This window comes from Panthera onca, chromosome E2, assembly GCF_046562875.1.
Source record: "Panthera onca isolate mPanOnc1 chromosome E2, mPanOnc1 haplotype 2, whole genome shotgun sequence".
In the NCBI taxonomy this organism is placed as follows: Eukaryota; Metazoa; Chordata; class Mammalia; order Carnivora; family Felidae; genus Panthera; species Panthera onca.
Genome location: NC_138353.1, coordinates 27,054,263 through 27,121,734, shown reverse-complemented (window position 1 = coordinate 27,121,734; position 67,472 = coordinate 27,054,263). Strand labels below are relative to the sequence as shown.

At 40.6% G+C, this 67,472-nt stretch overlaps 1 long non-coding RNA gene across 2 annotated transcripts; it reads left to right on the top strand.

Annotated features, from left to right (window-relative positions):
* The first annotated feature begins 18,427 nt into the window (after positions 1 to 18,427).
* On the top strand, positions 18,428 to 43,108 carry LOC132691359 (uncharacterized). 2 transcript variants are annotated; one of them, XR_009615709.1, is made up of 6 exons: positions 18,428 to 18,518; positions 21,824 to 21,980; positions 23,687 to 23,820; positions 26,095 to 26,225; positions 35,685 to 35,757; positions 42,742 to 43,108. It is a non-coding gene; the product is annotated as an uncharacterized LOC132691359 (long non-coding RNA). The 2 variants fall into 2 exon arrangements; XR_009615708.1 differs by lacking the exon at positions 26,095 to 26,225.
* The last annotated feature ends 24,364 nt before the right edge of the window (positions 43,109 to 67,472 follow it).

Genomic DNA, 67,472 nt, shown 5'->3' with positions numbered 1-67,472 from the left:
GCAGCATCAGGGGCAAAAATGGCAGCAATGTGAGTCTAAGCCTGTTGAAAAAAGACATATGTGCTCAGCCTGCATAATATCCACCTCAGAAATATCCAGGTAGCCTGAAGTTGCCAATCAAACATCTATGCAACAATACTTAGCTTACACTCACTGCATGCATGCACAGCCCCCTGTCTTCTGGATAGTTCCTACAGAGAAACCAAGGCAGGGGCCTGCCTTGCCCATGGCCCAGCTAAAGGGAGTATAGTGCAAAGAAGGATAAGAATTTAGGATGAGGGACTTGGCTGTCTATCTTGCTTGTTTTAAACTTAAAAAAGTATTTATTTATTTTGAGAGAGAGAGAGAGAGAGAGAGAAAGCAGGGGAGGGGCAGAAAGAGGGAGACAAAGAGAATCCCATGCAGGCTCCGTGCTGTCAGTGCAAAGCCCGATGTGGGGCTGAATGCACAAACTGTAAGATCATGACCTGAGCTGAAATCAAGAGTCGGACGTTTAACCAACTGAGCCACCCAGGCACCCCTGTCTTATTTGCTTTAATCCTCTCCCTCCCACACTGTTTGGACTCCTCATGGACCAAGTAAATTTTTGTGACCTTTGAGTTTCAGCCTCCTTTATAGAACAGAGTAAGGCGTGCTGGTTAAAGAAATAGCCTTTGAATAAAGCAGGGCTGGTTTTGAGGGCTGCCTTTGTCACTGTATTCATCAGTACTCTAGAAATCCAACTCAAACTACACTTAGTGCCACCTTCACCAAAGAATGTATTGGCTTCCAAACCGAAGAATTCCAAGGATGACTGAATTCAGGTGTCGCTGGTCCAGAGATTTGCCTCTTTTCACATCTGGATTCATTCCCAGGCCCCCAAATGGGGCAATTTGACTCCAGCAGCCCCAGGGGCTCACATCTGTCTATCTAGTTTCCCAGTTAGAAAGAGAGCCCCTTTTCTCCAGAACTCCAGAAAAAAATCCATAGCTGAAGAATATCAGACTGAATTAAGTCAGGTGCACTCTCAGATCCTGTCTCTTTAACCAGAGAATAAAATGAACTAATTGGTCAGGTATGGACCAAGGTTGGGGGTCGAGTAGGGGAGAGGCAGGCCTGTCCAGGGGCAGCTGGTACCAATGAAAGTGGAATGCATGTGGGGTGAACGAAACCAGTAGATGTCTACCACCACAGCCACCTCCTGGCTGTGTGACTGAGTAAGGGGCTTAATATCTCTGAGCTTTGGTTTCCTCATCTGTTAAAATGAGATAATCTATGGTATCTAACTCTGTTAGGATTAAGGAGGTAATACCTATGAAAGATTTAACAAGGTAAGGGTAGTAAAGAGTAGTTATTGCTCCCAAGACAAATTTTGCCCATGCACCCTGGCAAAATTCTTTAATTATATCACAAAGATATCTCTTCTTCTCTGGAGAGAGCACAAGCTCCTTGTGGCCTAACAATGCTTATTGCATTCAGATCATCTGGAGATCTTGTTAAAATGCAGATTCTACAGGTGTTGGCGAGGATATGGAGGGAAAGGAACACTTGTGCACTGTTGACGGGAATGCAGACTAGTGTAGCCACTGTGGAATACAGTATGGAGGTTCCTCAAAAAGTTACAAACAGAACTACCCTATAATCCAGTAGCTGCACTACTGAGTATTTACCTAAAGGATACAATAACACTAATTCAAAAGGATAGATGCACCCCTATGTTGATAGTAGCATTATTTACAATAGCCAAGATATGGAAGCAGCCCAAGTGTCCATCAATTGATGAATGAATAAAGGAGTGGTGTATATATATACAATGGAATATTATTCAGCCATAAAAAGAATGAAATCTTGCCATTTTCAACAATGTGGATGGAGCTATAAAGTATTGCGCTAAACAAAATAATTCAGAGAAAGATACATACCATGATTTCACTCACGTGGAATTTAAGAAACAAAACAAATGAGAAAAGGGAAAAAAGAGAGAGACTAAGCAAGAAGCAGCCTCTTAACTACAAAGAATGAACTGATGGTGAAATAGGTGATGAGGATTAAAGAGGGCACTTGTGATGAGCACTGGGTTATGTATGAAATTATTGAATCACTATATGGTACACCTGAAGCTAATATAACACTATAGGCTAATGAATTAAAATAAAAAGTTAAAAAAATACAGTTTCTGATTCTTAGAATCTGGCTTGGAGCTTAAGATTTTTAATTCTAATACACTTTTTAGAATTGACTTTTTAAAAAAAATGTTTATTTTTGAGAGAGAGACAGAGTGCAAGTAAGTGGGGGAGGGGCAGAGAGAGGAGAGACACAGACACTGAAGCAGGCTTCAGGCTCTGGCTGTCAGCACAGAGCCTGATATGGGGCTCAAACCCACAAACTGTGAGATCATGACCTGAGCAAAAGTTGGACACTCAATAGACTGAGCCACTCATGCACTCCTAGAATTGATTATTTTTGAAGAATTTTCCAATTTTAATAGTCTTTGCAAAATTCAGTGTGATGAGTTCACAGACCACACTTGAGTAGCAATGGCATAGGACCATGGATATCCCACAGTTATTTCCGAACACCAGTCCATAGATGTGTTGTATCAGAACCACCTGCGTTTTCTTTTTCTTTCTTTCTTTTTTTTTTGAAAGAATTTACTGATGGCTCACATAATGTAACAGAGAGGTAAATACAAGAGGCAGAGATTGCTTCAGGCATAATTTGGTAACTAGCACCTGGTCTCTGTATCCCTTCCTTTAACTTGGCTCCTTTCATTCCTCACAGTGACATTATACCTGCAGAAGCTCCAGTCCTTTCATTGTCTCTGTCCCAGAAGTCTTTGTAAAATTCTCAAGGTATCTCATTGGCTCTGAAGGGGTCCCATGCTAACCTCTAAATCAATTTCTGTGGAAAAGCAATGCAGGCTCCGATTGGTTGGGGCTAAATCTTATCCCCCTTGGGAAGTCAATGAGGCTTCATTGAACCTCCAGGATGAAGAGTATGTGTTGTGTATGTGTGCAGGAGGATTTCCAACTAAAATTGAAAGCTAGCAGAGAAAGTCAAGTCCCATCTAGCCTCAATCCTAACCCCAGGACTCTTATATCCAACTCTCCACTCACATAGCTAATAAGCATCTCGGATATGACATGTTCAAAGGGAGCCTCTGATCTTCTCTCACCAAAGTCTGCGCCTACCAATCTTTCTTATGCCAGTTAATGGCTACCCCAATCTTGTGGTAGCCCAGACCAGAAGTCCAGGCAGCACCCTTTACTCCCACTTCTCTCTTATACCCAACATTTAATCCATCAGCAAATCCTATAGCTCTACTCTCAAAATAATACAGCAGTCAGTTGATCCAGGCCACTAGCATCTTGTCCTTGGACAGCTGTAGTCACCTGGCTTGTTTTCCAGCTTATACTCTTGCTTCCTACGTCTATTCTCCCCACAACAGCCATAGTACGATCCTGTTAATATATGAGTCAGATCATGGCACTCTTCCAAATTGGTTCCCTGCTCATTTGGAATAGAATCTAAACTATTATCAGGGCCTATCATTATGTGCCCCCCACCCTACCCCACCCAACTACTTGTCTGACCTGAAGCCATTCACCTGGGAGCTTGTTAAAGTCCACCTGCTACTTCCTGCCCAAGAGATTCTGATCCAGTAGCTCTGGGCTGTGTCCAGGGGTTCTTTATTATCCCAAGTGCCATGTGCGATTCTAATGTGCCAGTCCAGCTTTGCAAGCAGTTGCTCCCAACACCTAGCCTGGGCTAAGGCATGAAAGGAGTGAACAAACATGTGCTGAATCAGCATCTCATCTTTCTTCTGTGTGTGGTCTTCAGGCTGAAGCAGAAGTGATTGCGGAGCAGGGTTACCTATAATTTCCATAATGAAATCCGATTATACATAGTTTGTTATTTCTCTGAGGAGATCGCTTGAGAAGTGTAATTAGCATCAGCTTGCTTTGCAGGAGAAAGTGTGTCCTGCCCGTGCTGGTGTTGGCTAACATGTTTGCCTCTCCATAGGATGTCTGGGAGGCTGTTTGGTGACCACATCCTTCACTTTCACTTAATGGTGACAGCCCATTGCAGCCCACAGTGTTTCTGCCTGGCATCTGCACTGATAATGAAGGCAGCTTCACCAGAGCCCTTGTACAATCTGTCCCTGCTGGAGAGCCTGACTGCCTGACTCGTGTCATTTTAATTTGGTCCTTCACACTGCCAAAGCCACCTTGCATGCTGTCCCTTCCTGCCTGTTGCCATTCTTGGGCCTGCCCATCTCCCGAGGTGTCAGCTCCCAGCTTCTTCCTTCTTCACCTCTACTTTCTGGGCTGTGCAGCCCTAGCCCTCTTGATCTGGTCTTGGGGGCCCCTGCCCACCTTCCCCCAGCAACTACAGGCTGTGATAGGCTCTGAGTTCCCTGCTGCCCCGTTTTTGTTAGGATGTCAACTTAATTTCCAAGTGTCAGAAAATCTGCATCAAAGGCCCAAGTCCATAATCTTCTCATTGGAGCCTCAACCTGGGGTTCTGGAAAGTGTCTATGGGGATACTTTGGTTGTAAGGAACAGAAATTGGCTATTTTAAGCAGAGGAGGAATTTATTAATATGCCTTATGGCAGCAAAGCCTGGAGAAATAGACTCAGGAAAAGCTGGGAAGAGGGACAGCCCTGAGGGGAGGGTTTTGGGAGTAGGATCTAATGGCAGAGCCTTCGGAAGCTCACCTCCAGGATGCAAGGGTGATAGTCATTTCCATTCCCGTGTCACTAGGCTCAACATTTAACATTCCCAGAGAGAGGATTACCCCACAAGCTCACCCCTCTATGCTGCACATCATGATTGTCCATCATACCAAGGATGTTAATAACGCAGCTGAGAAAGTTCCTTAGGATGAAGCATAGCTGAAGTGTGGGCTCCAGAGCCTGTGTTCATATCCCACCTCAGCCATGTTTCATGGTGTAGCTTTCAGCAACTTATTTATTAATTTTTGTCTGGGCCTCAGTTTTCTCATCCCCAAAATGGGCATAATAATAATACTTACTTCAAAAGATTCTGATGAGGCTTAATTAAATGAATATGTGTGAAACAGTAAAAATCGTGCCAGGCACACAGTAGATATTTAATCAACATTAGTTATCATTGGGAAGACCAAAATGAGGGGGTATGGCTGCATGGATGCTGGCAGTGCAGTGATTCAAATGCTCTCTCCATGGGATTTTTGCACATCCCTCTTCAACCTCTGGCTCAGATTTCCATGTGATTTATTACCCTCTCCTCCAGTGTGGGTGGTGCCTGGTCAGGAGGAGAGAATCCTCAGGACTTGGCCCATAAGTCCCATGAACACAGAAGGATAGGTCAGGACAACATATTGATCAGCAGCATAGGCTTTCGAGTCAACTTGACCTTGTTCAAATTCTGGCTCTGCTACAAGCAGCTGTGTGACCCAGGCTGGTTGTAGAGTGTCTCTGTGCTGTATAGAAATAAGGGTAATAAAAGCTTACTTCTTTGGGAGAGTCCATCCACTCAGGGTAAAAACAGTTATTCAGCCCCAACTAGGAGCCAGACACTGTTCCAGGTGCTGAGATTACAGCATGATCTAAATAGACACATCTCTGCCCTTGAGCAAATAGGCATATCTTATTCCAACTATCATACAGAGTTGCATAGTTACAAATGTTGGGTTGTGGAAGAAGTGCCTGCATAGGGAACTTTGAGCTATGAAAAGGTCTCATTTTGAGCTGAGATTTGAAGTGTGACTAGGAATGAGCTGGGCCAAGGTTGGGGGTGGGGCAGAGCTTAACATTCCAGGCAAAAGAAACAGCATGTGTGAAACCCCCAAGGTGGAAAACATCACAAGTCTGTGGGGGGATTGATAAAAGGCCAATGTTGTCCTAGGTCAGGGAGAGAAAGGGAGTCAGGCTTGCCTGGAAGGGGACACGAGTGGAGGCAGGCAATCCAGTGACAGACAGCCATCTGTGGCAGACATCTAGGCTTAGGGACAGAGATGGCTAGGACTATGGCAGTGACAGTGAGGTTGGAGAACAAGTCGATGGATCTGAGAGATATTTGGGAGTTAAATCTTTATGATTAGTGATGGATTAGGATATAGAGGTGAGGGAATGAGAGTGTCAAGGATGCTGTCTTTGATTTCTCTAATATTTCTGGATATGCTATAAGATGGCGGCATTGCCACTCCCAGAGATGAGAGCTAGATCTGGGGGCAGGAGGGGTTGTGAGGTCAGTGTGGGACATGATACATTTGACGTTCCTTTAAGACATCATATGTTTATGTCAAATAGACTGCTGAATATCAAGGTCTGGAGGCCAGAGGACAGGTCTAAGATGGAAGAATAAACTTGGCCCTCACGGGCATTAAAGTCAGTCAGGAGCCCTGAGAAGAGATGAATTGGCTGAGGGGAGACACAGAGACCATCTGGGGAAAGCTCTTAGAAAGTGTTGCCATGAGGGGCACCTGGGTGGCTAGGTCGGCTAAGCGTCCGAATCTTGATTTCAGCTCAGGTCATGATCTCATTGTTCGTGAGTTCCAGCCCACATCAAACTCTGTGCTGATAGTGTGGAGCCTGCTTGGGATTCTCTCTCCCTCCCTCTCTCTGCCCTTGCCCCACTCTCTCTCTCTCTCTCTCTCACAATAAATAAATAAACCTAAAAAAAGAAAGTTGTGCCATGTTTCAGACTTTAATGATTGTTGTGTGCATGTACATGCATGTGCATGAGTGTGCACATATATGCATACATGTGTGTGTAGTGTGTGTGCTCCTGTAGCCAAATCTCTCCTCTTGAGGCTGCTGCTGTGATTGGCTTTTGGTAGAGTGGATCTCACTTCATATTTGTTCCTGTTGTTACGTAAGGAAGGCCAAGATCCAGAAGGGGCCATGCTATGGTGGGGAGAGGAAAAGGAGACAGTGAGGTATGAAGGTGGTCTTACTAAGCTCCTCTCACCTACATCCACCACACACACAACTCAGACCTGACACTTTGATTGAACTTAAATACTTTCTTTCTAAAGGCTTCTCTGTAAGAATTATGAGCCCAGCTTCCCCCGACAACACCAGGGGGATGACAATATTGGCAATGGCATAAAAGCAGAGGAGAGAGGGAAGAGCAAAAGAGGAGCGTTTATCCTGAGCAGGGTCCTGGAGCACCAGCCACCTTCTGAGCAAGACAGAGAGAAACCAAGGGTTTTAAAAATAGAACCGCTTCACTGCTTCAGGCAGGGAAAACAACCCAGACTAAAGCCGACCTTCCTGATTCTAAGCAACTGATCCCCACTGAGGAAAAGAAGGCTCCTAAGCCCCAGAGAGGAGACAGAGGGCAGCCGGGCGAGAGGAAAGGGGCTGTAATTGGACTCTAGGCCTGAAGCTTTGTCCTGAAGTGGCCAATATGTTCTCTGCCTCTGAAGAGAGAGCAGGTCCATGGGGCACATGGGGCCCTTAATACAGACAGCAGTGTCTCCAGAGACAGGAAGGCAACTGGCAATAGGGCAGGCTGTTTCTGCAAGCACAGGTTACTGTCTATAAAACCATTCTCAGAAGGTACAATTCCCCTTCGAATGATGGCAGGGTTACAAAGTTAAGGATGACAGCATTGGTGCTCTGGGGAGGCTGAGGGGCTGGGGAGGAGGTAGGCATGGAGAATGTGGCCAGTGCCTTGGTAGGGAGAGAAGATGCCAAATCCCATGGGAGCTTGAAGGAAACAGAAGGCTTCAGAGAGACTGTGACTGTGTTTTGTTTTCACTAGACTTTATTTTTTTTAGAATAGTTTTAGGCTGATAAAAAAATTAAGAAGACAGTACAGAGAATTCTCCCATACCTTCTTACCCAGGTTCCCCTATTACTAACATCTTAATGTGAATATGATACGTTTGTCACAATTAATGAACCAATATTAATACATTATTATTAACTAAAGTCAATGCTTCGTTCAGATTTCTTTAGTTTCTACCTGATGTTTTTTTCTGTTCTGGGATTCCATCCAGAATGCTGCAGTATATTTAGTTGTCGTGTCTCCTAAGGCTCCTCTTAGCTGTCACAGTTTCTCAGAACTTCTCTTGTTTTTGATGACTTTGACGGTTTTGAGGAGTACTGGTCAACTATTTTGTAGAATGTCCTTTTATCAGAATTTTTAAAATATTTTTCTCATGATTAGAGTGGAGTTGTGGGTTTTTAGGAGGAAGACCACAACAGGGAGTGCCTTTTTAATTATATTATATCAAGTGTACCATCAACATGGTTTATCACTGTTGATACTGACCTTAGTCACCTGTCTGAGGTAGTGTTTGTTAGGCTTCTCCAAGGTAAAGTTAATCTCCTTCCCCTTTTCAGACTGCATTCTTCAGAAGGAACTCAGTATGTACAGCCCACGTTTAAAAAGTGGAGAGTTATTTTTCCTCTTCTTGAGAGCTGAGTATGTATCTATGTGAATTATTTTGAATTCTTCTGCAAGAGGGATTTGTCTCTTCTCCATCATTTACTTATTTATTCAATCATTTATATTGGTATGGGTTCATGGATATTTACTTTATAGTTGGGTTACAATCTAATACTGCTTCATTTTATTGCTTTTATCACTCCAGCTTTGGTCATTAGAAGCTCTTTCAGTTGGCTTCTGTCTCTTTGACATACCCACTTCGATATATATTTTTAACTTCCTCACTTTTTTTTGGCATTTGACACTCATCTTGGACATTTCCTACCCCAATTTCTTTAAGGAGCTCTGGTTCCCTTGTTGGAGAATGGTATTAGAAACCAAGATCTGGGCACCAGGTGTGCTCGTTGCTACTGGGGTGTCGTTGATTCTGGGCCTTTCAGCTAACAGAGCTAGAAAATGTATGTATGCATACTAACCCATGCATATACCATATTTGTAACTATTTCTATGGGTGACCATTTGTATCTACCTTAAACAAAGAATGGGTTCATAGGGATCTGTTATTCAGGTGGATCATTCTGGCCTTCTCCCTTTGCTTATATGTAAATTTCCACACTAACAGTGAGAACCTTAGCTCCTAACACCCAACATATACTTAGGTGTTTGATTCCAGTATATGTTCATAGTGGTGTCTGAATTATTAACCTACAGTATCCGTATAGGAAATGGCTTTATCAAGTAGAGCACAGGTCTTATGTGAAGTTCTTCTTGCCTTTGGTCTTACAGACACCACTCATTTCCGAAGTTACTTAGGTCCCTGCTCTTCTCTGAGGTTGTTCCATACATTTGTAATACATGTAGACTCTCTTGTCACAATCTATATTCCTTCCTGTGATTCCCCCAACCTCCTAATTTTTAAAATTGTATACATTAAAGTTTACTCTTTGTGCTGTTCCCTTTTATGAGTTTTAACAAATGCATAATGCCATGTATCCACTGTTAAAGTATCATACAGAATACTTCCACTGCTCTAAAAATTCCCTGTGTTTTATATATTCATCCCTTTCCTCTACCCTCCCCCAACCCCTGGGAAAACACTGACCTTTATACTGTCTCTATAGTTCTGTCTTTTATAGAATATTGTATAAGTGCAACAATATAGCAGGTAGCTTTCTCAACTGGCTTCTTTCACTTAGCAGTATGTATTTAAGGTTCCATGTCTTTTCATGCTTGACAGCTCATTTATTTCTATTGATGAATAATATTCCACTGTATGAATGTAGCAGTTTGTTTATTCATTCACCTATTGAAGAGCATCTTGGTTGCTTGTAGCTTTTGGAAATTATGAATAAAGATTCCATAAACATTGGCATGTGGGTTTTTGTGTGGACATACATTTTCAAATACTTAGGTATACCAAGTAGGACAATTGCTGGATCATATGGTAAGATCATGTTTGGTTTTGTCAGAAATTGCCAAGCTATCCTTCCAAAATGGCTGCACCGCTTTGCATTTCTACTAGCAATGGATGAGAGTTCCTGTTGCTCTGCATCATGATGAGCATTTGGTATTGTTAATTTTTGTGGAGTTTAACCATTCTAATAGTTTTGTAATGGTACCCCATTATTGTTTAATATATAATTCAGTAATGGCAAATGATGTTGATCAGTTTTTAATATGCTTATTGTCCATTTGTATGTTTTCTTTAGTGAGATATATGTTTAGATCATTTGCCTTTTTTAAAATTGGGCTATTCACTGCATTATTTTTGGGTTTGTAAGTTCTTTGTATATTTTGTATATTTTGGATGTCCTTTATTAGGTATGTGTTTTGAAAATATCTTCTTCTGATCCATGGCTTGTCTTTTTATTCTGCTCACAGTGTCTTCAGAAGAGAATAAGCTCTAAATTTTAATAAAGTCTAACATCAATTTTTTCTCACATGGGTTGTTCTTTGGGAGCTGTATTTAAAAACTTACCACCAAACCCATAGTCACTTAGGATTTCTCCCCATCAATTTTTAAAAGAAGTTTTACAGTTTTGCACTTTATATTTAGGTCTATGATCTATTTTTGGGTAGTTTTTGGAAAGGGTGCAAGGTCTCTATCTAGATCATATTTTCGCATCTGGGTGTCCAATTGTCCCAGGATTATTTGTTGAAAAGATGATTCTTTGTTGACTTGCCTTTGCTCCTTTGTCAAAGATTGATTTACTATATTTGTGTGGGTCTATTTTTGGGCTCTTTATTCTGTTCTACTAATCTATGTGTCCATTCTTTCAACAATACCACCTTGTCTTCATTATTTCAGCTTTATAGTAAGTCTTAAAGTTGGGTAGTGTCAGTTCTCCAACTTTGTTCTTCTTGTCAGTATTGTGTTGGCTGTTATGTGTCTTTTGCCTGTCCATATAGACTTTAGAAACATTTTGTCAATATCTACAAAATAGCTTGCTGAGATTGCATTGAATCTACAGATCAAGTTGGGAAGAATTAACATCTTAACAATACTGAGTGTTACAATCTATTTACATGGAATATTCCTTCGTGTATTTAGATTTTCTTGCTGTAATTAGTTTTGTAGTTTAATGCATATAAATACTATTCATATTTTTAGATGTATAGCTAAGTATATTTTTGAGTATTTTAAGTGGAATTGTGTTTTTAGAAATTTTTTTATTTTTATTTTTTTCATAATTTTTAATTTAATTTTTTAAAAATTTACATCCAAATTAGTTAGCATATAGTGCAACAATGATTTCAGGAGTAGATTCCTTAATGCTCCTTACCCATTTAGCCCATCCCCCCTCCCACAACCCCTCCAGTAACCCTCAGTTTGTTCTCCATATTTAAGAGTCTCTTATGTTTTGTCCCCCTCCCTGGTTTTATATTATTTTTGTTTCCCTTCCCTTATGTTCATCTGTTTTGTCTCTTAAAGTCCTCATATGAATGAAGTCAGATGATATTTGTCTTTCTCTGACTGATTAATTCAGGTAAAGGGTTAGTATCCAAAATCTATAAAGAACTTATCAAACTCAACACCCCAAAACCAAATAATCCAGTGAAGAAATGGGCAAAAGACATGAATAAACACTTCTCCAAAGAAGACATCCAGATGGCCAACTGACACATGAAAAAATGCTCAACATCACTCATTATCAGGGAAATACAAATCAAAGCCACAGTGAGATACCACCTTACACCTGTCAGAATGGCTAACATTAACAACTCAGGCAACAACAGATGTTGGCGAGGATGTGGAGAAAGAGGATCTCTTTTGCATTGCTAGTGGGAATGCAAGCTGGTGCAGCCACTCAGGAAAACAGTATGGAGGGTCCTCAAAAATTAAAAATAGAACTACCCTACAACCCAGCAATTGCACTACTAAGTATTTATCCAAGGGATACAGGTGTGCTGTTTCAAAGGGAAATATGCACCCCAAAGTTTATAGCCGCACTGTCAACAATAGCCAAAGTATGGAAAGAGCCCAAATGTCCATTGATGGATCAATGGATGAATGGATAAAGAAGATGTGATTATATCTTCTAAGCAGAATTGTGTTTTTAATTTTAAATTCCAATTGTTCATTGCTAGCATATAGAAAAGCAATTGATTTTTGAATATTAGTCTTGTAACCTGAAACTTTGCTCATGAGTTCCAAGAGTTTTTCTATTGATTCTTTGAAATTTCCTACATAAAAAATGATGTCATCTGCAAACAAAGACTGTCTTATTTCCTTTTTTCCAATCTGCAAAAATTTATTTCCTGTTCTTGTTTTATTTAATTAGCTAATACTTCCAACACAATGTTGAATAAGAGTGATGCAAAGATAATATAAAAACAGGAAGGGGGACAAAACATAAGAGACTCATAAATATGGAGAAAAAACAGAGGGTTACTGGAGGAGGTGGGGAATGGGGGATGGGCTAAATGAGTAGGGGGCACTAAGGAATCTACTCCTGAAATCATTGCTGCACTATATGTTAACTAATTTGGATGTAAATTTGAATAAATAAATGAATAAATAAATAAATAAATAAATAAATAAAGAGAGAGAGTGGTGAGAAGAATATCCTTGCCTTGTTCCCAATCTTAGGGGGAAAGCATCCAGTTCTTTTACCACTGTGTATAATTTCAGCTGTAGGAGTTTTGTAAATGTCCTTTATCAAATTGAGAAAGTTCTCCTCTATTCCTAGATGTTGAGAGTTTTTATCCTGAATGGGTAATGGATTTTTTCAAATGCCTTTTCTTGATCAATTGGCATGATCATATGATTTTTTTTCCTCTTTAACCTATTGATGTGGCTCATAGAGAGGCTTGGGGATTCTAAAAATGAGAGGGATTATTTTGATTGATTTTTGAATGTTGATCAAAGCTTGCATACCTGGAATAAATGCCATTTGATTGTGGTCCATAAGTTTTTAATACATTGTTGGATTCAGTTTGCTAATATTTTATTGAGAATATTTATATCTATGCTCATGAGAGATATTGGTCTGTGGTCTTTCTTGTAATGTCCTTGTAGGGTTTTCATATTAGAATAATGCTGTTCTCATGGAGTGAGCTAAGAAGTGTTTTTCCTCTCCTTTTGTTTTCTGGAAGAGATTGTAGAGAATTGAAATTACTTTTTTTTCCCTCAAACATTTGGTAGAATTCACCAGTGGAACTATTTGGGCCTGGTGCTTTCTTTTGGAAAGGTTATTAATTATTTATCAAATTTCTTTGTTAGATGCAGATTATCTATTTAGATGATCTATTTGTCCTTGGGTGAGTTTTGATAGCTTGTGTCTTTCAAGGAGTTGGTCCGTTTCATCTAAGTTATCAAATTTATGGGCATACCTTTTCTTCATGATTCTCCGTGATGTCCATGGAATCAGTAGTGATGGTCCCTTTTTATTTCTATTAGTAGTTTGTGTCTTCTCTCTTATTTCTTGGTAAGCCTGACTAGAGATTTATCAATTTGGTCAATCTTTTCAAAGAACCATATTTTGGTTTTGTTGATTTTTTTCTATTGTTTCTTTTTTATTTACTTCTAATCTAATTTGTTATTTTTATGCTGCTTTCTTTGGTCTTAAATTGCTTTCTTTCTATAGTTTCCTAATGTGGAAGCTTAGATTATTGATTTTAGATATTTCTTCTTTTCTAATATATTCTACAATTTATTAAACTATAATGTTTTAAATTTCTCTCTAAATACTACTTTTGCTGCATTTCACACATTTTGATAAGTTGTATTTATACTTTAATTTAATTCAAAATGTATTTGAATTTCTCCTGAGACTAGTTTAGCCTATGTGTTATTTAGATGTGTGTTACTTCATGTCCAAATATTTTGGGATTTTTAAATTATCTGTTATTGACTTATAGCTTAATTTTATTGTTGTCTGAGGACATATTTTGTTTGATTTCTTTTTTCTTTGAAGTATAGTTGGCACACAATGTTACGTTAGTTTCAGGTGTACAATAGAATGATTCAATAAGTCTATATGTTATGCTTTGCTCACCACAAGTGTAGCCACCGTCTGTCACTATACAACACTATTTCAATACCAATGACTATATTCTCAATGCTGTACCTTTCATCCCTGTGACTTATTCTTTCCATAACTGGAAACCTGTACCTCTTGCTCCCCTTTACTCATTTTGTCCAATCCCCTACCACCCTCCCCTCTGGCAACTACCAGCTTGTTTTCTGTATTTATGGGTCTGTGTCTGATTTTTGTTTGTTTTCTTCTTTAGATTCCAGTGTAAGTGAAATCATATCGTATTTGTCTTTCTCTGGCTAATTAGCTCACTTAGCATAATATCTTTAGGTCCATCCATATTGTTGTAAGTGGCAAGATCTCATCTTTTTCATGTCTTAGGAATATTCCAGTGTGTGTGTGTGTTGTGTGTGTGACATCTTTATCTACTCTTCTATCAATGGACACTGAGGTGGCTTCCATTTCTTGACTATTATAAGTAATGCTGCAATAAACATAGGGGTGCATATATCTTTCTGACTTAGTGTTTTCATTTTCTTTGTGTAGATACCCAGTAGTAGAATTACTGGATCATTATGGTAGCTTTATTTCTAATTTTTTTGAGGAACATTCTATTTTGCTTGATTTCTATTTTTAAAGTTTGTTAAGGAGTGTTTTATGGCCCAGAATATGGTGTATTTGGTGAATATTACATGTGAACCTGAGAAGAATGTATAGTCTGCTGTTGGATAAAGTTCTACAAATGTCAATTAGATCAAGTTCCTTGATAACACTGTCTGGTCAACTATATCCTTACTGAGTTTCTGCCAATGTGATCTATCAATTACTGAAGAGCATTGTCAAAGTCTTCACCTATTAGAGTGAATATATCTATTTCCCTTTGGAGTTTTATCCATTTTAGCATCATGTATTTTGATGCTCTGTTGTTAGGTGCATAACATTAAAGATCATATCATTTGGGAGAAATAACCCCCTTATAATTACATAATCCCCTTATTTATCTCTGGTAATTTTTCTTGTTCTGGATTGTGCATTATCTTTTCTTTTGATGAGTGTTAGTGTGGTATATCTCTTTTTAACCCTTTTACTACTAACCCATCTATGTCTTTATATTTAGAGTGAGTTTTGGGGACATCTGGTGGCTCAGTCGGTTAACTGTCTAACTTCGGCTCAGGTTATGATCTCACAGTTTGTGAGTTCAAGCCCCATGTGGGGCTCTGTTCTGACAGCTCAGAGCCTGGATCCTGCTTCAGATTCTGTGTCTCCCTCTCTCTATGTCCTTCCCCTGCTCATGCTCTGTCTCTTTGTCTCTCATAAATAAACATTAAAAAAATTTTTAGAGTGAATTTTTTTTAGACAACATATAGTCAGATCTTGTTTTTTAATTCACTCTGACACTCCTGTTGTTTAATTGGTATACTTACACCATTCACACTTTAAATATTTGATACCAATCTATCTTGTGTGTAACTGTTTTCTATTCATTGTACTTGTCTTCCCTCCCCTCTCTTTTCCTGACTTCTCTAGTTTTTTTTAAAGCTTATTTATTTACTTTGAGAGAGAGAGAGAGCTGGGAAGGGGCAGAGAGGGAGAGAGAGAGAGAGAGAGAGAGAGAGAGAATCTCAGGCAGGCTCCACACTGCCAGTGCAGAGATGCAGGGCTCGAACTCATGAACCATGAGATGGTGACCTGAGCCAAAATCTAGAGTGGGGCGCTTAACTGACTGAGCCATCCAGGTACACCTGCCTTCTCTAGTTTTGAGAATTTTTTATGATTTTATTTTCTCATCTTTTTTGCATATCAATTATACTTTTATTTTTTTTATTTTTTGCATATTTATTTATTTTTGAGAGATAAGAATGAGCAGGAAGACAGAGAGACAGGGAGACACAGAATCTGAAGCAGGCTTGAGGCTCTCAGCTCTCAGCACAGAGCCTGATGAGGCAATCGAACCCACAAATCATGAGATCATGACCTGAGCTGAAGTTGGCCTATTAACCAACTGACACACCCAGCTACCCAGCCACCCCAGTTATCCTTCTTTTAAAAATTTTTAGTGGTTTCCTTAGAGTTTGCAATATACATTTACAATTGATCTACTTTTATTTTTTAAATTTTATTTATTTATTTATTTATCTATTTATTTATTTATTCATTTATTTATTTTAAATATGAAATTTATTGTCAAATTGGTTTCCATACAACACCCAGTGCTCATCCCAACAGGTGCCCTCCTCAATACCCATCACCCACCCTCCCCTCCCTCCCACCCCCCATCAACCCTCTTTGTTCTCAGTTTTTAAGAGTCTCTTATGTTTTGGCTCCCTCTCTCTCTAACCTCTTTTTCTTTTTCCTTCCCCTCCCCCACACCATTGTGACTTTTGACAACATGGGGCTTAAGGGTGTCAATCCCCCATGACTTGAAAATCTGTAACTTTTGATTCTCCCAAAACTCAACTACAACAGTCAAACATTCTGTATGTTATATGGATTATATACTGTATTCTTATAATAAACTAAGCTAGGAAAAGAAAATGTTATTAAGAAAATCATAAGGAAGATGAGAATGGATAAAGAAGATGTAAGATATATCTTGTCATTTGCAATGATGTGGATGGAGCTAGTCTGTCTTATGCTAAGTGAAATAAGCCAGTCAGAGAAAGACATATACCATATAATTTCACTCATATATGGAATTTAAGAAACAAAATAGATGAACATAGGGGAAGGGAAAAAAAAAGAGGGAGTCAAACCATAAGAGACTTTTAATGATAGAGAATTTTGGGGTTTGATGGAGGGAGGTGGGTGGAGGATGAGCTAGATGGGTGATGAGTATTAAGGAGAACACTTGTGACGAACACTGGGTGTTACATGTAAGTGATGAATCACTAGACAAATCTCCTGAAACTAGTATCACATTACATGTTAAGTAACTAGAATTTAAATAAAAAATTGAAAAAAAGAAAGAAAATCATAAGGAAGAGAAAATGCACTTACAGTACTGTACTGTATTTGTTGGAAAAAAAACCACATCTAAATAGACCCTTACAGTTGAAAACCATGTTGTTCAAGGGTCAACTGTACACCACTTCCCAGGTAGTGCAGTTACCTTTTGGCAGAATATTCCAACTTCTGCCCACTAATCACTTATAAAAGTGCCATTATTGATTTTATTTACCCAAATGCTATAAACATACACTACATTGTTGGTATTATTTCCAAAACATTTATTCATTAGGTCAATTAAGAATATGAAAAATAAAAGATTTTATCTTTATTCATTCTCCAGTGCTTCTCCTGTTATCATGTGGATCTGAGTTTCTAATCTATATTATTTTCCTGCTTTCCTGAATAAATTTTTTTAATACTTTTTGCAGAGCAGATGTGCTGGTGATGAATTTTCTCAGTTTTTGTTTGTCTGAGAAAGTCTTCATTTCCACTACCTTTTAGGGGATGATTTCACTGGATACAGAATTCTAAGTTGGTGAGATTTTTTTTTCCCCAACATAGTAAACATTTTACTCCACTCTTTTGTTGCCTGCATGGTTTCTGATGAGAAGTCCACTGTAATTCTTATTCTTGCTTCTCTGTAAGTAAGATGTTTATTCCTTTTTGGTTTCTTTCAGGATTCTGTGTTTGGTGTTCTGAAGGTTGAATATGATACTCAGAGGCATAGAGTTTTTGAGTATTTATCATGCTTATTGTGCCCCTGAGCTTGCCAGATTATACTTTGATGCCTATCATTAATTTTGGAAAGTTCTCAGCCATTTTTACTTTAAGCATTTTTCTGCTCTATTCTCTCTTTTTGCACCTTCTAGTATTCAAATTACATGTATGTTATATTTTTTGAAATTGTCCCACAGTTCTTGGATATTCTGTTAGATGGATTTTTATTTTTTTTCATTCTTTTTTTCCCTTTTTATATTATAGTTTGGGAAGTTTCTATTGACATATCTTCAGGTTCACTCATTTTTTTCCTCATCTGTGGCCAATCTACTGATCAGCCCATCAAAGGCATTCTTCACTGGTTTCTAGCATCCCCTCTTGATTCTTTCTTAGAGTTCCCATCTTACTATTTATATTACACACTTGTTCTTGCATGTTGTTTACTTTTTCCATTAGAGAGCTTAACATATTAATTATAGTCATTTTAAATTTCCAATCTAATGACTCCCAAATCTGTGTCACATCTGAGTCTGGTAAGGATGCTAGCTTTGTCTCTTCAGACTGTATTTTTCCTTTCATGATGTCTTGTAATCTTTTGAAAGCCAGACATGATATGTTAGGTAATAGGAACTGAGGTATATGGGCTTTTACTGTGAAGTTCTATCTCAGTCTATCTAGGTGTTGGTTTTTGTTTAATGTTTGCATAAGTGTCATGGGCTTCAGATTCTTCTAGTGTCCTTGTTTCTGTCTTTCCTGTTGTCTATGGTTTTTCCAAAAATCTTCTTAAGTGGAATCTGGGACTTGCATCTATTTCAGCTAAAATTCACTATTATTACATCAGAAACCTGTTATTGTGGTGTAAGGTGTGGAGCAGGTGTAGGCATTCTATAATTTTATGATGCAATCCCAGTGTTTTAGTTTCCCTAGGCTGTGACCTTCACAAGAGTTTCTTACTTTTCTTTCTCTCTCCCTTTCTTTAGATGAGATAGGGAGTCTAGAGGGGGCTGCTGTTGGGTAAGTGACTTTCTGCCTATTTGAGATAAGGCTCTGGTAAAATTCTTTTAACTGGAGAATAAGCCTTTGTTATGGAGAATGCACTGGGCATATTTCAAAATGTTACTCCCCCCCCCCCCAGTCAGAAATATGAGGGATTTGTCCTGGCTGTTCACCATGGGGATCTGGTGGGGTTTCTGGAGTTAAAACCCATGAAAGTGTGAGGATAAATGTAAGACTGTGGCCCCCATGATTTTCTCACTCTCAAGCTAGTCCACATTCATCCACATTCATCCTCCAGAAATTCACCAAAATTTGCATTTATTTGTAATATTGAATTAAGACTCCAGTAGCTTCTGCTCCAAGTAAGCTGATTTTGGCTGTGTTTTTCTGTAGTTAACTGTCTCTCCACATTTCAGGACATCAGTTTGCCCTATAATCCCAAATCTCTAATGGGTTCAAAAAATATATTGATTTTTCAGTTTGTTTAGCATTTTTCTTGTTGTAAGGATGGGAAAGATGACATCTAAGCTCCTTATATGGCATAACTAAGACCAGAGATCCAACAGGTGACTTTTCATATGCACCCTGAAGGACTATTTCCCCAATAGTCAAGGTGATTGGTTACATGCAACTGAGAGCACATGGACTCATCCAGATTTGTCTTCTTTGGGCAATGCCTCTACCTTTCCTCCTTTTATTAACACCAGAAATTTACCTACAAAAGGAAGTCATGTCAGAATGTACATTGATTGTGTTTTGACCACCCAACCATCCATTCACTCTGTCTTTTGTAACAGCCCTCATTTCTCAGTTAAAGGTGTATCTTTTCCCTCCCCTTCCTCCAGCAGTAATATGTGTGCTTTGGGAAAAGCCGATTCCTCTACTTCCTCCAGGCATGTGACTCTTAACTGGCTGATCAGAGTCATAAGTTTCCTGGGACATAGTGATTTGTTCCTGTGATCCCCCTGGAGCCGATGGGATATGAAAGGAAATATATTGTTGTAGCTATGAGCAGGCATTATGGGATCAAAAGGGAGGAGCTTCATGACAATCACACTAACATAGAGGAAGATAGATGTGAGCAAACAGGAAAACCTTGTCCTAATGATATTGTTAAAGCTTTTTCTTCCAGCTGTGCCTGAGAATGCTTAGGTTTATAAACTTTTCACTTACAGGATCTTTTGGTTACATGATTTCCTTTTTTTTGCTTAAGCCATGTGGGTTGGGTTTACTTTTGTTGCCGACCAAAGTCTTAAGTGATATAGAAATCTACAGTCAATCAACTATATTAATACTAGAGAATAATGCCTTACCTAAAGAGATGACCTTTTCATCTTTTATGAGGATTTCAGACCTCATAAGGGGAGATACAATTCAAGTTCTGCCAAATACATGCTCACACCCAGGGTGACTGTTCCCTATTTTGTGGTACTGGAGTGAGTAGTTGTTTGCTGAAGTATCATATGTTGGGATTCTTTTCATCTCTTTGTTAATTTGCTCTTTACGCAGAGTTTACTGGGCAGTTTCCCCAGGATTCTATTCATTCCTGCATGGGATTTTGAGACAGCTGAGGTATTTCCTTGAAGATGAGTCTGCCTTTCCCTATCATTTTATATCCTTAGCCTCTTCAGACACAGATCTCCATTTAATGTGAGGTTAAGCTTACTCCTTCAGCTTTTCCTTTGAGGGAGTCAACCAGAACCATAACAAAACACCATACACTGGTGGCTTAACAACAGAGCTTTATTTGCTCCCAGTTCTGGAGGCTGGATATCCAAGATCAAGTGTTGGTGGGTTTGGTATCTCCTGTAGCCTCTCTCCTTGGCTTGCAGATGATCACCTTCTCACTCTACCCTCCTGTGGTCTTCCCTGTGTGCATACATCTCTAGCGTCTCTCCTCTTATAAGGACGTCACTCGTACTGGATTAGAGCCCTACATTTATGACCTCATTTAGCTTTAATTAGCTCTCTAAAGGCCCTGTCTCCAAACATAATCACTTTGGGGGTTAAGGCTTTGATATATGAATTTTGAGGGGACACAATTCCGTCCATGACACCACTTTTTAGCCATTCTCAGTGATTTCTCTTCATTCTGAATGGATTATAGTAGTCTTAGTCAAATAATGATCAAGAGAAGTTCTAATGTTGAAAATGCTATTAAGCAAATAGGTTAAGCATCATCTTTTTCTGCATTGAGCCAGCAGGACTTCATCTCATGGCCTACAGGGCAAATGGAAGTAGGAGATTGGCCTTTGATGGGACAGTTTGTCCTCATTGATCTTCTTCTTTTCTTTCAAGACCATCCACTCCTGTTTTCCTGTGACCATTTAATATCCCCCATCCAGGGTTCCTGCCCCCAGAAAATGCCCCCATGTCCTCAACTGATGCACACCTGTCACTTGAGCCTGCCCTTAACTATTTCTCCCTGGGAAAAGTGATCCTGTAAATTAGTCCACACAGAAAGGCTGGTGATGGATAACTGCTTAGGGAACTACCTCTCCCAGGGGCTCATATCAGGAGCCAAATGAACAAAACCCCAGTGGTGGAGTTGGAAGCATTGTAGAGAAGCTGGTCCAAGATCTTTTCATTGTCCTTCTTATTATACCAAGAAAGGTCACTCTTACTCACAGATTCTGGAAGGGGTAGCCACAGGACAGGTAGAGACAGCTGAATAAAAGGTCACCAATAAAGGCATAGGTTTTAATTTGGACATTGGCCCTGATGTGCTCTAAAATTTTGGGAAACCCTTTTTCCCTTTCCCAGCCTCAACTTCTCCACCTTCACAATGGAAAAAAAAAATCCTGTCTGGCTCAACTCTCTCAGGACACCAAGAATGAATGCCATAACAGACAGAAAAGTGTTTTAGATGGAAAATGCCATAAAATAAATTCAAGGTGTTATTATTTTAAGGTGCAAAATCAGAACTTATAAAACGAGGCATAAAAATGTCTTGGTAGATATATTTTCATTCTGGAGAAAATTAATGGCTACATCTTGGGCTTGAATTTTCTATAGAACCAGTCCCAGAATATTGGACATGGAAACACTCTTAGCGATATTTAGTTTCTCTTCTTCAGATGAAGAGTCTAAAGCCTAGAGAGGGAAGGGACTTGCTCAGGGTCACATAGCAGGTTAGGGACACATTTGGGAGTGGGAACCTGTAGTTGTGACACCTTTCCTTGGTTTTATTCTTCATTTTCATGGGGAGGGCAGAGAGTGGCAGGGCTAAAACATATGAGCCATCTCTGGACAATACGTGAGAGTTTTAAGGCCTATTTCAGCATCTAAGTGTATTGTCTCTAATGGAGATCTCTGACTTCCAGGCCCAGTGGATGCTCAAGATGAAATTCCTGCCATAATTGCTGACTTCAGCTCCTCAGAGCTATAGACTGGCTTGACCCGGAAACTCTACTGTGGGTCACATCTTCTCCACTGGTCTGGCTCCTGTACAGTGTGGCTTGGTCTGGTTTGAGTGCAGAGGTAATTGCAATATATTGAGGTTTGGTATTGTAATAAAAATAGGGGCCATTACAGCTAGCATTTATGTCATTAGTATTTAGTGGTGGTGTGTTGCAGCTTTTTTAGTGCTCATAAAACTGTCGCTGCTTGCAGATATGTCACGGCGCTGATATAAATTTAAAGGGTTGGAAATCCATAAGTCATAAAAACTAGATAGTAAATAGCAACAGAACAGGGTGGACAAGAACTGTTGCATTAGGCATGCAAATGCTTATGGATTTGCATGTCTAGTGCTTGCATTAGCATAATGAGAAGCACATTTACATTACAGATGGACTTGATTAACTAGGCCCTTGTAAATAAAGTCCACTCAGACTAAATAGAGGATGTTTGGGCTCCAGAGAAGAGATGGTTATAGGAGCCAAAGGGCAAGCAGAGCCATTTCTTGCCCTCTTCTCTTCTGGCATTGACCATTGAAAAGTTTTCAGAATCACTGATAATGCCCAGATGGGAATGCTTTTGTACTTATTTGATGTAATAATAACAGCAAACATGCACTGAGTGCTTACTATGTATTGGCCACTATTTAAACATTTTATGCATAGTAGCTCACTTAATCCTCATAATAACCCTATGATTATAATAATACCCATTTTGCAGATGAAGAAGCTGAGATACAGAAAAGATAAGGGAATTTATCAGAGTCCAACTATTAGTAAGTGGCAGAACAAGGATACAAACCCAGGCAGTCTAGCTCAAAGCCTGTCTCTTAACCACTACACTAGCTGCCTCGTATCCACTGAATTCATACAGGTATGCAGCTAATGCTATTGAAACATCTGTTACATACCAGACTCCAGGATACTGCTAAAGATAACAGCAATAAGATAAATGCTTGCTATCTTCCTAAAAAGTTCATGTAGTCTGGAGAAATTTAGAAGAAAGCAAAAATTCTGACATTGTGCTCAAGGAGCTCATAGAAGGACACAGCCTCCAGGAAAGGTGGGTCAAAAAAGGCTGCAGAGAGGATACCTCTTGGACTGAGACTTGAAGTATGTGTAGGAGTCCAAAAGGTGAGGAGTGGAGGATTAGAGCACTTGCTTAGGGAACGGCAAGCGCGGAGCCACGGAAGTGGGCATATTCTCAGACCCTAAGTCAGTTCACATGAGAATGTAGGGAACATATGAACACAAGCCAAAAAAAGAAAAAAAAAAAGCAGGGACTGGTCATGAGGACTTATGGGACATGATAAAACTTGGAGGGTCAATCAATCATCTGGGCCTATAGTGCTCTCCAAGTAGAAACCTGGCTCCAGGTTAGGCACTAGGATTTACAATTCAAATACGAACTCCCTATTTGGCTCCCCAATTCATGAAGTAAACCTTATTCCAAAGTCCTGTGTCTTTTCCATCATGTCATGGATTCATAAACTCACAGAGTTTGTTAGGACAACATGGCCATTCAGACCAGACTTTTCATGGTACATGAATCTTGCCACAAGCTCTTCATTTGCTTGTGAACATTTGCTTCATTTGCTTCTACCTGAACAGTTCCATCTGCAGTTGGACAGGTGAGGAATTTGAACCGGCTTATTTTGGGTAGCCCAGTTAAGTGAGAAGTCCAAGGGAGTACCTAATATTTTAGAGTGTTATCTATTAAAATTTAACTGTTCTATGAGCTCTTCTTATGGTAACAGCTCCTAAAAGTAAATATACTATTCATTCCAGGTACATTTGAATGGAAGCCTCCCATAAATGATTTTTATGATGGCAGCCAACTTGAGGAATTTTTGAGAGCTGAGAATGTTCTTTGAGTCATTCTGGGGAATCGTGATGGGATGCATTCTATTTTGTACCTCCAGGTAACGTGCAAAGTAGATTATTTTAGACTGAGTTTTCCAGTGGTCATTTTCTCCATGACCTGAAACCTTTTATTTGTCTTGATGGTGACTCTAGGGCCTTCATGAGCAGGTGGGAATTGTCATCTTGAAGTAGGCCATAGGTGTCCTGTGAGGATGCTGGTCACGGGTCTGTAACCTGTAAGTGAGGGGCAGAAAGAAGGCATGTGGGAACAGGAAGCCATGAGTGTTTTAGAATCAACAAAACCTCATGGAGAAATGTGGCAGAAATGCTCTAGGCAGAACCTCCTCAAAGGAGCAGTAGAGGCTATGTTGGAGATTCCATAGCATCATGACTCTCCCCAGTCATCTTTCACCCCTGCCCCTGACTCTGGTGAACTCTGGTGAACTCTGGCTAATGCCCATCTAGGTTTCCTCTTCTTCCAGCGAATCTGATCAGGCTGAAGTTACTCTTAGCTCGTTCTACTTTTGGTTGGCCAGGAGCTCCTCAGAAATTCCTTTTCATAGCTGGTGGGAAATCTGGGGTTGGGGCCCACAGGTCTAAGAAAGAGTGCTCTTGCTTACTTTCTGACCAGGAGAGCCTGGTATTCACTTCCATGGGTTCTCAGGGCTGGCAAATTTCTGAAAGCTGGACCTTCCTAGAGTCTGTGGGACAGTCTCCTCTGACCTGCCTCCGTCCTCCACTCTGAGTCCCTAGCACACCTACAAAGTTGGGTCTATGTAGTGTTGACTGAACTAGAACTGAGGGCTGAAGGCATGGTTTCCTAGGTTCTCTTTTCCTTAAAGTTGCTGGACACGTGGTCCAGTTCATGGATATACTCTTTGTGACAGTATAACCATGTGCCAAGTGACATTGTACCAGTATAGATACATATATCAATATTTTTCCTCTTGTGGGTGTATTTACATCAGTACATGTCTCTATGTGTACGTACATATATTATTCTGTGTGAGTGTATATATGTGCATGTTTATATGTATATTTCTCTCTGCAGATGTGTGTATAGGTGCTTATGTCTATGAACATGTATATGTGTACTTACACAAACCTGTGTGTACAGGTGCATCTGTGTATGTATACATCTGAAAATGCTAAAGAGTGTTAGACAGGTGCTTGGGGGCAAAGCTAAGAGATGACACTGTAATTTCTTCCCTGGAATTTTAGAGCCTCTAAGGACAAAATCCCCCTAGAGGAGGCAGCAGCCTGAGTTGCCAGCTGGGCTGTAAATCCCTTTTATGTTGCCCAAGGCCATTGTCTGAGGCACTATTCTTGGCCTGACACTCTAAGAGATGACAGGATCTCTAAGAAAGTATGGTAAGAACTAAGGGGGCTATTATCCACAGAACAGGGGAATAAAGTTTCCTCTCTCTGAACCTCCCATCCTCACTCACCATGAAATAGAAACACAGGGGCAGAGGGAAAATAATCGCAAACCTCACTGAGCCAAATTTTACATATATGGACTCATTTGACTCATGATGGCTCTATGAGGGCTATTGGTCCCAATTTCCAGATGAAGACATGAAAGCACAGTGAGTTTAAGAAACTCATCAGGATTGGATGTCAAGGCAATATGGCTCCAAATGTACAGGATGGCTTTTATACACCAAGTTCTGGGATGAACACAGAGCTGAGATTACTTGTTACCAGTGACCAGAGACCATTCTTGGCCAAAAGGACAACATAGTGAAGTTTTTATTTGTTTGAAATTCTTCCCTTCCTTCTTCATTCTTCTCTTTGCTTTGAAATGTCCACACCTTATGCTTCAATAGCCAGAGCTTCTCACTGAAGTGCCATGCTAGAACCTGTTCTCCTAGAGCCACCTCATTCCCCAATTGCTTGACTTCAGCAAGATTGCCTGTCTTGGCAGTCACACTCTCACTGACCTGCTCTCTGCTTTTCAAAGTGTTTCCATATTGAGCAAACTAATCAGTGCTAAGGTGATTATGGCTACTAATGAAATTAAATGTCTTACTTCCCCCAGACAGAATGCACTGAAATGTGCTGAAAGTGCATTTCAAGTTCGTGAAATCCAATGTCCTTTCTTAGGCTCAGAGAAGCGACCTACCTAAGGGAACAACAGCTAGTAAGATTATGTCTTGGCCTTGAATTCAATTATTCTAGTTTTAAACCCAACACTTCTTTCACTTTACCAAATTCAGGGTTTACAGTTAATCCCAAGGAAATGTGGTGATGGTGGTGCTGCAGGCACTGAGATTAGTCAGTGATGGAGATGGTCTGGTTATAATATAGGTCTCTATCTCCATTCACTATAGGTGAATAAGCTGGCTTTCTCAAGGTGTTGAAATGGGACACTTCCATGACAACTTGCTTACACCTCTCCTGGGTACTTCTCTAAGATCATGAAAATCTCAACCTGAAATGTGACCTTTTGCACAAATTCAAGGTGATAACCAGTGTCAGTCATCCAAGCATCAACATTCTTTCAAGAATAAGATACAGGAAAAGAGGATAAAGAATAACTTTTATTGTGATATTTGGTCTAAATATTGGTACAGGACTCCTGTCTGGAAAAGTCAAGCGAGAGGGCAAGTCTGATAGAGAGAACATAAACAGCAGATAAGATTTCTATTGTATACAGGATATAACTATTATATATGATTATTGTGGCAGTTCCCACCTGCCACTGTGAAGCTCTTTAGTAGCTATCCTTGTAATGTTTTATGTAAACATGGGTGTCCAAATCACCTGGTTATAGTATCCTTGATTCATTTTCTGGGTGGAGCATCTCAAAATTCATGGCAGAAGTGTCAAGAATCTACAAATCCCAATCTCTTGGGGAGAGGAAGCTGGGGGCATCTCCCAATGGTGGGTTCTCTGCTTCTCCTGAACTAAGGGCCCAGGGTCCCTACCAGGGTTTAAGGGACTCAAGGATACCAGATATCCCACTGTACAATTGGCTTTAATTGGAGAGGGTTTTCCCCTCTCCAAGAAACTCATGAGCTGCTTAAAATGACTTTCCAAATGTGTGTTGAGGCTGGATTTACGTCTGGGTTGCTGCATATTAAATGCTGATTATTAAAAACATTTGCATGGTGCTTTAACAACGATAGATTATGTATCTGTTACCTAAGTCTCAGTGAAAGCTTTATTAATTCATTATTATTTTATCAACATACAATAAACTGTTCTATTAAATCTAAACTAGACAGATATTTGGGGAGGGATCATCTAAAAGGACCTCAGCTGAGACTATCCCCAGGGAAGGACTTAATGAAGTTTCAAACAGTTAATAACCCTCAGTTCATAAATAAACCATGGGTATTTAAAGACCTGCAAAATACTGAAATAAGATGTTGAGACTCAACAAAGGAGATATGAGAGAGCACCCTTGGAATTCCCCTTCCTTAAAACTCACAGATATAGCCTCTACCTCTTGACAATATTTATTGGGCGCCTGGGAATATTTGGCACCCCTGAGGATGTTCAGATTAACTCTGCTCTTGGTCCCAAATTTACTAAGAAAATGGGCAGAGGCAGCTTTGAAACAATATTCTCCTTCTCTCAAATAATCCACTTTTGGCTTTAAAAATATTTTGGTCTGAGAGGCGAGAGAGGAGAAAGAGATTCTGTCTTAATATGAGACATGATAGTTCCTTGACAATCCTGTATGGTAAATCAAAAGTCAAATCTCATGCCTGCATGCTCTGGAGAAAGGACCAGACACACCATTTTCAGGGCCCAGCGCAAAGTGAAATGAAGATCTCCTTGTTCAAAAGATAATTAAGAATTTTAAGATGACAAGAGCAGAACATTAACTCAAGCACAGGGGCCCTTCTAAACGTGGGGCCCAGTGTGATGACACAAGCTGAATGACATAAGCTGGTCCTATGTGGATGGCTTCTTGAACAGGGTAGATGGAGGTATAAGAAAGAAAGTATCCAAGGTGGGGAAGTCTGGTGTTCCACTGGAACATAGGGAGTGCAGAGGTTTGAAACAACCATTGTAAGCAGAACAGTGAGCCTATAGCAATAAGTTGGAGGAATATTAAGAGGTTTAGGTGTTGGGTAAAAGGGGCAGGAAGCTATGAAAAGTTTTAGAGTGGAGCAAGATGACCTCAGAAGTTCAAGGTTACTGACGGTCAAAAGGCCAAGGACTGACTCAATTGGGAAGGCTTCTTCACATTGCAGTGGTCTCTGCTTCCAAACTTTTCATTTTGGGGGCACTACTCAGAGCCAATACTTGGCTTTTTTTCTTTTCAGTTTGTAGTTCCTTGAGTGGTGAACACTAAAGTAGGACTTAGCCCTTCTTAAAGTTGGTTTCCCTGAAAGAAGAGCCTGAGGCACAGAGTTGTGTGTAAGTAGTTTAGTTGTGGGGTGATCCAAGTAAGTAGAGTGAGAAAGCAGGAAGAGAGAGAAGAAAAGCCGGTAGAAGATGTATTACTGAGTGACTTACCACAGTGGGTAATGGGGGTTCAATTTCACTTGGGGACTCTCTGAGGAATGGTGCAGAATGCACTGCAGAATTGTCACTCTGACAAATAGGAAGCTGAGGCATTTGTCCAGACTCTCATGCCACATAGGTTGAGGATGTCCTTTGGAGTTATTATCTAGCATATACTTTGGGGCTACACGTGTCAGTCGCTGAGGGATCTTCATGGATTTAGATAATATTTGAGGATAGAAAGAAATAGAGATTTGCTGAGACACAGTTGAGATAGGATGCTGGCTGTGTGCTCAGAGATGCTCCCACAGCTGCATGGAACTCAGGTGGGCCTAAGGCATTTGTCTGGGATACATAAAATATTTTTAATAAGCTCCTTAGCCACTGAAAAGTTTCTGAATGTCTTCATGGCCCCATCTACTCAGAACTCAGTCTCTGGGGACCCATAAATGAGTTTTTGGGGAGCAGTCGGTTGTCCTTTCTTATGCCAATTACATAGGCAGAGTCTGTGTCCTAGATGGTCACAACTTAAAACATAGGTAGACCAGAAAGCTTCCCTGGATGGTACATGGGCCTCTCCTTCCTTTGGATGTCTGGAATTCCACCTCTGACTTCTCTGTGAGAGGATTATCTTCTACCAAAACCTTCGGTGGGAATGGCAGCATATGAATGCTGGACTCCTGGCATAATGGGCTGGAAGGCAGACACATGAATTTCCCAATGACTAGCTCTGAGGCCAAAAATCATGACTTAAGAGTACAGGTTATGGAGAGGGGCAGACGTGGGTTTGAATCCTGGTCCTGTCACCTGTTAGCTGTGGAATTTTGGGCAAGCCAATCATTCATCTATGTAGCTCTTAATTAGTTAAGTAGTTACTGAACATTGACTCTATTCCAGGCATGGAACAAATCCACCTGGAGTTTCCAAGTTAGAGGAGGAAACAGACAATAAAAGATAGGAAAATAATGGATAAAAATGAATTGTTATAAGTCTATAAAGGTGAATCATGTGAAATGATAGGGTATGGTGGGGATGGAGAAGGTGAATAAACTATGAAGATAGTGTAATAAGGCTGGGTTTCTTTCTTTTTTTTTTAATTTTTAATGTTTTTATTTTACTTTTGAGAGACAGAGAGAGAGAGAGAGAGAGAGAGAGAGAGAGAGAGAGGGAATGAGTGGGGGAGGGGCAGAGAGAGAGAGAGGGAGACACAGAATCTGAAGCAGGCTCCAGGCTCCTAGCTGTCAGCACAGACCCTGACGTGGGGCTCGAATTCATGGACTGTGAGATCATGACCTGAGCCAAAGTCAGACACTCAACTGAGCCACCCAGGCACACCAAAGCTGGGTTTCTTAATGGAATAAAAGGAGACAACATGGGAAAAGCAGAGGTAAGAGCTTTCCAGGCAGATAGAACAACATGTGTTATGGCCAGGAGATAATAAAAAGCTTGCATATTTGCAGAGCCAAGAGGAATCCAGGTTGATGAGACCATAATAAATGAGGGGAGGATGGTCATTAGATAAAATTGCAGAGGGAGGGAGGGGATAGTTCATGTTGGGCATTGTAATCCAAGTAAAGGACTTTAGGTTTTATATTACAGATAAAGGGAAGTCACAGAAGTACTTAAATCAGAAGAATGATGTGATCCAATTTTTGGTTTAAAAAAGATCACTCTTAACATAGTGAAGTAACTAATTTGCTGGAAGGCCAAGAGTAGCCATGGTGAGACCAATTAAGAGGATTTCATGGTATTTAAGAGCTGACAATAGTAGTGAGGATGGAGGGAAGTAGGTAGAGTTGAGGAATATTTGGGAAGTAGAGTAAACCAGAGTTGCCAATGGGTTGGATGTCAGGGAAAGATAGAAGTTTCAGTGATGATTCCCTGGAGAAACAATGGTGTCATTTATTGAAGTGAGTAAAAATGAGATAAGAACATGTGTGAATATGTGTGTGGGAGATCAAACAGTTGGACATTTTGAGTCTGGGATGTCTATATGGTGTGTAGGCTGAGATGGCAATTTGTTGTTGGCTCTTTGGGTCTAGACTTTGATGAAGACACTTTGATTGGAGACTAAACTTGAGAGTCATGGGCATACAGATGCTTTCTGAAAGCCTGGGAAAGATGTAATCTATAAAGTGGGGAAAGAAGATCTATCTGCAGTGGGGTGCCTGGATGGCTCAGTCAGCTGAGTGTCTGACTCTTGATTTTGGTTCAGGTCATGATCCAGGCTCTGAGTTGGGCTTCATGCTGAGCATGGAGCCTGCTTGGGATTCTCTCTCTCTCTCTCTCTCTCTCTCTGTCTCTCTCTCTCTCTCTCTACCTCTGCCTTTGCCCTTCCCCTGCTCACACACACACACACACACACACTCTCTGAAATATATTTTTGTAAAAATGAAGATCTATCTGTAAAGTCAGACACTGCTCAAGAAGCACAATTACTTCTCCCCTCTCCCATGCCTGTTTTCCTTCCATCATGGGAGCTAGTTGGGTGGCCCCCTGGAGGCTTTCACAAAGGCCGGAGTGAGGGACACAACCTCAGAGTCATGGAATAGAACAGTCTTGGCATAGCTCTAGTTACAAGCTAGCCTCACATAAGCCTCTTATTCCTGAGCAACATGATGCACTGGGTTGTGCTAGAAGACTCATAAACAAGATAGACGTGAACCTTTGACACTGAACTCATTCTCAAGGTACAGGCCACATTGATCCATCTTTCTTTCAATGCTGTGAGCTGAAGAGGAGAGGTGGGCCCTGGCGTCAGGAATCTGAGCCCTACACACAAAGCAACTGCAAGCCCATTTGAAGTAGTTGTGACAAAAGGCCTTGGTTGCTAGGAAGAAGGCAGTGGAGAGGCTCACATAGGCTGTTTGCCAGGGTGGATTAAATACACATTGAAATATGAATCATTGGAGGCTTTTTATTTTTTTTTATTTTATTTATTTTTTTTTTTTTTTTTATTTTTTGGGACAGAGAGAGACATAGCATGAACGGGGGAGGGGCAGAGAGAGAGGGAGACACAGAATCGGAAACAGGCTCCAGGCTCCGAGCCATCAGCCCAGAGCCTGACGCGGGGCTCGAACTCACGGACCGCGAGATCGTGACCTGGCTGAAGTCGGACGCTTAACCGACTGCGCCACCCAGGCGCCCCTGGAGGCTTTTTAAAGACTGTCACCTGACATACAGAAATCGCATTTCTTTTCCAGTGGAAAATGGCAGCAAGCATCAATTGTTAGGGGATGCCACATGAATGACAGGCCTTGTACAGTGCTTTGTTCTGTGTGGAACATTTCTATTGCATAATGACAGTTTATGCACAATGTCGGCAAATATACACAGGCAAAACCACACACGTGCACGTGCGTGCGTGCGTGCGCGCGCGCGCACACACACACACACACACACACACACACACACACACTTTGGTTATTCAACTGTAGGTATTTTAGAGCTTCCTTTGAATTATTATTGAGAGGATTTACATGGCCTTAACTGCCTTTGCCTAGTTCTGCAAAGTGTTTCTAGGACTGAAGAGTTTTCGAGCAATCATATCAGCCTCAATCATAATATTCCTTTATATTGGGTTAAGATTCCCAGTTCTGGTTTCCAATAGACTTGGGTCCAAATTTTGGCCTTGCCACTGTGATCATGAATGAATTACTCCCTCTTTCTAGGTGTCATACATTTCCTTATTTCTAAAATAAAATTATAATATGCTGTCAGAATGTACAGGATTAGTGGGAGTGGTAAAATGTTTAATGCCCAGAGAGCACTTAGCAAAGAGCCTGAAATATGATAGGTACTCTGTGAGTGCTGTCAACTTGTTTCCTAGACTCTGACTTGCAGATGAGATCATGGAGATCACTAAGGTTAAGTAAGTCACTGAAGGTCACACAGCTGTTCTGGTGTTAGAGACTGAATGTTTGTGTCCCCCACGCCCAAATTCATATGTTGAAGTCCTAACCCCCCAAGTGATGGCATTGGGAGACAGGGTCTTTGGGTGGTAAGATTAGGTTAGATCATGAGGGTGGGGTCCTCATGATGGGATTAGTGGTTTTTTAAAAAATTTTTTACATTTATTTTTGAGAGACAGAGCACAAGTGGGGAGGAGCAGAGAGAGAAGGAGACAGAATCCGAAGCAGGCTCCAGGCTCTGAGCTGTCAGCACAGAGCCCAATGTGGGGCTCAAACTCACAAACGGTGAGATCATGACCTGCGCTGAAGTTGGACGTTCAACAAACTGAGCCACCCAGGTGCCTTGGGATTAGTGGTTTTACAAGAAGAGGAAGGAAGCAAGGGCTCTCTCTCTCTCTCTCCCAATCCGAGCACAGTATTGAAGAAAGGTCATGTGAGGACAGAGCAAGGAGTCAGCCATCTGCAAGCCAGGAAGAGAGACCTCACCACAAAATGAATCAGGCTGCACTTTGATCTTGGACTTTCCATCGTCCAGAACTGTGAAAAATAAATCTCTATTGTTTAAGCCACCCCATCTGTGGCATTTTGTTATGGTGGCCTGAGCAGATGAAGACATGTGGTAAATCCCAGCTGGAATTCATATTCTGGCTCCAAATCTAGGTACAAATCTCAGACAAGTCCTGGAAATGGGCTCAAAGCACCTGCATGCAGAAACGCAATTGGGAAGCAGGACTATGTTTTGCCTTATTCTGGGCTTTCTTCTTGCTTTCCCTGGGGTTCTGCATGGTAAGATGTATGGTTTCCTGACCCAATGTCAAAATGCCCAGATTATCAGGCTTGGATATAGCATTTTTACTCACTCAGCATTTACTTGATTCACATTTATTTTTCCATTCACTTATTCTTTTAGTACATTTTTCATTCAACCTTAAATCACTCAGCATTTATTGAGCACCAACTCGGTGCAGGATCTTTGCAAAATAAGTGAAATGTAATCTCCTTGCAAACTCTGTGTGTCAGATGGCTTTGGATGTCCTATGTAACATGTTCAGGGCATGAGGCATTTCCTCCCCATCTGCTCCCCTTCCAAAACCTTGCACCATATACACACCAGATCATGCCATGAATGCAACTTGCTTCCTTTCTGGCATCTGGCTCATTTCTGCAGCCTCTGGACTATGACTATACATACCAGTGCCTGCCCTTCTTGCCCAGCTTTGCCCAGATCCCTGTATTTGTTTCCTATCGCTGCTGTAACAAATTATCACAAACTCAGTGGCTTAAAACAACACAAATTTGTTGTTTTTCACTTCTAAAGATTAGCTGAAGTATGACAAAGATCTCATGGTGCTTAATTCAAGGTGTTGATAGGACTGTATTCCTTTTGGGAGGCTCCTGTGAATAATGCACTTCCTTGGCCTTTTCCAGCTCCTAGAGGCCACTCACATTCCTTAGCTCATGGCCCTGTCTCCCATCTCCAAAGACTTCAACATTGCCTCTCTCTGAGTCTTCTGTAGTCACATCATCAGGAAGGTTCTCTTCTTTTAAAGATTCATATAACTAGATTGGGCCGTTGGATAAGGAGATAATCTCCTTTTGTCAAGATGTTTAACCTTAGTCCCATCTGCAAAGTCCTTCTTTGCCATGTAAGGTAACATATTCACAGGTGTCAGAGTTAAGGCATAGGCATCTTTGGGGGCACATTATTCTGCCTACCACATGCCTCAGCAGATCTCTCTGCGCAGGGCAAGCACTACCTGATGGGTTCAGAGCATCTGCCAGGCTCTGGCAGGCCTGCAGGAGGGTTTTATGTCCCAAGCTAAGAAGAGCAATAAGTGTTAAGTTCAGGTTCAGCGCAATGGATGGAGGCTCTCCAGTCAATCAAATTATAGTTCAATCAGTTCATTTTAATCACTCCTCTGGAGAGAAGTAAAACTCTGCATTGAGGAATACACAGCAATTTTACTGATGACAAGTTTAATTGTTTCATTTTTCCTTACTGTCTCTAACACAGCCGACTTTTAATCAGTGGGAGCTGAGATTCTAATGAAGTAAAGTCCACTTTTCCGCAGTTCACAACTAGCTGGAAATAATTGGGCTGAGACTCCCATCCAGACACTGCAGAGCCGCTGGCATTTTCCTGAAAACCAGGCTTAATTGCTTTGCTGATGTTGTTAAGTAGTCCTGAGGGGGTGGAAGTAGTAATGCTGCCCACATATGCTGGGAAACAATACCCCAAAATGTCTTAAAAGGGTCCACAAAGTCTGTCCAACTGGTAGCGAGGAAGAAAAAATGAACTGGAGTGTGTTTTCTGCAGGCAGGGGCCTGGGGGAGTATGTGGGAGCTGTGATGTGGATGGCTGCAATTTGACAAGATCAACAGCAACCGCCTTTTTCTTTCCTCTGAAAGCTAAGCAGGATTCTGAGTGCAGGGGTGTGTGTGTGTGTGTGTGTGTGTGTGTGTGTGTGTATGTGTGTGTGTGCGTGTGTGCACATCTGGATTTGTGCGGTGTGGTTTCAAGGAGAGATCGAGATTTTAGGCTGCCTTTGGTCTCTGAAGGGGGCAGGGGGGGGCGCGTAATGGAGGATTCTAGTGGATATTGTCTCAGCCCTGAGAGGTGGCAGGGAGATTGGCTAGTCTGGAGAAATTCTAGGATCACAGATACAAGGCTTGGAAGAGTCAGAGAGATTCCTTCCTTATCCCCCACAAAGGCCCACTATTTTACTTGATGGATGGTGATGATGATAATAGCAATAGCTGCTAGGTTTTTTTCGCTTACTATGTGGACAGAGATTTGGGTTATGCTCTCTTTTATTCCTCATAACAACCAATAAATAAGGTGCTATTATTATCTCCTATATTCAAATAAAGAAATCAAAGCACAGAGAAGTCCCAAAGTTTGCCCAAAGCCATAGAGTTGTAGGATTTGAATCCAGATCTGCAAGACACTAGAATCAATTCTCTTAGCTCTTATATCACATTTTTTTCAGTCCTAACAACAACATTAAAAATAGATAATTTTTTATTGAACATTACATGTTCCTGGCCTAGTACTAAGCACTTTCTGTATCTTATCTCATATAATCCCAAAAGCAACCCTAGAAGGCATGTTCCCACTTAGAGAACAAGAATAAGGGAATTGAGGTCTGGAGTGAAGGACACTATCAAAGGCCACTCAACTGGGACTCAAACGTAGGTCTGTCTGCTTTGAGAGCTTGTGATTTTATAACACAGCACTTTGCTTGGGAAAGGGTCTAGGTACTGAATGAAGATTGATATTAGTGTTTTCTCAATCTATCCAAATAATTAATTCTATGGTTCTGGGTCTGGCTGAGATGGCTCAGGACTTGGGCATCTCTTTAGACATCTGAAGAAAGAGAGAGATGAAGCCCCAGAATCCTCACCTAATGATCACGGTTTTGGAAACCCAGGTTCAGTTACTGCTTATGACACTAGACTTGGGAACATAATTTAACTTTGGTAAGCCTCCATTGTATTGTCTGTATTTTGTGAAGATTAAGTGAGATCATGTATTTATTCTTTTATTCCAGAAATTTTTATTGAGCTTCTTACTCCGTGCCAGGAACTGTTATAGCCCTAGGAATGCAACAAGAAACAAGGCAGGTAAAGTCCTTGCTTTAGTGGAACATAGATTCTCATTAAGAAGTCAGATAATGAATAAGTAAGCAAGTCAACAAAGAAGAGAATTCTTGCTTGTGACCAATTCTACAAAAAGAATAGCAGAGGGAACCCCTAGGAGTGGAGGAGTGTAGGTGGTCAGGGAAGGCCTCTGAAGAGATGATATGGGACCTGAATTACTTGCTGGAGTCAATCATGCAGACATCTTGGGGAATAGCCTTTCAGGCAAAGGTGATTAAATGTGCAAAGATCAGAGGCAGGAATAAGCTTGGTGAGCAGAAGAACAGAAAGAAGGCCAGAGTGGCGGGGGAGCAATAAGTGAGAGAGAAAGAGGAGGACTATGAGGTTGAGAAAGAGGCAGTGAACAGATCATGCAGGACCTAAAGGAATGGGCCATGGAATTTGAAGTTAGCTTTAATGTCAGTTGGAATTCATTCCAGGGCTTTTAGTAGCAGTAGAGACAACCTCTGGTTTAATTTCTAAAAGGCATTTCAGTTGGCCTAAAGAGGCAAGTTTGGAAATAAGGAGATAAGTTAGGAAGCTTCCACTGTAGGACATCCTGACATCTCAACAAATGAGAGATTGTTATAATAATTACCATCCCAGAAAGCAGTTAGCACTTGAGGAGATACATGGTTAAGTGTATAGGTAGCAGGAGAAAAAAAGGTCTGGCCAGTCGAACCAGGTCTGTAAGACGAACATTTTGTAAGACAGGTATTCATGAATCATTATGCTTTTTAATGAATTGAAAAATGGTGAGTATGGAAAACAGAATAAAAAGGAGCCCAGATGATAAGGACAAAACACAAGTGATTGATCAGCCAGTTTGTTTACAGCAATTATGACTGTGTGATTGCAGAGTCATTTCAACAATAAGTAACCAAAAGGGGCCCTTGAATGGGTGGATCTGGGAGAAGGCAAATATCAAATTCCCACTCTTCAGGCAGAATCTCTGCATTTGCCCACACTCCCCAAAACACATTGCTGGTGTCTTGGAGTCAGAAAAAAGCAGATAAATAAACTTGTGAAGAAGGTTATGTGAGGTGTGTGTGTGTGTGTGTGTGTGTGTGTGTGTGTATGTGTGTCTGGGGAGGGGGGAGAGAGGGAAAGAGAGACTTCTTTGCCTCATCTCAAGTCATGGTGGTATTTTTATTTGAATTTTATTTTTCTGATGCTGTTAGATAACAAAGGGTAAATTAAAATACAATAAAAAATATAGAGGGAACATGGGAAAAGAAGAACGACATTCTCCTGGCATTTGTTTCAAGGCTGCAAAATGTAGAGTGTCTTGACAGCATAGAAAGAGATTTTTCTCCTTTAAACCAGGTGTTGGAAAATGTGCTTCATTTAAGCAAATCAATATCTTTAATTTCAGCCCGTTGCTCTGGATTTAGTGCCCGATTTCCAGGGAAATGTAGAAAGAGTCAAGCCTCATAACTTTCTGTAGTTCCTATGAAAAGAAAGAAGAAGACCAAAGGTGTCACAGTGGCTATTTTTAGAACTATTTTAACTTCTACTTCTTGGACTTCCTGTGAAGTCATAATGTGTTAAAGGAAAATAAGGTAAAGAAAGGGATAAGAAGTTCTGAGTATGGCCGGTGAAATTATAAATATTATGGTTTGAAAAGCCTCACTGATAAGGTGACATTTGAATAAAGACATGCAGGAGATGAGATGAGCCAGGTAGAAATCTAAGGGAAGAGAATTCAGGCAGAGAGGGGAAAGAACACAGTTATGTGATTGGAGCAGGCTTCAGGGTTTGGGGAGTTAGGAGCCATGTGTGGCTGGAGTGGAGAGAGCAGTGGTAGAGTTCAGAGATATGAGTGGCTGGATCATGTGGGGCTTTGTGGTTCATTTGAAGAAATTTAGCTTTCATGCTGAGTGAGATGGGGAGCTCTCAGAAGGTTTGGAGCAGAAGAGTGACATGATCTACCTTACATATTGACAAGATTTCTCTGATGCTCTGTCAAAAATTTCTCAAAGTGGAGCAAGCTAGAATCAGGGAGAATGGAGGGATCATGGTGGGATGGACCAGAATTTAAACCAGTGAGGGGCACCTGGGTGGCTCAGTCGGTTGAGCGCCCAACTTCGGCTCAGGTCATGATCTCACAGTTTGTGGGTTCAAGCCCCGCATCAGGCTCTGTGCTGACCGCTTGCTCAGAGCCTGGAGCCTGCTTCAGATTCTGTCTCTTTCTCTCTCTGCCCCTCCCCCACTCATGCTTTGTCTCACTCTGTTTCTCAAAAATAAAGAAATGTAAAAAAAATAAAATAAAAAAAGGTTTTGAACCAGTGTGAGTGGCAAGAAGTGTAAGATCTTGTTGTTTCGTTGAAGTACAATCAACAAAATTTGCTGATGGGCTGGATGAGGATATGGGAGCACCAAGCATGGGGAACAAGAGATTAGGAGTCTAGTCAGGACATACAGTTTGGAATATCTTTTATACATACAAGGGGAGATGTTGCAGAGGCAGTTTTATAGATAAGCCTAAAGTTCAGGATAGAGGTCCAGTCTGGAGATACAAATTTGGGGGTTGTCAACATTTAGGAAGTTATGAGACTGCATAAGCCCAGTAAAGCACTGAGGATATGTATTAAAGAGAACTTTAAAACTGGGTTTAGAGGTCTCTTTTTAATTTAATTGTCTTAATTATGGGAGAATTAAGGCAATTGAAGGAGATAAAGGAGTGATTGAAGGAAGAAACTGCTGATTCAAGCTCTCATGTTGGATTTACATTTCTGCAAGTGTTTCACTTTTTTTCATGCAGTAATGCCAGGGATCCACCCATCTGTCCATCCATCCATCCATCCATTCATCCATCCATTCTACCTTCCACCCGTCCATCTGTCCATGCATCTATACATCCACCCACCTGTCCATCCATCCATCCATCCATCCATCCATTCATCCATCCACCCATCCATCCTACCTTCCTCCCGTCCATCTGTCCATGCATGCATGCATGCATCCATCCATCCATCCTACATTTTTCTTTCATGATATATGTGAAAAAGCACACAGCATTTTACAAAAGAGATTCGCAAATGAACTTTGTCTCTATTCACCTACCCACCCAACTTCCTTGGTCTCAGTCTCCCCTTTAATCAACTGAGAGAATGGTCTAAAATGTTAGTTTTGGACATTGTAGAGATGTTAAAAAGCATGCCTACTCTGATGTTCTATGGTTTCAGGGCCATCAGAAAATTTGAGGGTCCTTTTCTGAGTTATCTAACACAGATCCAATTGGATAAATATGGCAAGAATTGCTCTTAACTTCTTACTACTTTATTTCTGGTTGTTCATGAAAGGGCACACATACAAAATAATACAAATCCTCTGAGTCCACTGCTTCAAGGTTCCCAAGTCCATTCTCATCCAAATTCCTTGAGCTTCTCTCTGCTCTGAGGATGACTTTGCTGTATTGAGGTGCTGACATGCAGATGTTGAAAGGTTTGCTGAACAGGCAGTTTGGGGAGCAGAGTGTCACATTGTCCAGGGGCAGAGCACAGGCAGTTCTCATTGGGACCACTTGCTGATGGATGCTCGCCAGTTGGCTCATCTCTTCTTGTGATATTGTTATTTTAGAGACAAGAAAAGGCCAGCAGGTTTAAAAAATATGTATCTTAGAAGTTGTCTTTGTCATCGGTCAAGTTGCGACAGCCCTTATCCATATGCATGGTAGAATACTAACTTGTCTCTAAGTTCAATCTCCTAGTGTCTCTTTTGGGCAACAGAAGTTCTTCCACAGACATAGACCAAAGACCCTTATCACTACCCTGCCCCAGATATTTGACCACATTTAAGGCTTAGAACTTGGATTTGGGTTTTTTTCTTGGGATCTTCTTATCCCAGGTTTACTCAGTGATAAGAATCATGTTATCTTTATGTGAACTTCTCTCTGCCCTTCAAGCCATCTGCTCATTGCTAGTACAAGTTATTAACATTGATGACCACACCCAACATCTGGATATATCAATCTTAGCTTGGGTCACCTTGATGGCTCCAGTTATTGGTAATGTGTTTGAAGCTTTGGCATGAACCAGGGAAGGCGTGCCTAAACATTGGCCATTGGCTTCCAGGCAGATACTGGGCCTCTGGCCATGAACATCTTTATTTATTATCTTCCTTTCAACTCTCTCAGGCAAAGCAGTTGTCATAATAGAGTAGGTGCAATTTATTTTGGTCTTGGCAAGGCACTGCCCCCCTTCCCCAGGCTTTCATCTTCTTCCTCCCTCTTTCTTTGACATTATTTGTCAAATGATCCAAAGGTAATTTTTAATACCTTTGCATCACATTGGAGCTAAGTTCTGCTGGATTATTAATGATTAAATATTTTCTAGTCATCCACCTGCACAGTCTGTAACAAATTATCCCAAAAAGCAGATTAATTCCATTACGATTTTGAATAAGAAAATGACAAGAGAATGCCCTGCAGTCTTTAGAACTGAACAGTTGCTCCAAAAATCTCTCATATATCTGGAAAGTTGTTGGTTTTATAAAAGACTTGAATCTGTCCTTCAGAGGTCATTTAGCAGGTATTTATTGAGGTCCTGTTGGATATTAGCCTGGTGTGGGGTACTGAAAAACCTGGTTAATTCTTAGAACCACATGGGGAACTTTGTAGAAATGTTCACCTCAGATTTACTGAATCAGGGTTTTCATAAGTGGAGCCCAGAAATAGGTATTTTTGGAAGGCTCTCCAAGTAATTCTGATGCAGCCAGTCTATAAAACTGTTTTGGAGTCTCTGCCATGGAGGATGTAAGAAGAAGGGAGGCAGACTTCTTACCTAAAGAGGGTTTATAATCTCATAGGGTTCTGGGATTTACCCAGGATGCATTATCAAGTAATGGAAGCCATTTATAGTTTAGGATGAATGAGTTTGCTTCTCAATAAGATAATAAAAATGTTTTGTAAACTGTGAGTCACTATTAGAAACAGTTCAGAAGAGAGAGAAGACTTGGGATGGTTTTATGAGGACATAGGTGAAAAATAAAACTGCCCATTGAACAGAAGTGGGGTGATAAGTAGATAAACTTTCGATTATCCAAGTGCATGAGGAATGGAGATTCTGATCAATTGATCTATATCTATCTATCTATCTATCTATCTATCTATCTATCTATCTATCATCTGTTGGTTTTTATGTCAATCTAATCTAATCTATCTGGATTTGGTTATTAAATTGGTTTTGATTTTGTTACTAATGGACTTTCTTGCACACATGAGGTGAACAAAGGTCAGGCATCCTGTTTCAGTCCTAGCTCTGTTTTGCCTGCTTTCTGACTTTCTGAATAAGTCTTCCCATCCCTCTAGGTCTCAGTTTTCCCATCTGTGAAAGAGAAGATTAGATTTGATGACCTCTAAGGTCAATTCCCACCCTAACATTCTACGAAAATATGAGTCCACTTTCCTGCCTTAACAACAGTCCAGTGGCTGTAGTAGAATCTTTCTTTCATACCGACGGATCCAGCAGGACCTTAAGTCGTCATCCTGAATGTTAGCTCCCATTTATTGAGAATCAAGGTGGGAAATTGAGCACTGAACAATCTATGTAAGTTTATTTGTTCTAAAAAGACTAAATGTTAGCTCTGAACTCATTTGTATCATCTGCTTCTCTCTCTCAAGTGATAGAGGGAGCAAAAATACTAATATCTTGAGTAATTATAGTGAATGGATGTTATACTTAATTTGTAAGGCATTCTACTCATTATTATCCATAGTAATGGAGAGAGCACTCTCATTAACAAATAAAAGCTTCTTGAGCACCTATTATTGGGCAAGTCTCATGTTAATTCATATTCATTTGTGTACACCAAATTGGAATGCTCTGGAAATTTTATTTGTTGCAATCTTGCTTTTGTCATTATGTCAAATAGACAAGTGGCAAGAACCAGCTGTGTTCCCTGAGCCACCCAGTATGATGGCTTTGGGTTTGTAGTGGTAAGGGAGCTTCAGGATGGGTATTGGGCCATTTTCTTTAATGTTTTCCATGTGGGCGATTCCCAGTAGCTCATTTATGCCTTTGGTCTAGCTACCCACACACTAGAAGGGATCCTTTTTGCCTGACCAAACCCAGTTACTCCTTATCACTTAAAATCTGTACCCTTTAAGAGTCTCCCTGGCTCATTTCATCCCCCTTGTCTCAGATCTCACTGTACTTTCTGCTATTTACTGAGCACTTAGTGGGTGCCAAACACTCATCTATATAATATTACTTTACCTCTAATGGAAGCAACGGGATGTTATTCACATTTTTCAGAAAAGAAAATTTAGAGACACTAATCCATTTTTATGGGATCCCATAGCTGTTAGGAGGTGGGGACGAGAATGAAATGCAAATCATTGTGAGTTTTGGCCCCTTCACTCTCCTGCCACCTCTTAACTGGACCCTCATTTTCCCAATAACTTCAGGCATCTCGAGTTTATATTGAGCCTGATCCATAGGAGTTCGGCATACATGAGAGTCACCACTCATATTTGTCTGTCCTCCAGCTCTGAGTCAGTGTTGGTCCAGTACCTTTCTTAGCAGACACTTGTAGAGTTAAATGAAAGTAGTACATTTCACCCTTCCAGCTGGTGCCTTGCCTTAAGGGCTGGGACAGGAATGTGTGGAAGTCTTCTGAAGCCCATGCCCTGCCTCTCTCCTACCAGAATTATTGGGGAATTGGCCCCAGGCATCCATTGATGAGAAGCCTAGGAATGAAAGCACCAGCTCCTGAACACAGAGAAATTAAGGACCTGTCCCTTAATAGGAAGCAAATTATTGCTGTCTGTCTTTGTGTGCAATAAAGAGGGTGGGTGGGGAAGGGAGTGATCATTTCTTTGAGTAAGAAATAAGACATCAGAGCTTACCCAAAAAATTATCTCCTTTTTTCCTATAGAATTAATCTAATCATCTAAAGAAAATTTTACTTATTGGGGACAAATTATTCTAATGATTCAATAATGTCTCTTTTTCTATTTTTTTCCAGATAAAAGAAAGACAACCCTACTATGGAGAGGAAATTAGCTACAGATATTAAAAGGCCGAGTACAGCTTCTTTGAGCCATGAGCTTTCTAGCAGATATTTATGATTTGATCCTATGCAAATGTGAAACGTCTGTGGACAGGCTGCTTTAAAGATCACTACTAGCCCAGCAACTGCAAAAATGTTGAAAACAGCACTTTAAGTACTTTGTGTTTGATGTTAAGTTATTGCTAATTTTTTTGGATCTGGGGAAGTTCCATTTCCAGAAATCAGATACAGTATTATAAGAACACAAGGGAATCATTTCCAGCACTATTTATATAAATGTAAGGATTCAACACAAATGCAAATTAAAAACTGCCTCCTTAGAGTTTGCTTGATTGTGTTCATAGAGAAGCAACCACCTCAAACCTGCTAGGGTTTTTGCTTGTTTTGTGTTTGCCATAGAAATGAACGCTAGACCAATTGTGCATCAGCTGCCTGAAAAATGCACTGGGGCTTTATTTTGCATTCAAGACAAATGATGTCTCTTTTGTTTTGCATTTAAAATAGGAATGTTGCATCAATAACCCCAGCCTAACCTCACCCAGTACCTGCAAGGAGAGAGGGGAAGGCCAGCATAATTGAGTATGTGGCTTCACCTCTAAACAAGGCACAAGGGCAAATGTAGTTTTACCCTTGTGAGGAGTTTCTGGAAGGAGATGGTATTTTTTTCCTTATGCGTGACTGCATTCCTTGGTTGAATTCTGTGGCTTCATGATGCGGGCCAACAATTTAGAAAGTGATCTTAAAGCCATGGTAACAGTGGAGAGGCTGTCAAGAGCCACAGAGAATCTTGACCTGGTATACAGTAAGACTGAGGGTGTTTCAACTGCATGGCATCTGGTTACAGATCATCTCTTTACATCCTGTGACAGCACTGTCTGCTAAGAAAAATAGCTTGGTATCTCCTTCCAGCAAGTGAGAACCAGGGGCCCAGAGAGGTGAAGAGACTGGCTTGCAGTTCACACAGCACATGTTGAGGGTCGTGGGGAAGGGGCTCTCTGAATTAGCACTGAGGTCATGTTGCTGGAGCCTCCACACCTCCGCTCCACTTTGCCTGGTGTATAAAGTAGTAGGCTTCCCTTTACCGTTATTTGCTTGGGGGTGTGTTTTTCACTCTTAAACTCAATGACCTTGAATCTCTAGAGCGTCCTGGATAAAACCTGATAAAAAGTGGGATCAAAGGGTGGTGATTGGGAGATATGGTGGATAGATTTTGGCTTTATGATCAGGGAGATTTGGGTTGCCTCTTGTACAATCTTTGGTAAGATATGTAACTTCTCTGATCTTGGCACTTTCATCATTTAAATGGAAACAATAAATGCGTATCTCAGAAGAAACAGAATTATATACATTAAATATACAGTAGTCAATCAATTCCATACTGTGATTTTCTTCAATGGCTTAATCCAAGGGACTTGGATGATGACAAAATTATAATCACCACAAAGGCAACTTTTGGGGTGTTATTGGATGCTCACATCCTATCTCATGGGTGGCTGCTTCTTTCCACCTCAGCTGAGGCATAAAAAAAGAATTTCACAATGGGGGAGACTGTTGGTGATCCTTGTTTAACCCAGCTTCAGTTTGTGTATGGGCTCATTGAAGGTCAGAGATAGGAAGGGAAACACAGAATATAAGTGAGGGGAGAAAGAAGGAGGAGGCAGATGTATGGGACAAGGTCCAGTTCTGCAGGGCACAGTGCATAGGTTGGTTCTGCACAGGAGCACTGGGATGAGGGGTGGACAGCACCTACCTCTTCGATGGCTGTGAGTGCCTGGATGATGCGTGTCTTGTTAATTGGCACAAAGGTGCCACATGAGCTGGCACAGCCCTGCAGAGTACCCTTCCTAGAGTCAGAAAATTTGGGTTGGGGGGGTCTATGCTCTGCTGGAGTGATAATATCCCCTCTTTGGGACTCAGTTTTCTTTTTTTGTAAAGTAGAGTGTGGTTTCCTCACAGTTCACAGGGCTGTTAGAGAATCAAATGAGTTACTGGATAGAAAAGATGCATGGCACATGGTAAAATGCTCAGGATGTCTACAGCCAGCCTTGGAGCCTTCTCTTCCTTTGGACTTCATTCTATCTTCCTTGAAACCTAACCAGCTTAAGCTCTTGTCCTGACCTGACTCAGTGATTCTGAAGTTGCCTTGCTTACATCTGATATCTTAGTATTCAAGTCTGTGCTTCCCACGTTTGGTGATTCCATTATTGAGGACTCTTTGGTTGCAAGTGACAGAAAACCAACTCAAGTTGACCTGAGTCAGGGGGAAATGGGAAAACACCCATTTATTCACAAACTGAGAATTTTGAGGTTCATGCTGGTTTAATTTCCATCCCTCAGCTTTACTTTCACCTTTTAAACTTCATTCTCAAGCAGGCTGTCACCGCTTTAGGTGGTGGCCAAGACATGTGCACGGTAGACTTGGGCTTGTGTTCTATCAGCTTGGCAACCTGTTTGGGAAGAAGAGAACCTCTTTTCCCAATAATTCAAGCAAAAGTGCCAGGATTGAATCTCATTGGGCCAGTATAGGTATTGCCTGTCTTTTGAAAGTTTGCATTACGCTACTTTACTTTTTATAAAACACCGAAAGAAATCCAAAGAAGAGTTTTGCTTTTATGAGAAAAGGCAAAAAGCGAAAATAGTGTTCAGCATTTGTTTTGCAGTAAGCTATTATAGAGACCGCACACATCCCAAGCAGCAAGAGCTGCACCACCAAGTTTCTTTCCAGGGAACTACACTCAGCCTCCAGTCACCATGGCTTTGAACTGTATCTATGAGCATCTGTGCTTTATCTCAGTTTATTTTGTGCATCTGTTAGCAAGACACGTCCTAAGGTTTCAGAGAAACCTATGGGACTTTTTTTGGGGGGGGCATGGGAAGCTTCAAAAAGTTTTCCATATAAATTAATGGTAATTGGTTCTTGGCTTTACATCATTTCAGCTTTTGAAAGGTTTCATAGGAACATTCCACTTTTGGACAGTGGGGGAACCCGTACTGGTCACCTGTCTTGTCTGAACTAATCACTGTGGCCAGGAAAATGGAATATGCTTTTTGACTAGAGATGAGTGATATTTACCCATCTGGAGCAGATTTAGGGTCATCTGCCCCTATACCACACGTACTGAGTAGTGTGTGTGTGAGAGAGAGAGACAGAATGACAGAGGAAGACAGAAAAAAATTCTTCTAAGGCTAGAAATTTCCTTAAAATACAAATGTCTTAAGTTTTAACGACCTGTAAGTCTCCAAAGGAAAATAAACTTATTGACTAGGTAAACCAATCAGAAGATAAAGGACCATCAAGCGTCTAATGAGGTTTTCTTCTCACAGATCGGCTTCACTCCTGCCATACTTAGAGCTCACTCCAGCACTTGTCTTTCTTCTTCCTCCTTTTATTTTGTTTAGAATTTTTTTTTTAAATTTAATGTTTATTTATTTTGAGAGAGAGAGGGCAGACAGAGAGGGAGACACAGAATCCAAAACAGGCTCCAGGCTCTGAGCTGTTGGCACATAGCCTGATGCAGGTTTTGAATCCAGGAACCGTGAGATCATGGCTTGAGCATAAGTTGGGTGCTTAACTGACTGAACCACCCAGGCACCCTCTTCTTCCTCCTTTTAAATTGCTCTCTTCCTGCTTCTTTGATCTCTCTCCGCCTCTCTCGATGTTCCTTCTCCTAAGGCTCCTGGGAGAAAGACTGCTACAGCAGGTACCCCAGCTCACTTGGTTCCCCACAGGGCTTCTCCCTCTCTCTGGGGGAGACGAAGACCCCCATGAAAATCTCTGATGTCAGTCTGAGGAACAGTTTCCTGGCTTTCACCCACCCTCTCTCTGAGACTCTGACACTCCCTTTCTAACCCAGGGTCTTCCTGACCTCAACCTTAGAAACCTTTTCTTTGTTCATCACTTTCTCCCCAGTTACTATCTGAATAGTCTGTTCCCCTTGCAGAAAAAGTTTTCAAAGCAGTTATTCATAACTGCCATCATTTCTTTCCTACCTCCTATTCTTTCTTCAACCCATGAGTGCTCAAAATTCCACCCCTACCGTTCTATGGAAACAATTCTTGTCATGTTTTCTAAGCCAGTGTTTCCCTCCTCATGACACCTAACCCAGCCTCTCTTTAAAATGCCATTGATGATTAGAGAGATACAGTTGACTTCTCTATCCTAGAGCACTTGGCTCCCTGGTGTGCCTTTGACCTTGCTTGCTATTTCCCCTTAGTCTATCTGGCTGGTGCTTTGCATTGGAAGACTCCAGAGATCAGGTCTTGACTGTCTTCTCTATGTAAATACATCTCCCTAGATGCTCTTATTAACAACTATATGCTATGGCTCCCAAATCTCTGTCTTAAACCTAGAATTCTCCCAATGTAATTCACGTTTGTATTTCTGAACACTTTATTTATATCTCTACATGAATGTCTAACAGCCATTCCCTGACTTACTTCTTCTGAGTCATCTCACATTAGTAAAGGCCATGGACATTCACCAACTTAATCCAGGCTCAAATCTGGATATCATTCAAAATTCTGCCCCCCCCCCCCCGTTTTTGACAACCCCATGCACCAGCACACTGTAACAAATAACTTAAAAATGTGGAAGTGGCTTTGGAATTAAGTACTGGACAGAACCTGGAGAATTGTTAGGGTTTTCTTTTTCTGCATGTGGGTTTTTCCCCCTAATTTTGTTGTTGTGGTAAAATATGCATCACATAAAATTTCCCATCTTAATATTTTGTAAGTGTACAATTCAGTGTTATTAAATACATTCATGTTGTGGAATCATCTCCAACATCCATTTTGTAAAATGGAAACTCTGTACCCATTAAACAATAACTCCCCATTCCTCTTCCTCAACCCCCAGCCCCTGGAAGCCACCATTCTACCTATGTCAGTGACCTTGATGATTCTAACTACCTCAGATAAATGGAATCATATAGTATTTGCATTTTTTTGTGACTGGCTTGTTTCTCTTAGCATAACATCCTCAAAGTTCATCCATGTTGTAGCATGTATCAGAATTTCCTTCCTTTTTAAGATTGAATAATATTTCATTGTGTGTATATATCACATTTTGTTTATCCATTCATTAGTCAATGGACACCTGGGTTGCTTCCATGTTTTAGCTATTGTGAATAATGCTGCTATAAACATGGGTATACAATATCTCTTTGAGACTTAGCTTTCAATTCTTTTGGGAATATACCTAGAAGTAGAATTGCTGGATCATACAGTAATTCTATTTTTATTTTTTTGAAGAACTGCCAAAATGTTTTCCACAGCAACTGCAATATTTTACATTTCTACCAACAGTGCACAAGGGTTCAGATTTGTCTACATCCTCACCAACATTTTTTTTATAAAAACCACCCTATTGTGAGGTGTATCTCACTGTAGTTTTGATCTGTATCTCACTGATTAGTGATGTTGAACATCTTTTGTGTGCTTATTGGCCATTTGTGTATGTTTTCTGGAGAAATGTCTCTTTAAATCCTTTGCTCATTTTTTAGTTATTTTGTTGTTGTTGCTTTTAGGGATCTTTTATATGTTTTGGATATTACTCCTTAATCAGGTATATTATCTGCAAGTATTTTTTCTCATCCTGTGGGCTACCTTTTTACTCTGTTGATAATGTCTTTTGTGCACAAAATTTAAAATTTTTCATGAAGTCCAATTTGTCTATTTTCTCTTTTGTTTTCTGTGCCTTTGGTATCAATCCAAGAAGTAATCACCAAATCCAATGTCATGAAGCTTTTTTCCATGTTTTCTTTTAAGAGTTTTATTTTAGGTCTTACATCCATTTTGAGATAATTTTTGTATATAGTGTTAGATAAGGGCCCAACTTCATTATTTTGCATGTGGATATCCATTTTTCCCAGCACCATCTGTTGAAAAGAACTTTTTTTCCCCTTGATTTAATGATTTTGGCATTCTTGTGAAAAACACTTGGTCATATATGCAAGGATCTCTTTCTGAGTTCTCTATTCTATTCTATTGATTCTATTGGTCTGTATGTCCTTTTTAATGCTCGTACACTCTTTTGATTACTGTAGCAGTGTAGTTAAGTTCTGAAATCAGCAAGTGTGAGTCCTCCAGCTTTGTTCTTCCTTTTTCAAGATTGTTTTCACTCTCTGGAGTCCTTTGAGATTTCATATGAATTTTGGGGTGGGTTTTTGTATTTCTGCAAAAAAAAAAAGAGTCATTTGGATTTTAATAGGGATTATACTGAAGCTGTAGATCACTTTGAGTACTATTGACAATTTAATAATATTAAATCTTCAATCCATGAACATGGGGTGTGTTTCCATTTATTTATTTCTTCTTATTTTTTTAAACGAAGCGTAATTGACATACAATGTTAGATTAATTTCAGGTGTACAGCAGAGTGATTCAAACTTTGTATATATTGCAAAAGGATCACCTCAATGAGCCTAGTTACCTCTAACACTATACATAGTTAATACAATATTATTTTTAAAATTTTTTAAAATGTTTATTTATTTTTGAGAGAGAGACAGAGTGTGAATGGGGGAGGAGCAGAGATAGAGGGAGACAGGGAATCTGAAGCAGGCTCCATGCACTTAGCTGTCAGCACAGAGCCCAAAGCAGGGCTTGAACCCACAAACTGTGAGATCATGACCTGAGCTGAAGTCAGACGTTCAACCAACTGAACCACTCAGGTACCCCCAATATTATTGACTATATTCCCTATGCTGTACATTATATCTCCATGACTTCTTTATGTTATAAGTGAACGTTTATATTTCTTGATCCCCTTCACCCATATCACCCCTTTCAACCTCCCTTCCCTCTGGTAACCACCAATCTGTTCTCTGTATCTATGAATCTTGATTTTGTTTTGCTTTTGTTTTTTTTAGGTTCAAAATATAATTGATACATGGTATTTGTCTTTCTCGGCCTGAATTATTTCACTTAGCATAGTTCCCTCAAGATTCATTCATGTTGTCGCAAATAGCAAGATTTAATTCTCTTTTATGGTTCAGTGTTTAATTTTGTGTGTGTGTGTGTGTGTGTGTGTGTGTGTGTGTGTATCACATCTTTTTATCCATTCATCCATCAATGGACACTTAGGTTGTTTCCATTAGCTTGGCCATTGTAAATAATGATGCAATGAACATAGGAGTGCATATGTATTTTCAAATTAGTGTTTTCATATTTTTCACATAGAGACGCAGAAGCAGAATTGCTGGATCATATGGTAGTTCTATTTTTTATATTTTGAGGAACTTCCATACTGTTTTACATTGTAGTTATACCAATTTACCCTCCCTCTAACGCTGCAAAGGGTTCCCTTCTCTCCACATCCTTGCCAACACTTGTTATTTCATGTTTTGTTGATATATTATCACCTGCATTCTGACAGGTTTAAGATATCTCATTGTGGTTTTGATATGTATTTCCCTGATACTTAGTAATATTGAACACATTTTCATGTGTCTGTTGGCCATCTACATGTCTTCTGTGCAAAAATGTTTATTGAGAATCTTTGCCCATTTTTGATTAGATTATTTCAGGGTTTTTTTTGTTGTTGTTGTTGTTTTGTTTTGTTTTGAGTTGTATGAGTTCTTTATGTATTTTGGATATTAACCCCAAATTGGATACATCATTTGCAAATATCAAATATTTAGTAGGTTGCCTCTTCATTTGTTGATAGTTTACTTCACTGTGCAGAAGCCTCTTAGATTGATGTACCCATTTGTTTCTTTTCGCATTTGTTGCCCTTGCCTTTGAAATCAGACCCAAAATCAACATTGCTGAGACATATTGTGAAGCTTAATGCTTATGTTTTGTTTTATGAATTTTATGGTCTCAGGTGTTGCACTCAGGTCTTTAATCCATTTTGAATTCATTTTTGTATGTTGTGTAAGTGGCCCGGTTTTATTCTTCTGCATGTAGCTATTTTCCCAATACCATTTGTTGAAGAGATTGTCTTTTCCCCATTTTATATTCTTGCCTCCTTTGTTAAATTAATTGACTATTTTTTGAGGGTTTATTCTGGGCTCTCTATCCTGTTCCTTGGATCTATGTGTCTGGGTCTATGTTAATACTGTTTTGATTAGTATAGTTTTGTAGTATAGTTTGAAATCAGGGAGCACAATGCTTCTGACTTTGTTCTTCTTTCTCAAGATTGCTATTGCTTTTCTGTGGTTCCATCCAAATTTCAGAAATATTCTAGTTCTGTGAAAAATGCCATTGGTATTTTGATAGGGATTGCGCTGAATCCATAGATTTCTTTGGGTAGTTTGGAGATTTTAATAATATTAATTTTTCCACTCCATGAGGACAGAATATTTTTCCATTTATTTGTGTCTTCTTCAATTTCTTTCATCAATGTCTTATAGTTTTTAGTGTACAAATCTTTCACCTTCTTGGTTAAATTTATTCCTAGGTATTTTATTCTTTTCGATACAATTATAAATGGCATTGTTTTCTTGATTTATTTTTCTGACAATTGGTTGTTAGTGTACAGAAATGCAGCAGATTTTTTATGTTGATTTTTTATCTGGCAACTTTACTTAATTCATTTATTAATTCTAACAGTTTGTTATTTGTGTGGATTCGTTAAAGTTTTCTTTATAAGTATCATGTCATCTTCAGATAGGGAGAGTTTTACTCTTCCTTTCCAATTTGAATGCCTTTTCTTTCTCTTCTTCACCTAATTATTCTGGCTAGAACTTCCAACACTATGTTGAATAGAACTCATAGGGCGCCAGGGTGGCTCAGTTGGTTAAGTGTCCAACTTCGTCTCAAGTCATGATCTCGCGGTCCGTGAGTTCAAGCCCCGCATCGGGCTCTGTGCTGACAGCTCAGAGTCTGTGGCCTGTTTCAGATTCTCTGTCTCCCTCTCTCTGACCCTCTCCCGTTCATGCTCTGTCTCTCTCTGTCTCAAAAATAAATAAACGTTAAAAAAATTAAAAAAAAAAAAAAAGAACTCATGAAAGTGGGCATCCTTGTCTTGTTCCTGATTAAGATCAGCTTTTAGGAAAATCTTTTAGTCTTTCACCATTGCATATGATGTTCACTGTGGATTTCTCATATACGGCTTTTATTATGTTGAGGTGTTTTTCTCTATTTCTCATTTTTTAAGTGCTTTTATCGTGAACAGGTGTTGAATTTTGTCAAATGTTTTTTCTGCATTAATTGTGATGATCTATGTTCTTTTTGCTGCATTCTGTTAATGTGGTGTATTAAACTGATTTATTTTTGTATGTTGAACTATCTTTGCACTCCAGGAATAAATTTTACTTGATCATGGCGTATAATCCTTTTAATTTTTTGTTTAATTCAGTTTTCTGGTACCTGTATTTTGTTTAGGATTATTAAATGACTGTTTATAAGGCATATTGGTCTGTAGTTTTCTTTTCTTATAGTGTCTTTGTCTGGCTTTGGTTATCAGGGTAATGCTGGCCTCATAGACTGAGTTAGAGGTGTTCTCAAATTTTTCAAAAAATTTGAGAGGAATTGGTATACGTTCTTCTTTCAATGTTTGGTAGAATGTCTAGTGAAGCCATCAGATCCAGAGCTTTTCTTTGTCAGGAGATTTTTGATTACTGATTCTATCTCTTTCCTAGTTAGAAGTCATTTCCAATTTTCTATTGCTTCATGATTTAGTCTTGGTGGGTTCTGTGTTTCTAAGAATATGCCCATCTCATTAGGTTATCCAAATTGTTGGCATACAATTGTTCATAGTACTTTCATAATCCTTTCTATTTCTGTTGGTAGTAATGTTCCCACTTTTATTTCTGAGTTTATTGATTTGGGTCTTCTCTTTTGTTCTTAGTTCACCTACCTAAAAACTTGTCAATTTTGTTGAACTTTTCAAAGAAAAAATTTTTAGTTTCATTGATTTTATGCACCATTTTCCTATTTCCTAGTTCATTTATCACTTCTCCATTCTTAACAATTTCCTTCCTTCTCATTGCTTTGAGTTTATTCTTCTTTTTTCTAGTTCCTTAAGTTGTAAAGCTAGGTTGCTTATTTGAGATCTTTCTTGTTTTTTAATGTAAGCATTTTTGGCTACACATTTCCCCCTTAGCAGCACTTTTGCTGTGTCCCATAAGTTTTGGTATATGGTGTTTTCATTTTCATTGCCTCTAAGTATTTTCTAATTTCCCTTGTGACTTAGTCTTTGATTTATTGCAGTACTGTCTTCTTTTGTGTTTAGTTAATTTTTTTTGTAGTGAAATGCTTAAATTCATTTCTCATTTCCTTTGTGTATATTCTCTAGCTATTATTTTTGTGGTTATCATGGAGATTACATTTAACATACTACAGTTAAAACACTCTAATTTGAATTTATATCAGCTTAACTTCAATAGCATATATAAGCTCTGCTCCTTTACAGCTCCATTCCCACCTGTTGCAGTTGATAATGTCACAGAATTCCATCTTTATACATTGTGTGCCTAAAAAGTAAACTAATAATTCTTTTAAATGTATTAGTCAAGTCTCTTAAAATATGTAGGAACAAGATTTGGACGTGCAAACCAATGTTACAATAATACTAACTTTTAGATTAATAACTGTATTTTTTTTCTTTAACTGCATTAATCCCTTAAATCGTGTAGAAAGCAAAAACAGCAGTTACATCCCTTGGGTAAATTCCTAGCAGTGCTATTGCTGGGTCATAGTGTAGATCTATTTTTAATTTTTTGAGAAACCTCCACACTGTTTTCCAGAGTGGCTGCACCAGTTTGCATTTCCACCAACAATGCAAGAGGGTTCCCATTTCTCCACATCCTCGCCAGCATCTATAGTCTCCTGATTTGTTCATTTTAGCCACTCTGAATGGCATGAGGTGGTACCTCAGTGCGGTTTTGATTTGTATTTCTCTGATGAGGAGTGATGTTGAGAATCTTTTCATGTGCCTGTTGGCCATCTGGATGTCTTCTTTAGAAAAGTGTCTATTCATGTTTTCTGCCCATTTCTTCACTGGATTATTTGTTTTTCGGGTGTGGAGTTTGGGTACCCAAGGGATATAGGAGTGCTGATGCATAGGGGCACTTGTACCCCAATGTTTATAGCAGCACTTTCAACAATAGCCAAATCATGGAAAGAGTCTAAATATCCATCAACTGATGAGTGGATAAAGAAATTGTGGTTTATATACACAATGGAATAATACTTGGCAAGGAGAAAGAATGAAATATGGCCTTTTGTAGCAACATGGATGGAACTGGATAGTGTTATGCTGAGTGAAATAAGTCATACAGAGAAAGACAGATATCATATGTTTTCACTCTTATATGGATCCTGAGAAACTTAACAGAAGACCATGGAGGAGGGGAAGGAAAAAAAAAGTTAGAGAGGGAGGGAGCCAAACCATAAGAGACTCTTAAAAACTGAGAACAAACTGAGGGTTGATGGGGGTGGGAGGGAGGGGAAGGTGGGTGATAGGCATTGAGGAGGGCACCTGTTGGGATGAGCACTGGGTGTTGTATGGAAACGAATTTGACAATAAATTTCATAATAAAAAAAAGAAAAATAAATTCTCCATCAGAGATATTACTTATCCCTGTTTTGCTTTAAAAAAAAGAGCAGTTACAAAGCATTCTTACAATAATACTAGTTTTTATAAGCCCATGTATTTAGTTTTACTGATATTTTTGTTTCTTCATCCAGCTTCAAGTAACTGTCTAGTGTTCTTTCATTTCACCTTGCAAAACTTCCTTGATCACTTCTTACAGGGAAGATCTAATGTTGAGTCTCTCAGCTTTTGTTTATCTGAGAATGACTTAATTTACCCCTCACTTCTGAAGGACATTTTTGCTGGATAAAAGATTCTTGTTTGATAGTTTTTTCTTTTAGCACTTTAAATACATATGCCCACTGCCTTTGGGCCTCCAAAATTTCTGATGAGAAATCTGATGATATTCTTATTGAGGAATGCTTGTATGTGATGAACCTGTTCTTTCTTGCTGTTTTCAAGATGGTCAGTTGTCTTTGGCTTGGAAGTTTGATTATAATGTGTCTCAGTGTGGATTTGAGTTTATCTTACTCAGAGTTTATTGAGTTTCTTAGAAGTTTATGTTCATGGCTTTCCACAAGTTTGGCAAGTTTCCAGCCATTATTTCTTCAAATATTCTCTGTTCTTCTCTCTTTCTCCCTTCTGGGATTCCCACAATGCATATGATGGTTCATTTGATGCAGTACCATGGGTTGCTTAGGTTTTGTTCACTTTTCTCCATTCCTTTTACTTTCTATTTCTTAGACTTGATATTTTCATTATTCTGCATTTAAGTTTGCTGACTCTTCTTCCTGCTCAAATCTGCTTTTGAAATTTTGCTAGTGAATTTTTCACTTCAGTTATTGTACTTTTCATTTCCAGAATTCTGTTTCCTTTTAGATTTCTATTTCCATTTTGTTAATCGATCACTTTCTTGACTTTCTGTATATCTTCCTTTAGTTCTTCGAGCATCTTTATGACTGCTGTTTTAAAATCTTTGTCTAGTATACCTGCCATACCAGGCCTTTTCCAGGGACAGTTTCTATTGCTTTCCCCCCTTTGAATGGACCATACTTTCCTGTTTCTTTGTATGCCTTGTGACTTTTTATTGAAAACTTGGCATTTGATTCTAATAATATGGCTTCTCTGGAAATAAGAATCTCCCCTGTCCTCTGCATTTGCATTTATTGATTGATTGATTGATTGATTGATTGTAAGAGAGAGAGCGTGCACACATGAGCAGGCGAGGGGGAGAGAGAGAGGGAGAGGGAGAGAGAGAGAGAGAGAGAGAGAGAGAGAGAGAGAGAGAGAGAATCTTAAGCAGGCTCCATACCCACTGAGGCTCCATCTCACAATCATGAGATTATGACCTTAGCCAAAATCAAGAGTTGGACCCGTAATAAACTGAGCCACCCAGCTGTTTTTGTTTTGTTTTGTTGTAGCTGTCTATATGTGAAGGCTCATCCTGGGGTGTAAACTTAAGGTCTTCTCGGGTCTTTTCTGAGCTTTTCCCTAGGCATGTGCAATCACTTTCTAATTTTCTCCATAAATGCAGTTGGTTTTGAGTGTCCTGGTCTTTGATGTCTGGCTCCTAAAGGGAGGAAAAGAGAAAAATACAGGCAGTTAAAGGGCACCAGTCCTTTAAGTCACATGGAATTCAAGTCAACCAAATAGGGAGGGGTTTGATACAATGACAAGAGGTGCAATAACAATGGCCACCCTCTTCTTTGTCTGCACCTCTGTGATAAGCAGCAATAAGCCATCAGAGCATAGATCCCCAATATTGAGTAGATAGGGCTTTTTTTTCCTTTCATATCTACTCTGGCTTCCACAAGCCGCTGGCAAGTTGCTCCAGGGACATGAGCTGCCTGTTATGGGCTAGGGGTGAGTGAAGGGTTGTGCTAAATGCTGAAATTGACTGAAATTAACTGCAATTGACTATTCAAGTCTTCCCTCTGGAAGCTGCAAGCCTTCAGTAGACTCCAGAATTGCAAAAGAGTGACATGAGACAGATTCTGCCATTTCAATTGTCATCTAGGTGGGGATTCAGATTCCTCATTCTTCTTATTTACCATCTTCCCAGAACCCTCTGAGGCTGGAAGAGTTTTGAGGTTCATGATAGAAACAGCCTAGACTGTCTTTAAGAGACTGTTGCTAGAAATATAAATGATCAAGTTGTTTCTGGTGAGGTCTCAGAGGGAAATGAGAAACATGTTATTGGAAACTGGAGGAAAAGTGATCTTTGTTATGAAGTGGCAGAGAGGTTGGCTGAATTGTGTTTTGCTGCTTTGAGAGAATTATAGCTTACAAGTGATGAACTCAAATATTAAGCTAAGGAGATTTTTAAGCAGTGTTGAAAGTGTGACCTGGTTTCTCCTTGCTGCTTACAGTAAACTGTGAGAGAAAAGAAACAAGTTGCAGAAGGAATTGTGAACCAATATTTGAAGATCTGGAAAATTCTCAGCCTTATCCATATTACAAAAACTGAGAATGTATGCTATGGAGAGAAAAAGAGTGTGACTGGACAACCACTGGCTAAATTATATGTGTGACTTGTAGATTCAATCAACCATCTCAGCAGAATTGCTGCCAGCTTGAACTGAAGAGGACAGAGATAGAATGAAATGTAGGAAGATAGTCCCACTTCCGCGATTCTATAGGTTATGCGTGGAAGTATTTTACTGACTTCACTTCCATGATATATCCCCAATCTGTTTACCTCTCCACTTCCACTGCTATTACTCTAGCCCTACCTAAAGTCGTCTTTTGCTGGAATGACTTTAGCAGGCTCATAAATATACTTTATGCTTACACCTTGTCTCTCACCCATCTTGATCCATTCTTTTTTTTTAACGTTTATTTATTTTGAGAGAGAGAGAGAGAGAGAGGGAGGGAGAGAATCCCAAACAGGCTCCTCATTGTCAGTGCAGAGCTCTGAACATGGGGCTCAATCTCATGAACATGACCTGAGCTGAAACGAAGAGCTGGATGCTTAACCAACTGAGGCACTCAGGTACCACTTGATCCATTCTTTATGCAGCAGCCAGGATACTCTTTTATGAATGTATATCATATCAATCATATCATGTCATATCAATCATATCATATCATTTTCCTGCCTGAAACACCTTGATGTCTTCCCATCATGTGTAGTATAAACCATGGCCTCTAAGGTTATATACGTGGGTGCCTCTTTGGCAAAATCTCTTACCATCTTTCCCACCTTGCCTCTGCCTCAGCCACACCAGCTTTTATCCTTGTGGTTGTTATTCTTCAAATAAGCCAGGCTTCCTTCTGCCTCAGGGCCTTTGCATTTTCTGTTTCCTCTGCCTGGAAAGTGCTTTCCCCAGAAGTTCATATCTAGATTTTTTTCTTCAAAATTAGTTCTTAGCCCAAATATCACTTCCTCAGAGAGGGCTTCCTGGACCATTAGGTATTTTTCATCTTATTTTACAGTTGGGAAGAGAAAGATTCAGGAAGTTGAACAGTATGTCTGGGGCCATGTTGCTAGAGAGTGTTGTGGAACTCCGGATGAGAGGCAGGGTTGTGGCCCCTGACTCCAGGCTCTCTCTGCTTAAATACATGGAGTAAAATACAGGCACCAGTTTCACTCATCCTGAGGAAGCGGTTGGGGGGAGGGGTACTTAAGCCTCTTCTCTTGCCTCTCACTAGGGAAGGCTGCCTGACTCTGAGCCAAGCCAGTGGGATATTGTTTGCATTCCTTCTCTACCTATCTTGGTTTGATTATTATGTGACAAGCAGCTGGCTCTTGGAAGATTAGAACTCATCTTGGGCAAGTGATATGCAGAGTGCAGTGGAGCATTCTGAGTATGAGCCAGACATTAAAAAAAGAAGAAAGAAAAAAAAAACAGCCTCTGTAATTGAGGTGGCCCATGCCATTCTCTTTGTCATGAAGGCAGACACAACCCCAAACTCCAAAGGTGGCTTAGACACCACACAAGTTGCTGGTCCACCTGAAAATCATCTTTCTCCACAGGGCACTAGCTGGTTCCTTGTGCTTCTAACATCAAAGCAGAAAATGCTCACAACATGCACCCCCCCCCCCATCCCATCACTCAGTCAAGCCTGGGCCAATCACCACACCAGTATAGGCCTGAGACCACTGCCTTGCTCCCCCTCCCCCCTGCTTCCACCTTCCGATCCCCACCTCTTCTGTAAAATACCATCCAAATACCACCTCCTCCAGAAAAATTCCCAATGTGTTGGCCTTTAGCTTGGATTCTGATGTGATATGTTTTCTCACTCTGTTTCCCAGCCCCACGGGCTTCACCATGTGCTTGGGAGGTTCCCCACTCCCCAGTGCTAGAAACTGGCAGATTGTGACAGGTCTTAAAAACTCACAGGGGCCAGAAGATAAATGGGCAAAGCTGTTGGGATTTTGTCCACAAGGGTAAAAGTGCACAAGTAACAGAGCATTCCTCCACGGGAGGGAAAATCTCTGGCCCCGCAAAAGGGGATGAAATTGTGGAGCTTGCCTGCTTTGATGTCCTAAATCCTACTTCAGCTCAGGACTTGTCAGAAGCAGGATAGCTGCTGGCGGATTTTATCCAGCACATTTCTCCATTCCCCCATCATGAGTCACTGGTCTAGAATCAGCAGCCAGGAATGATAGAGCTGTTCAATATCATGGATTCAGGGGCCCTGATCTCGGCAATCATCTTCCGGCACATCTTCAGCTCATTTCAGGCCTCATTGAACTGAAGAAAAAAGAAAGGCCCTTCTGAGCACTGGTGAGGCCAGTACTGCTCTGCCTGACTACCCTGGGAAATCTCCAAGGGCATGGCCCCAGTGCCAAGACAGCCAACTACATCCAAGACATATGCTCCCATGAAGGAATTAACTCATACATCCACTCATTCATTCATTCAATCATTCATTTCTTTTTCATTCTTTTTTTAAGGGCCTGATGAGGGCTTGGCACTGATACAGGGATAAGCAAAAACCAGATTGTCTTCATGCTTTTATGGGACTTATTGATCAGTGGAGGAGATAGACAGTGATGAAATAATCACACTAATTAGTGTTTTATCAGGAACTGGAAAATCTCTGTGAAGGACAGGATACAGTCCTCTAACAGTACATTAACAAAGGACACTTGCTGGGAGGAAAGAGGGAATTTGGAGGCTTTTGCTAGGCTCAAGATGACCACTGAAGTTAAGAGGGGCTGACTGGGATAAGAGGGGAGAGTATAAGTGAAGAAGAGTAAAGTAGGTGGAAAGAATTGGCACTTTCCAGGAACTAAAGGAAGACTGTTGTGGCTGAAACAGAGGAGAGGGGAGATGGAACAGTGGGGTGTGACTCTCTAGGGCCTATAAATGGTGATTTCCTGGGGTCTGGGGTTACATCCTGGGCAGCAGACCAGGGGCCTCCCATACAACCACAGTCTTCATCATGGCAAATTAATACCCAGCAGTGGTCATTCTTGACTTACAACATCAACCCCAGCGCTGGTACAGTGCAGGAATTAATGATTGATTATGAGAGGGAAATACACCTCACCCACATGGGCTTGAGAGAATGAGCACAGAACACATCACTTCTGAGTGATGGGACACCTTGTTTCATGTATGCTGCTTCCTCGACACAATGCTACATTGAAGTCTGGAATTTTTGCATCCTTTACCAAAGGCCTAGAGGTGTGTTGGGCATATAGTAAGTACTCAGATGATACCCTTGTAGACTGACAGTCTCCCTCCCCTCGTTCTTGCCACTCCCTGTATAGACCTTGATGATAACTTCAGAGTGTGTGTGTGGCAGTCACCTGAATGCATCGGAGAATCCAGAAGACTCTGATCTAGAAGGTCATGAGGGCAGTTCCTCCACATCTATCCAGCACCTTCCAGCTGCCCTCATGGACTTCTGCTGTCTCTGTCATTCATCTGCCCATGTTGTGTATTTTTTTGGGGGGTAGTGTTTCTCCCCAGCAGGCTCGGGCACCCTCAGCTATTCTGCACAGCATCTTGGCTGTTTTAGGGGTCCCAAAGTAAAGCATGAATCCTGCCCTCCATTAGTTTCACTCTGTTTTCTCTGTACTGTAATAGTTCTCATGTCAGTTACCTGAAAATCACCATAGACTCTTTTTCCTTACTCAACTCCATTTCCACTGCAGCAACAAGTTCTGCCAGTTCTGCCTCCTAAATATGTTGTGAATTTGTCCCTTTCTTTCCATCCTCAAAGCCAGAGCCTCCTCCTTGTGTTCCAGGCTGTAGCCCCTGCTCAAATCCATTCTCAGCACAGGGACAGAGAGATTGTTGAAGCATGGAAAGCAGGCAATATCACTCCCTGGCCTAAAACTTTGATAGCTCCCTATCGAATTTAGGGTAATCTCTAGATTACTGCTCCCATCCCTGACTTACCCCATCTGCCTCCAACCTCCATCCACTTCAACCATGCAGGCCATTGAGAAGCTTGCCTTGCCTTTTTCATTCCTTCCTCTCTCCCTCCCATTCTTCCTTCCTTTCCTCCCTCCCCTCCTTCCTTCCTTCCTTTTTCTTTCTTTCTCTTTCTTCCTCTTTCTCTCTTTCTCTCTCCCCCTCCCTTCCTTTCTCTCACTTTTCATTGAGGTAACACTTAACATGAGGTCTACCCTCTTAACAAACCTTTAAGCCCGCCATACCATATTGTTACCTCTAGGCACAAGGTTTTATGGCAGACCTCTAGAACTCACCCATCTTTCATAAACTGAAAGTTTATAACCATTCTTGTCTCATGATTTTCACCCATGAAATTTCCCGTTCTACAATAGTTTTCTCTTCACTCTTACCTGATGATCCTTACACATCCTTTAGGGCTTGGTTTATATGGCATTTCTTTTTTCTTGTTTCTTGAGAGACAGCGAGAGCAAGAGTGACAATGTGCAAGTAGGGGAGGGGCAGAGAGGGAGAGAGAATCCCATGCAGGCTCCAAACCATCAGCACAGAGCCCAATATGGGGCTTGAACTAATGAACCATGAGATTATGACCTAAGCTGAAACCAAGAGGCTTAACTGACAAGCCAGTCAGGTGCCCCACTATTTGTTGAATGAATAATTCTTTCAATCAATAACTCATGAATCCCATGCCTGGATGTATTTGCACCCTCTGCCCCTGGTGGTTTTTTTCTTCACAGGCATATGCACAGCCACCCTTATTATTCCCACACTTACCTGTGTTCTTTTCCATGTCCCTGATGAGCCATATCTCTCTAAAAACAAGATAATTTCTTCTTCTAATAAATGTTTCTCAAGAGGGTAGCATGGAAAATAAAACCATGCTGAGGGGAAAGAGCACAGGCTGGGATGATGGAGACCCCCACTTACCAGCTTGACAACTCATTTTTTCTCTCAGAACCTTGTTTTTCCCACTTATCAATAAAAATGTTTTTATTTTTAATCAATCCATTCATTCTTTCATTCATCCTTGAAAAAGCTAATGCATGCACATGATTTAAAAAGGAACAAAAGTATATAGAGCATAAAAAGTAAATCCACCTCCCAGAATAAATAGTAGTCTCACATCAAGAGTGGTAAGCTGGCAAAAAATTAGGGTCTTTTGAATTTTCACAAGTAACATAAATTTATTATAGAAAATATAGACATGTAATAATGGATCAAAACCACCTAGGTGGCTCAGTCAGTTAAGCATCTGACTCTTGATTTCAACCTAGGTCATGATCACATGGTTTGTGGGATCTGGGATCAAGCCCCACATTGGGCTCCGTGCTGACAGCATGGAGCCTGCTTGGGATTCTCTCTCGGCAACTGCCCCACTTATGCGTGTGCGCTCTCTCTCTCTCTCAAAATAAATAAACTTAAAAAAACACCTAGAGAACGTCACTATTAAAATTTTCATGTATATTTTTCAAGAATTTTTAGTGTATTTTTATTTTTTAGAAAAGTTTTCTAAAATATTTATTGAGCATATATAATATACCAAACCCTGCAGTAGCTGGTTTCATACACATGATCTCAATCCTCATTAAATACCGTGAAGACAGCTTACTGCTGCCCAATCCTGTGTTATCAGTGGAGTGAACCCCAGCCCAGGGACATTCAGTCATCTAAGGATAGCAAGGGGCCGAGCCAGGATCCGCACAGCTGTGCTCCATTTCAGATCCACCAGCTTCCCAAGCTGTTCCTTAGATCTTCCTGGGATCCTTCTGGCCCCAGCTGGGTCCTAACTCTGCTCTTCCCTAAATTGTAAGTGGCCAAGAGAGTGGAGAGAATCACCTGGGATTGTGACTCTCCCTTCTGTTGTGGTCTGTGTGTTGGGTTGGGTTCAGGGAGAAATGTGTAGAACCGGTGTCTCATTTGGGGGGACCACTTCCTATTCTGGTCAAGGGTACACAGTGCTTAATCATGTTCCTGCGGTCAGGACTTGGGCATTTAGCACAGTAGTCAAGCTCACACCCCAGGCTGTACATTAAGATTTAATGGGCCTTCCTTATTTACACCTAAATGAGCTTTTTAACGGTTTAATTAGCAAAATATATCAGTTTGCTTCTTTAAACCTTGCCTCTCCAAGGTAGCACTTTTCAGCCACTGGTTAATAAAAGATGAAAACCTTCATTTTTCCTACCTAAGGAGGACTGCGACTGCCTCCACCTTACTTGGTCAGTCTTGGCGGTGCCTTGCAGGAGTCAAAATCAGAAAGTGAATCAATGAAGATGTTACCAACTTGGCCAGTGAGAGCGCTGTTATCTGGGACTTTTTGCTATCAGCTTCTCCATGCTCCTTTGAATCCAAATCAGATGGCTAAAATGTAAGCCTTACAGATGAAACCACAGTTCTTGAGGGGCTTTTCCTCTAATTTGGAAAATCCTGTAGAAATTCAGACAGAGGATAAGCACAGGGAGTATTAGCCTTGCCATTCAGAACTGCTTATGCACACCCTACTCAGGCGCTCTGAGCAACAGTGCTCTATGCAGTGTACCTGAAATATCTTTTTATTTTCTGAACATATCCAGAATTTTGGGGAAGTTTTACTTTTAATGACTTTAGGCACTGCCATATGTTATTCCTGTGTTATAATATTGCAAAAATTGCCACAGTTTAAGACAAAAAGTTCCCGCAATTCTATTACCTAATCAATGCTTTTCTTTCTTAGTTTATGACCTTTGTCCGCATGGTTACTTAACTTATAAACATTTGCAGTGATGTTTTAGATCATATTTTACATCTTGCATTTTTACTAATTATGCTAAATTCTTCCAGTTTGTAATGAACCTTTTTCTTTCTTTTTCTTTCTTTCTTTCTTTCTTTCTTTCTTTCTTTCTTTCTTTCTTTCATACTTTCTCCTCTTGCCTCCTTTCCCCAAGCCTCCCCCTACTCCGTGAAGGAGGTAATCAATGCTAACTGCCCATAGTCTGTGCTCCCAGGTTTTTCTCCAAGCCTGGACAGATAATTACAGACACGTATACTCTTAGGTGAGGTTTTTCTTTTTTGCATTTTTCCCCCAAGTGGGACTTTACCATCCAGATTTCTCTGCAGTTTGCTTTTCCCTCCACTTAATACATTGTGGACAATAGCTATGGTTGTATTGTTAGTATTTGTTTGTCTTTCTACATTTAAGTTGTCAGTCTGCCTGGCATTTCTTGTGGTAAATAATGTCAGACAGAAGTCTCACTTTGCTTTCTTCCAGGCATATAGTCAATCATGCCAGCTGCCTTTATTAATCAGAACACTCCAATCATTCTCTCAGCTGCCTAAACCTGCTTGGGTATTTCTAAACACAGTGCTTCAGTTAGACCCTGTGGAGCCAGGAGAGAGCTCCCCAGTTTGTGGTCTCATCAGCCTCTGGAGTCCCAAACCATCAGAGGGCATCTGGTCTGGTATGGGTATCTTGCAGATGACACATCGAAGCAGAGAAGCCAACAGAGTGGAGAGGTCAGAGTGATGTTGTAGGAAAAACCCAGGGCTTGGGGTCAGCCAGATGTGACTATAAATTCCAGTTCTGATGCCTCTTAGCTCTGGGACTTTGGGTAAATTACTTAAGCTCCTGGACACCCAATTTTCTCACCTGAGAAATGAATATTCTAATACCTACCTCATATGAGGACTGGAGGAGACATCTATACAATGCCTGACACACAGTCAGCTCTCAACAAATGACCATAATTTTTAGAGCAGCCCAAGGACATACACCAGCTATTTTTATTTTTAGTCTAGTTCTCTTTCCATTGGACTGATGTTCCCCAAAATGTCATACAAGTGATTCCAGGAGGACATGGAGATTGGTATTTTTATTTTCATGCAGTTTATTTAATGTAGTTGTTTGACAGTGACCTTCTATTAGTGGTGAATGATACTGTCTTTTCATTTACAGGGGAGTTATAAATTTCATTTTCAAAAACAAATGTATTTAGGGTCAAAAGATTGTTGATTTACAAAAATTATTAAGTACATAGTGATAGAGATGGTAAAGGAATATGGCAAATACTGTGCAGATGGCTTGTAAAATAGCTGAGTTTTTTGCATACCATACTTCTTCATGCCATTTCTCCTGTGTGATTGGGTAGCACCTTCTCCGGAGTGTGGGGGTCCAGTCTCAGCTGTAGGTAAGCACATCAGCACCTCCTGTCCGCTGCTTCTCCATGGGGTTCACACTATTCATCTTCACAAAATAACAGACCTCCAATGGCTTTTATTCTCACTGTTAAAAAGGAACACAAAAAGTTCTCAGCTCCACTAGCTCTTGGTGTGTGTGTGTGTGTGTGTGTGTGTGTTTCCTGAGTAAGCCAGAAGCTCCTGGAGGGCAGAGACCAGCCTCTTGCCCGTCTTTGTAGAGAGCTGGGCACACAGTTGATTCTCAGTCTATACTTACTGCATCAATTGAGGGATTCTTCCCTTCAAGTATTATTTGGCTGTTTGGGGGAAAACTTAGTGTTTTACAGACTTCTGTCAACATTTATAGAGTATTTATGATGGGAATGATAGAAATGTGGCATGCACGCTTTTGCCTTCGCTCTATCACTACCCCATAGCCATGGCAGACATCATAAGTTGATGACAGAAGCTTTTCTGACTGGGTCAGCCTCAGAACCCTTCCTAAAGCCTCTTTGAATTAGTGGAGCTGACATATGAGATGAAACCTTTTGGCCATCCCTGACCTACAGTGTGCTAGGGCAAGGATGTGGGGACCACAGCATAGTTTTTGACTTTGCCTAAATGTCTAGGACAGTGTCTCCTTGCATGGCCTCCCCCTTCTCACATGACACTGTGTTCGAGGGGTATATTCGGCCTGGGGTAGGGGGGCTTCTTGGAGAGGCAGCAGAGATGCAAACCTGCCTGCTAGGCTGTTGGCTTTCTCCCCATTTCATCACTCCGTGGGAGTCCAAAAGTGCCTCTGCCTGAGTGCAGTCACAGCAGGGGAAGAGGGGTGTCCATCTCACTTGCTAGGACATTGCCCCTACCCCACAGGGTGTAAGTTGTGACTGCTGTGTCAGCAAAACCTGCCAGACTGTTAATATTCAGATAACAAATGGCAAATGGTGAGGTGTGAGCCCAAGAGCACTGGAAACCCTGTAGTGACAGTTGTGAGGCAGTGTGACAATTTACTTACTCTGGGGAGGCAATGGGGTGGGTGGGGGGCATCAGCATTCATGGGGAGAAACCCCAGTTCTATTCAATTTTGTTTAGGTCAAGAGACATTCACTCAGCATGGGTGGTGCCAAATGTTGTCCAGGGCACTGGGGGGACCGTTCATTCATTCTATTAAACTCTATACCAAGCACCTACTGTGTGGCAAATAGTGTGTTAATCACTTATGATACAGAAGGGACAGAGGAGCCAAGACCCAACACATATGGGACTGACATTCTGTTGGCAAAGAAACACAAATACATATTGCAGCAGGCCAGATAGCTGAGGTTATGTCTCAACAGCAAACCAAAGATCTCAGTGACTTAACATGACAGAAGTTTATTTCTTGCTCACTGAAGCTTACTGCAGGTCCAGGTGACTCTTGAGGACAGCTGTCCCCCATGTGTTGGTCGCTCTGATATTGTGGCATCTCCATGTCAACACATGCTCCCTGGTGGCCATGGCAGAGGAAGAGAGATCAGAGAGAACTGGGCTTGACCTCTTAACTGCTGTCACTCAGAAGTGACACATGTCACTTCTGCTTATGTTACCTTGGCAAAAGTAAGTCACATAAACACTCCTAACCACCAGGAGCTGGGAAATCTGATCCTCCCATGTTTCAAGATGATGGAGGACCAGAAATACTGGTGAGCAGCAGCGATGTCTACCACGTCAGATGTGTATTTACAGGGTGGGGTGAACCTATAAAGGAAAAGAACAGAATTCCATGACATAGTGTGTATTAGCCAGCTCAGGCTGCCATAACAGAATACCACAAGCTGGGTGGCTCAGATCACACACATTTTTCTCACAGTTCTTGAGGCTGGAAGTCTAAGATCAAGATGTTGGAAGGCTTGATTTCTTCTAAGGTTTCTCTCCATGACTAGCTTCTCACTGTGTCTTCACATGATTTGTTTTTGGTTTTATTTTTTTTCTTTGCACATGCATCTCTGGTGTTTCTTGTCTTATAAGGACACCAGATTGGATTAGGGCCCATGCTAAAGGCCTCATTTTAACTTAACCACCTCTTTAAAGGCCCTGTCTTCAAATACAGCCATATTCTGAGGTAGTGGGGGTCAGGGCTTCCACATACAAAATTTGAGGAGACACAATTCAGCACATAACATAGTGCAACCAAAGAACTGAATCTTGATGAGAAGCTTGGCAAAGTGAGGTATGATGAAGGATGAGCAGGAGTTGGTAAAATGACAAGTGGGGAAAGTGTAATCAGGGAAAAGGAACAGTAAGTGCAAAGATCCTATGGCCTGGAGACTGTGCTAGGAGACCCCACAGTCTAAAGGGGAAGATGACCCTAGGATAAGACAATTTTACTCCCTGGGTGTGCGAGTATGGGGTGGAGAGGGTGGTGCTGAAGGTCAGGCAGCGGTTTGGGTTGGTAGAGAAGGTGCTTGAGCTGGATCTTGAAGAAAGAGTGAGCATCACCTGGTGAGGCAGCTGAGGTAGAACCTTCATGGGCAAAGGGATTGTCAACAAGGGGGAAATGGCCTGAAAAGTTTTAATCTCCACAACAGGTGGGGGTTCCCTGGAGGGAAAATTACAAAGTGAGAGGAGAGCAGAGGAGGCTGCAGGTGTGAGGAACCACTCCCTCCCTACCTCCCTCCCCACCCCCACCGAGGATTTGCTATGGA